General features: G+C 44.8%; 1 protein-coding gene across 1 annotated transcript; it reads right to left on the bottom strand.

Annotated features, from left to right (window-relative positions):
* Positions 1-36,849: 36,849 nt before the first annotated feature.
* Positions 36,850-46,459, bottom strand: LOC144820096 (secreted frizzled-related sequence protein 4-like). Its single transcript, XM_078677743.1, has 4 exons — positions 46,018-46,459; positions 42,937-43,012; positions 42,757-42,827; positions 36,850-36,863 (listed from the first exon to the last, which is right to left on the bottom strand). The coding sequence occupies exons 1-4, from the start codon at positions 46,457-46,459 to the stop codon at positions 36,850-36,852; spliced, it is 603 nt and encodes a 200-aa protein (XP_078533869.1).
* Positions 46,460-72,089: the final 25,630 nt, after the last annotated feature.

Genomic DNA, 72,089 nt, shown 5'->3' with positions numbered 1-72,089 from the left:
TCGCTGAAATATTATCACCATAGCGCTATGCATTGTAAATATAGCGTTATCATGGCGATAATTATCAGCGATACCCGGCGATAATATTTCTATTGCTATGTGGGGCTGGCCCTTGTTAATTTGCCCCCTACTTCTCAGAGATGGAGGGAAGAAGAGGGAGAAAAGGAGAGTGTTGGAGAAAGAAGGGGGAAGGAAGGGAGGGGCAGTCCTAAGATTCAGACAGGGTGGTCAGTTTGCGTGGTTTTGTTTGGGTGCGAACATCTAGCAGGAACCAAAGGAGTCTTGACTTAACATGGTCAATCAACATTTTGGTTAAGGTTTTTTACATTCAAGTATACAGATGTATTGGTTTACAAATATTCCAGCAGGTGGCAGTGTGTACTAATAATTGGTAATGTGTTTCACTGTACCACTATCTTCACTGAGCGGCACAAGACGACCTGCTCGCTCGTCTCCTGCTCTTCATTCCACCATAAGGCGAAAATCATTTCTACCACACATTCCCATAACAGATAACAGATGTTACACCTGCTGCTCGTTCCTCCCCAGCTATTTGAATCCGTTCTCTCTAGTTCGTCGGTCTGTTTTGTGCAGTTTTAGATAGCCATAGCTGCCAAGGTTTCAGATTGCCATGTGTGTAGGATGATCAGAATTTTAAAACAAAAAACCGGGACATTTCACCAAAATAGAAGAAGGACTATAATTGTACGTCAAGCGAGCGCACGGAATGACAGCGCTTCTCAGCAGAGAATTACAAAAGAGGCAGTAAGAACATAAATAAGATGCAATCTTTAAACCCAGTGGCTTGCCTGTAAATTAAATTGCTTTCTTAGAACAACTGCTAACCTTTCCTGCTTTGTAAAACATACAAAAAACACCTACCCCGTTTTTAGTCGACCCTCTCCAAAAACCAGGGACATGAGTTCAATTTCTCGAATTCTGCCCAGACAGCTGTTGAAAAACGGGCCCCGTCCTGGCAAATCCGGGAATCCTGGTCTCCCTACATGTGTGACATTTTCATAATTTCAATGTAATTATGAGTGACAATTCAACGATTATGAGTGACACTTTCTCGCGAGCTATATACATATTAGAAATTACACCGGAAAGTGAGGCTGAGGCACACATAGGTCACAGCCAGGCTGTATGTTATTATTTCAAGTCTAGTATATCAGCCTCAACCCTAATAAAAACCATTAACCCGAGCTGAGCAGTCCACCCCATTTGGCGAGAGGCTCCTACGTGCCCAGCCCTGCAGCAGGCACCAGAATACACAGGCCGCAGGCAGCATGTCACAGAGCTAAAGGCTCTGTTGACAGTGAAGTTGCTGATCAGTGCTGAAAGTAAAGTAGTTGCCTTTGGACCCAGGCGACCGGCATATTACTGAAGGGAGAAATGAGGGGGAGGGTTCCAGCCGCTTCTGACAGCTCTATGTATCCATGAGCACTGCTTCTGTGACTGCAGGTTGACAGATCCATGCCCTACTACCCATCATGTTTATAGAGAAGAGATCCCATAATCTAGTTAGAGATGAGAAAACAGGGATCCAATTGCAGACATTAGTACGGTGACTAGATAACCCCATGTTACCAAGGATGCCTTGCTCCTGTTGTAGGTTTTCATTCAACAACAAATCTACTACATTCTGGGAATTGCAGTCCTGACTCGCATCATTTGCACTAGCAGAAAATCCCAGGACTAGAGCATTGTGTCCCTATTTACAGGGAGTCATCTAATTCCCTTAGGCATCAAAATTAACAGAAAAGTTTTAGTTACCCAGTAAAGGCCTTAAAACATACCAAGACCCACAAGAGGCATCATAGAGAAAGTGGTATATCATCACACTGTGGTCTTTTAGGGAGAAAAGCTAATATTACGTCCCTAGCAAAAGGAGGATCGAGTGCAGGCAAAGGCCTTCCCACACAAGCACAGCTGCAGTGATGTATGTACTGCATGTCTCTTGTTATGTGCAATTTTAATTGAGTCTCTTGGCCATGTTTAGGAACGCAGTATTTACATGCCAGTCAAGAATCACTAAAAGCAACATTAGCATGAGTAAACTACAAAGACTGAAGCACCTCACTTAGTCCTTGATATAATTATCCTATTTCTGAGCGCAGCACAGCTTTTTACGCATGCTGTGTACATTTCAGATAAGAGCATTTTTTGTTTCAAAACTGGTTTTATTGAATCACAGAAATAAACATCCACAGTGCTCTGAACCCCGGAGGGGCTGTGACTACAATCACGGTTCATGTTGTGCGATACATTTACTGAAAATACCCTCTACTCTCCACCCCCCCCCCCCAACTACCCAACCTCCCCCCACCCCCTTCCTGCAACACTCCGTCTCTCCACCACTGCTATGGGTATGTATACAATCATCCATGGATATAATTGTGTCTCAATATGCCTACTACATCTGCTCTTCCTCGCCCCTTGGCGGTGGCAGGGGCTCCAGCCACAGTCCCCTGTAGTCTGCCCACCTCTTCCATATTTTATAGTGTTTTGTGGGACAGCCTCGGGCCTCAAACACCGGCCGCTCCAGTCCCATGCAAAAGTCCAGTCCTTTCTTCCACCCGGCTACTTTGGGAGCCCCAGGGTTCTTCCAGGCCTGAGCCACATCACGTTTGGCCAGTGTTAGTCCCAGCAGCAGCAAGTGTCGCTTGTAAACATTCCCGCCCACCCCAACAAGCACATGAAGTAGGCCCAATTTCGCCGTGCGAGGGAGCTCCCACCCCAGCACCTCCGACAGACAGTCCCACACACCCTTCCAGAATCTCGCCAGGCCACAACACTCCCATACTGTATGCAAAAGGGTGCCCAACTCATGACCACATCGCAAGCACGCCGGGGACTCAATCAGCCCTGCCTTCCACAATCTCTCTCTGGTATAATAAGCACGGTGCAGGTATTTAAATTGTATTAGGCGTAAACGGACTGCTATTGCTGCTCCCCTGGGGGACTCAAGAGCCTCCCGCCAGTCCTCCTCGTCCAGCTCTCCCACATCCCGCTCCCAGGGATCTCTCAAGGGCTGTAGATCCGAAGAACAGTGTGTCACTAATGTTTGGTATATTTTGGATATCTTTCGATCCTCTAAATCCCCATAAAGACTTTTGCCTCTATTGGGCTGAATTCGGGTAGCGTAGTCAAGCCCACCAGCGCGGGTGCCAGAGCGTGCCTAAACTGTAGATAGCGAAAGAACTGGGTGCGGGGCATATTGAACTCTGTACTGAGGTCCTGAAAGGTTTTAAGCGTGGTTCCTCTGAGGACCTGGCCCAAAGTTGAAATACCTATCAAATCCCAGCTCCTAAATCCCGGAAGGGACATCAGGGCCGGGAGTTGCCCGTTATGCCAGAGCGGGGTCTCCCCCGTCAGCTTTCCCCACCATCCCATGCGGTGCAGTGCCTGCCGCCATATCTGGAACACCACTTGCGTTGCTCTAGGCAGTTTCTTCCTCAGCTGCGGTGAGTATAATACCGTGTGTAGTGAGTCAGGTTCCATCAGGTATCGTTCTAGGGCATATGCCGGGTCCCCCCCTTCACAGTACCACCAGTCATTCAGGACCACCAGATGTGAGGCCTGGTAGTACGACAGAAGATCTGAGGTTGCCAGTCCCCCACAGTATCTGGACAGAAAGCAGGTCCGCAGCGCTACTCTCGCCGCGCCACCGGCCCACAAAAACCGACCGAGAGCCGAGTTGACCAGTCGGAACCAAGGCGATGGGATTGGGAATGGGTGGTTTTGTAGTTGATACAGTAATGTGGGAAGGGCAACCATCTTAAAAATGGCTGACCTACCGTAAATATTGAGAGGCATGCGGGACCAGCACTTCATTTCCTGCTGCACTTTGTCCCATACAGGAACCACGTTGCGCTCCCAGGCTATCGTCTGCATGGACGTCAGGAACACTCCCAAATATTTAAGGCCCCCGATCGCTCTCTGCAGTGTTGACGCCCACGGCCCGACTTTGAAGCGGTCTCCCAAAGTCCATAGGGTGGATTTCTGCGGTTTCAGGCAGAGTCCGGAAACGTCGCCGAAGGTCCTCATGATGTCTAGGACCCGCGGCCCGGACCGGTTCACATCTGTAAGAAAAAACAGGACATCATCCGCATATAGTGCGATTCTGTCCGACGGTCCCGCCTGCCACTCAAATCCCTTCAGCTGTGCATCCATCCGGACCCACGCCGCCAGCGGCTCCATAGCTAGAGCGAACAAGTAAGGCAAGAGGGGGCACCCCTGCCGAGTGCCACGTCCTATCGGGAAGGCTGCCGACACCTCCCCCGCCACCCTCACCGAGGCCGTCAGACCGGTATAGAGAAGTCGGATATAGGACATAAAGTGGGGCCCTAGGTTAAGGCGCGGAAGGAGGGCAAACAAGTAGGTCCAACTCAGGGAATCAAAGGCCCTGTCAATATCAGCTAGTAGTAGTGCTGCCTGATCCCCGGTTTTACTCATCGCCTCCACAGCCACGTGGGCTCGTCTAATATTATGCCGCGTCGCCCTGCGGGGCATAAATCCGTCTTGATCCGGATGGACCAAATCCGATATGTTGGGGAGAAGGCGATTCGCAAGCGCTTTAGCAAGTATTTTGGCCTCAATGTTCAGAAGAGAGATTGGCCGATAGGACTCGTGGCGGTCCGGAGGCCGACCGGGTTTGCAAAATACAACTATTTCCGCATGTCTCCAGTCCGCCGGCAGAAGGCCCTCTTCACGTGCCGCCTCCAGGGCGGCTTTGTAATGTGGCCCCAGTTATAGGTGATAGCGCTTAAAAAATTCACTCGGGAAACCGTTGGGTCAGGGGGCCTTACCAGGGTTGAGTTCCCTCAGTGCCGTGCCCAATTCATCGGCCGAAAGTGGGGCCTCAAGGCGCTCACGCACATCATCAGGAAGCGCGCGGGGCAGGAGATCAGTGATAAACTTATCAATGTCAAGTGCCGAGAGAGAGTCCCGCGGGGCGCACTGCAGTGCAAAGTAGCCAGCAAAACTGTTCGCCAGGTCCCTTGGAGCTGAAATGGAGGCCCCGGTATCGTCTCTAAGGCCCGGCAGGTCCTGTGCCTGGAACACTCTTTGGCAGAGTCTATGAAGCATGGTGCTGGACTTGTCGCCCCATTGATAAATCCTGCTTCTGGTCGCTAGCCAGATCTCGCGGGCCTCGTCCAACTGGAGAGAAGCGTACGTCTGCTGCGCCAGTAAAAGTTGCCCTACGTCCTCTAGGCGATTCGCCACCCCACATTGAGTTTCCAGCTGCATCACCTCTGCCGCGGCCCGCACCAGTTCATCCCGGCGTCTGCGCCGCGCCGCCGCGCACCATGCAATATCTACCCCACGCAGCGTAGGTTTCATAGCCTCCCAAACTGTCCGTGTGTCAGAGACCGTACCTAAGTTTTCTTCCCAGTACTGGGCGATAGCCACCTCTAGATGTTGCTGATATGCCTCCTGCTGCAAATGCCAGGTGGAGAGGCGCCACCTGAATGGGCGTCTCTCCCTGTCTAGGGCAACCTCCACAACTACGGGGGAGTGATCCGAAAGTCCCCGCGGCAGGATAGCCGCCGAGACCACTCTGGCAATGACCGCGGCAGGAACAAAAATGTAGTCTAGTCTCGAAAATGAGCGGTCGACCGCCGAGACATACGTGAACTCCCTCTCATGCGTATGCAAATATCGCCATGCGTCAACCCAGTTCAGGCCACTCACCATGCCATGTAATCTAGTGGGGGAATCTACAGCGGGGTCCCCCCTAAGTCTGAGGTGATCAATTCGACACTGCATGACATCATTCCAGTCCCCCCTATCACCGCAAGGCTCTCTGGGATCTCGGCCCACACCGTGAAGAGTTTTTCAATCAGGGCCCACTGCAGCGGGGGTGGAGCATATACACTCCCAAGAACCACTGATTCTGAGCCAACCGTCCCCTGTACAAAGACATAACGGCCCTGGGGGTCTATCCAGTGTTTAGTGTGAGTGAAGGCCAGTCTACGATGTATCAGTAAGGCCACCCCCCTTGAACCTCTCCCAAAGCCCGCGTGGTAGACCTGATCATAGCCATATCTCTGTAAGCTCAGTGCTTTGTTACCCATGAGGTGTGTTTCTTGCAGCATCAGGACATCTACATTCTCCTTCTTCCCTTGTCGCAAAACCACCCCCCGTTTGATCTTGTCCAGCATACCCCTCACATTCCAGCTCATCACTCTCATTAGGGCACCAAATTGCGCCCGCCCAGGGTTTTCAGCCCCCATCTAAGCGCAGATTAAGTCGTACAGCAGGTAGTAGGCTCAACAAGCGTGGACGCCACAACAGCATCATTCGAGACAATCGTGTGCAGGACAGCCCTCCCCTCCACCTCCCTCAGGCCCCAACCACCCCTCGCCAACTGCTATCAACTTCCCACAACTCCCCCCTCCCACCCCCACCCCATACCTCAATGAACAATGAAGTATCTGTCGCGGTGTGGCGTGGCTCCTGCCCCCAACATGAGACAGACCGCCCACCCCACCAATGGACCCCCATCGCTACCCAAAACCCACTAACAAACTAGACCTAACAGAGGGGTCGAGTCCGCCCTCCCTAAGCCGCCCCCCCACCCGAGTCCCAAAACCACAAAGTTACTTGTACAAATGAAGTTCCTTGCTACGGTCCAGATAAGAGCATTTTTTAACATATTTTTGTGAAATGTACAGATAATTTAGGAGAATTAATCCAGTGTGTACATATCACAGCAATATAGAATACTTCCGAGGGTTGCTTTCTTGTGATACGCAATGAAAATGTGTCTGCATATCAAAGAAAAAGAGAATAAAGTAACAAAGTTAATGTCCTATCATTGAAAACTGAACAGGACAGACAGTCATGTTTCTTGCAACACGGAGATGTTATTCCTACCACTAACACACTCTGTGGTGAGGTGCACCTCCTCGTAGGAATTAACCGTCAAGGCAAGCAGAGCAAAGACTTGGTGGCAGACCCTCTTCTCGATTTTTTAGTAGAATAAATGACGGTCCACACAGACTCCAGTCACTGCATTACCAGACAAACAAGTGGCCTTTTCGCCCCTGGGTATGATAGAGGACAGCACAGGTCAAGAAAAGCACAGTCACTGTCAGCACTTATAAACAATTTTTAAAAGTCCACATGAGCTCTGGAAATGTGTGCACTGTCAAAGCTCTCAATTGCGTGAACTGTCCTTTCAAATTAAACAAACTGTAGTGCTGATTGCAGTGATATCCTCATCCCTCCAGCTAAGCCCGTCGCGGCACCGTCCCAAGCGCAGCCTTGCCTGAGCAGTCAGCAGAGTTGGAGCAGGCTCAGAGTCAGTCAGCAGTGACATGATGACGCGCTAAAATAATTAACTATATTAGAATAAAATACCTGAAACTGAAGCAGAGAGAGCGATCCACTCTACGGGCCAGCCTCATGAGGCTCTGCAGGCACCAAACTCTCAACAGCAGCTGGGCCCTGTCCGGACTCGAGCAGCATTACTTGATGAGAGGCTGCAGACTAGACACCAAATGGCTGTGCAACAGATGTCGGTGCGAGCAGCAGCGGCGGGCTCAATGAGCCGCGGCACCGCATGGGGTCGGGGGCATACTGCTGCTGTTGTGCAGCACTGCGTGCAGTCTCCCAGCAGTGCCCGATGCTGTGATGATGCCACGCAGCCATGACCTGACCTGAGTGAGAGTCACTTTGGTGAGGTTGTCGATGCTGTGCCATCCCGCCAGCCCATAGCTGGTACTATTGCCTTCCTGCTGCGCAGCAGGCAGCAGCTCATTCAGTCTCAGACCATGTGAGAGGGATGCCACGCGGACTGACGACAAGTCCAGTCGAGTCCTCGGTCCGCGCCGCTTTCACCTCACTTCCTTCTTGTTCACTGGACGTGTGGTCATATCCGATCAGATCATCCCCGCAAGGCGCCACAGCCTGTAACACAACGGCTGCAGGGCAGATTGTAACATTTGTAGCACTGAGTCTGAAAGCAGATCTTTAACTGTTTACTAACTATGCTGCTGCTGAAGTCTGCTGCCTGCAGCCCTGGGCGCACACAGGTGTGTCTGAGCACCAGCGCGCGCTAGCACCTGGCATAGCGGGCAGCCAGTTTCAGCGCTGTCAGCAGAGTACGGTCAGTGGCAAAAATGCGTGACAATGCATTTCAGTGCGGTGATGCGGGAACACCGCACTGAAATGCGTTAGCATTACGCCTGATGCATGACACTTGGCAGGCCTGGATAGTGCGTACTTGGCCCGACTCCAACAGAACCTTTTGTTTGATAGCGGCAGCTCTGGGACTTCTTTCACTGCACCGAATTCCCCCATTGATTTAGAGCGTATGATGAAGAGGAGAGGATGTGGCCATACAGCGAGAGCTGCCGTCTTTGTAGCTGTGGAAGAAGGTTCGAGTCTCAGCGTCTGCTCAGCACCCTGTGATTCTGGGCAAATCACTTAATCTCCCCGTGCATACAAAAACAAAAACAAGCATTGGCATAGCCAGTAGGTCTTGCCTTTGGGACCTTATGTGTTTAGCCATGTAACACTTGATGTTGTTGCACCAAGGATATTGTGCTGGATAACTAAGCACTTATAAGGTCCCAAAGGCGAGACCTATTGGCGATGCCAATGCTTGTTTTTAAAGGCAAGGTTGCTCTCGAAAGATACTAGCACAAGACTATTTCGTCAAGACATTTTGGGTGAACCCATATGTATGTCGCAATCATTCTACGCTAAAAGGCAAAACCTCTCAAAACTGCCTAGTGTGGAATGTAATAAACATCGCAAATTTCGCCAGCGTAACTAATATTGCGCTAGCCTATCTTAACTGTTTGAACTACGCACTGTTGCTGTTAGAGCATGCTCTCCGTGTACAGCGTTGGTTCATCTAACGCGGATGAATATGTTTGCATTCTCATTAATGCACGTGTACGAAAGGGTAGACAGACAAGCCTTAAACCTGCTACAGGCTTTCTGCTACTACAGCGCTTTAATCGGAGTCTATGTTTCTTAGTCATATCAAGAAAACAAGCAAAAATCGTTTCTACAACTGTACCACCACGGGTCACGATGTGGAAAACAGTTGTGTGTTTGTGTTAGCAAACAATGAAAAAAAAACAGACCAGGGGCATATGGTTTGCTAGAGAATTAAAGGGCCTGAAACCCTTGTGTAACTGATAGTGAAAGTGCGGCGTCTTCAAAAGCTCGACTTTAACTGGCTTTATAAAAAGATCTTTTGAGTCACGTGCATTGTTCGCCGTCGGGATCATGGAAATCACTGGTAATAGTTACCCTGCAGGGATGACACTTCCTTCCTGCGACTCACAAACGGGACACTGACAGAAATGTAATAACACCACACTGGATTCTGGGCTGAAAAAAGCTTAGTGGAGTTATGTTTAAAAGCGTTGCCTTCGTGAGTGAGAGGCATGAAACCGGTAAGAGCGACCACACCACAAATGACTGTACATCAACTACTCAAATAATGTTCATGCTGTTTTCAAGCTTAGCCAAAATTGGAGCAGGCCATATGCCTGGCGAAAAAAATGCCAAAATATCAATTTGTAGTTGAATCGTCATTGGCCGTATTACGGAATCCACCTAATAATTCTTAACAAAGGCGGAAGAAAAACTGCAGCAGTCATTACCACATATGCGTCCTCAAAAAAATAGCTTTTACTAAGAGGCCTGCCTTTGGCACAATTTTAAATCTAGTTCATGCATGAGGGAGTGCAGAGACAGGTCTTGGACCTGAATTTAGTGAACGGTTGGCTTGTTTTGCACATCAACACCTCAGATCAAAACAAGTGGAAGGGGTGCGGGGAATGTGGCCAAGAGCACACACAGCGTTTCCCTTGCAGGAGAGAGCAGGGGCGCCATCTGTTTGAAAGTTAATTACAAACGGATGTCGCCAAAGCTCGCTCCCGCAAGGGAATCGCCAAACGTTCATGCGTTGCCATTGAAAGCAATGCAAAGCGTGCACGATTTTGGCAGAAAAAGCAAATCGATTCCTAAAGGTCTCCTCTTATTCAGCGCATGCGCGCTGCGTAGGCGAGACCTAATGAGTATGTCATTGCGTAACTGGTGCTCATGTAAAGCGCTCCAATACCTTCGGGTTGAGTTCGCGCTGGAGAAATCTGCAACAAAAAAAAGCCAGGGCTATCTTTGACCCACCGCTTTTTCTTGCCTTTGGCTTCCTTTTCCCTGTGAAGTTCCATTGCAGTCCAAAACTACTTGAATGCCTGTCTCTTTTTTGGTTAAAGCATGCTTTTCTGGTGTCATATCAATTAAGAACATACTTAAGAAACCGAGGGGCATATGTACAAGCTCCTATCGCCACAGGAACGTCTCCTTTTGTGACGTTTCCGTGGCGACATGGGTTTTGTCTTATTTAAAAGGCAGCGTTAAGCCACTTAATGTGGTTTAATGCTGCCTTGTAAATAAGGCCCTGTTAGATCTGGGGGTCTCTAGTTGGCAGAGGTAGGTACCACTGTCCAAATAGGGACCCTTGCTTCTAGTCAGGGTAAGGAGGAAACCCTCTGAGATAACCCCTGCTCACCCTCTAGGTAGCTTGGCACGAGCAGTCTAGGCTAACCAGAGGCAAAGTGTATAGCACAGTAACACAGTGAAAACACCACAAACTGACTCCACAACAGTTTAGAAAAATAAAGGTATTTAATCTAAACTACACAAGACCAAAACGACAAATATCCAACATACACAGTTCAAGAATATGGTTTCAAAAGAGGTTTGCGATAAAGTTCTTTACGTTGCGATAGAATAATCCACAGATGCGTGAAAAGTTCACAGTTGCGTCACGTTTACTCACAGTACCTTTTAGTTGCGACAAAGTTCCAAAAGCAGAAGCTGGTGTGGTGGAAAACAAGCGATGCGTTGCTCCTGAGACCCTGGGGAGGCGTATGTGACAGCCCCGCTGCAGCAGCGGGCGTGTTGCGACGAATCCGGTCTGTATGGGGAGGAAGGCCACTTGTGTGGATTCCGGTGCGGAGGTTCCGTAGGAAGTTTGTTCTCGCAAAAGGCACGATGCGATGATCTTGCAGGGGCTGCGACGATCTCCGGGGCGACGATGCGCGGTCCAGCGGTGATCCTCTCTCTTGCAGCACCTCGATGCGATGGTTCTGCGACGATGCTCGCAGCGACGTGATGCGGTCCGCAAGCAAGCGGTGCGGCGATCTCACCCCGTGACGACAGGCTCTGCGACGACACTCGCAGCGATGTTCGATTTTCCCGCACCGGTCTGGTTCGTCCCGCAAACGAAGGATGCGACGGCTCTGGCAGCGGCGTCAGGCGCTGCGACGATCTCGACCTTCGTAGCGGCGGGAAACTTCTCGCACTGTCGGGGATGCGCTCCGCAAGCGGGCGATGCAACACTTTTCAATTGCAAAAGTCTCTCAAGCTTAGTTTCAAGCTTCCCAGCACAGGTACAACTTCCAGAGGCCCCACAACTGGATCAAGCACTCTAGGAAGGACAGAACTCTCTCAGCAGAGTTCAGGGAAGCTGGGGGTAAAGTCCTTTTGTTCCTGGGACTTCAGAACAGGGAGCCAGCTCTACTCAGGCCCTTGGAGATTCCTTCAAGACAGGGGACACAGCTCAACAGCAAAGTCCCTCCCCTCTCCTTGGCAGCAAAGCAACAGGTCAGTCCAGCAGAGAAACAGCAGGACAGTCTTCCTTCTTCAGTTTCAGCTTTCTCCTTGGCAGAGGTTCCTTCTTGATTCCAGGATGATCTAATTTTCTGTTGTTAGGGGTCCTGTACTTATACCCCTAAAAGTCTTTGTTCTCTTTGCGCAAGTGGGCCCTGAGCCCGGTCTGAACCAGTTCTGGGTGTCTCCTGAGTACTTTGTTTTCCTGGCTTCTCCTTTCCTTTCAGAGTGAGGGGCAGGTTCGTCAGCCACCCAGCAGGAGGTGGAGCCAGCATTGTGGAAGGCAGGCAAAGCCCTATTCAGGCCCAGGTGCTAACTCCTCCCACCACTCCAGTTGCAGATGCATTCATTCAGCCTAGGGCTGACTCAGCCAGCCTCCTGGGGCATCCCCAGCCCCTGTCACTCTCAAACCAGACAGTCAATCCACAAACAGGCCAAGGCACACAGAAGGCTCAGACAAGAGGACAGCAACTTTCTAAAAGTGCGGTTCTCAAACACAGGATTTAAAAACAACCTTTCCTAAAATATGTGTTATTAAATTCTGAGTTCAGGAATACTAGATACTTATGTCCCATCTTGTTCCTATGAGAAGAAATGCTGGAAGCCACTGTAGCCAGCATTCCCCATGGTAATCTATGGAGCAAGATAGCCTTACAATAGTGAAAAACGAAAATGGCTGCCATTCACTATCAGAGCATGTCACCTGCACTAGTACATGCTCTACCTTTTACATATACTGCACCCTGCCCAGGGGGGTACCTTGAGCCTTCCATAGGGGTGACTAATGTGCACAAAAAGGGAAGGGTTAGGCCTGGTCAGTGGGGACACTGACCAGGAGGACATGGCAGTTTCTAAACTGCCCATAGGCACTGCAGTGTCAGGCCTGAGACATCATTTTAGGGCTACTCCTGTGGGTGGCACAATCAGTGCTGCAGGCCCACTTGTAGCATTTGTCATCACCAGCCCTGGCACACCCAGTGCACTTTAAAAAGGGACTTCATGGTGATACAAATATGCCAAACATGTATATCCAATCAGAATAACACTTTACATAGAGAGCACTTACACTCTGGCACTGATCAGCAGTGGCAGAGTGTCCAAAGCACTGATCAGCAGTGGCAGAGTGTCCAAAGCATCTAAACCAGCAAAAACGAAATCCAGCACAGGAGGTAGAGGCAAAAAGATAGGGGAAAACCACGCCAAAGATGCCAGGTCTAACAGGCCACACAATGCCTCGCATGAAAGGGGTGGACAGTGGGTGTTGCGGTGGGCGTTCCACCGCAACACCCATTGGTTTTTACACTGCCCCCTATTTACAAGGGCAGCGTAAATAGGAGGCAGCGCCAAAATTAAGACAAGGGAAAACCTGGTCTTAAATTGGCGAAACCAGAAGTAATGCTTTACTTCTCCTTGTTTTTGCAAAACACCGTGGGTTGTTTATGTGTAGGATGGTGACCTTTTCTGCACATAAACAATCCTTTAAAAAAAATGACATTTTAGAACTTCCATGTGTGTTGCATTAAGCAGCACACATAGAAGAGACAAAATGGCATTTCATGATTGTTTATGTGCACCTCCCTACACATAAACAATCCTCCCCTGCACGCAGACACACTTGCACTCTGGTGCAAGGGTGCCTGCGTTGGCACTACTCTGCTAAGTGTAGTGCCAGCATAGTGGGAAACGCAGGGCTGCACCATATTCTTGTAAATATGGTACAGCCTTTGTTTCTGAAGTGGCTGAGTGAGAGGATAAGGCATGACGGCTAACGCCTTACTCCCCACTTCCTCGTACATATGCCCCCCAGAGGCTATAAAATATGTTTTTGACATTTGCAATATCAAAGTGACCAATGATCAGTGTCTGAAAGATCACCAGCCTTTGTATAGCACCTTCCACTGCACGGCAACAGAGGTCGCCGCAATTCAACTAACCTTAGATCCTTTTGAGCTGAAAACTAAGGGGCATATTATCAAGGGGGTTTATCTCCGCTTTTTTGGCTTTAAAAGCCAAGAAAGCGGAGATAAAATTATCTCCCTATTACCAAGCTGTCGCTAACACCAGTTAGCGACAGCTAATAGGAGATAGCGAGCATCTTGGGCCCCGCTTTGCATGTCAGTGATATTTATCACTAATGACATGCAAAGTGGGCGTGCCAAGATGTTAGCGACTGGAAACAGTCGCTAACATCGCTATCTCCTATTACCAACTTTTGGAGATATTCGCGCTAAGCGCGAATATCTCCAAAAGCTAACACCTGCCCTGAGCAGTTCTTAGCCATGTTAACCAATGGGAGGTGGATAACATGGCTAAGAGCATTTGCTCGATAATGCATGAATATCGCGGACTTTTCAGCGATATTCATGCATTGCGGCCTTTTTTTATCGCATTTGCGATAAACCTTGCTAATAGCAAGGTTTATCTGCGATAAAAATCGCCGATTTGCGGCGATAACTTTTGTCTCTAAACAAGTTAGAGACAAAAATTATCTCTATTGGTTGGTAATATGCCCCCAAGTCTCCTTTTTGTTAAAAAATCTCCAAGCTATGCAGTGGATGATGAATGATGCCGCAAATCTATAATTATGCAGATAACACTGTGGCGACAGAATCATATAATTCCAGTGGCCCTGGTAATAATGCACTAAAGTTTACAGAAAAGTGATGGATGAAATGCTTGAATTTATTTCAGCGACTGGGAATTACTCAGGCCGCACCATTGTTATTCTGCACACCAGGCGCCTCAGTTTGTACCCAGCCATATGCAAATCAGTCTTGACCCTGCTCCAATAGGAATAGTCCACACCGTACTGCCAGGCCAGGTCTTTCCTGAAGCAGAACACACGCAACTCAGACAGGTTTCGCCTTGATTGGGGCTCGTCAGTAGGGTGTAGCTTTATTCCAGTGGCACAGTGAGCATGAGACCCACGTCTGGACATACCTGTGGGGCTGGCGTTAGTGCGTGTGGTACATGGTTCAATAATCTTTGTTGGTGCACCTCCCCTGAATACCTCCTCCTTGGAATCCCTCTCTACCACCTGGCAAAAGTGCCCCTCATCTCTCAATAGCCCCTCTCACATACACTTCATTTGTTTTAAAGCGCTGATAAAGGGTGGCTTTACTAATCCTCTCAACTATCCGCATAAAATACAGATCTGTTCTTTGCAGCACGCATATTTACTCTCTGCGTTACTTAACAGCCAGTCAATAACTGCCACGAGCCAAAACTCCGACTTCTCCTTCTAGCAGGAATGTTAATCACAAGAGTTGTCTTGACATTTTTATTGCTGCCTGAAAGCTGAATGTACAAGAAACTCTGAAGCAGGTGCTTTTAAATTGTAATTTATTGCTAAAAACAGCGCCCTCTTGAGGTCAGCGCCGAGTGCGGCCTCACCGGTCGCACAGCCCTAAAGCCGGTCCTGCTTGTGGCTCAGAAGGCGCTGCACTGAAGTATACAAGACATTGATGGATAGTTTCTGATGTGATCTATTTCTTGGGGGAAATGCCATAACTCTGCTATAATCAGTTAAGATGTTCTTTGCAATCTGGGCATTAGTGGTACTTTATTCGTGCTGAGGTCAGAGCTCTGAGGAGTTCCAGGTCTCTGAGTAAATACCTCATCTAGTCCAGATTTGATCTTTCTGGGACCAGATAACCTCGACTAGAAGCCAGAAAACACAAAGCGAAATCCTGAACGGGTTGAGTTACTCACCCATGGACCTGGGAAACATGATGATTCTATGTATGTGATCCTGGCGTTTTAGAGATTATAACTTCTGCTAAAGCTGTCATAACATTCCTGTACATTTTGTTATTACTGTTCTGATTGCTGTCCATCCATGTCTCCAAAGATGTCAGCCCGGCCAGACTCTGTTTATCGTTTCACGCCTTGCCCTACACTTGGAATGAGGATGCTAGTTCCAACGACCTCCCTAAATTCAGTGAAACAGATGTACGTCATTGAATGTTTGAGGTCACAGGCCCTGCTGAGGCGAGCTGTTGTGGAAGCAGGTGGTGACCGGTAAAGGGACCACCATTCTGAATTTAAATATGAAGTTCATGAAACCAACCACTTTTTGTTGGCAAAGAGTGGCCTTCCTACACAGCTCTAGTGTGGTGCGAGGAAAGACGCACAACTAAGGGGCATAGCTTCAGGGGAGGGTGTTTAGGGTGTTACACCGACTAATAAATGTATTATTTAACCTGTTGGCTGCTGCCATCGGCCAACGGTCGTCGCAAGCACTACCCCGGTAGTGCTGCGCACGTCCGTTGGCCGACGCGGCCCCACCCGTTTCTTCGAACGTTCAGCACTGGCGCAGAACGTTCGAAGCAGCCAACGGGTTAATAAAGAGTTTGGTACAGGAGCTTTCAGTCGGGTATGGTAAGGTGTCTGTTGGATTTCACCTGGAATTTTTAAATACCCGCTCAGACAAAAGCACACATGCATACACTCTTGTGCCTGTTTTCAGGGTTTTAAAACATGGTAGTTTGATAAAATACTAAGTACTCCTCACAATCCGCACTCCTTTCCCTTCCCACTGGCTCTTAAGCTCCCTTATACGTGCTTCTCATATAATAGTTAACATGATATGCCAGCATGGTTGGCGAGAAATCTGAAGCTTACCCCCCCCATTCCCCCGGCACCCCGCACAACTGCACGGTTGACTGACAACAGAAGTGAGGCATTGACTGAACAAAACTATACTTTGTTCTGGAAAAGTCAGTCCCAGATTACTCATGATTTTATAATAATCAATGTACAAAATCTAATAAAAATAAATATTCAGCCAGGATGAAAAACTTGGCACATAAAGAAAGATCAGAGGCCCTGCACGAGGAGCCTTATGCTCCACCATTGGTTGTAAACATCCTGTTGTTTACTGGCCATCGCCTTCACTGGTGCATGCTGTACCGTGCACACAGGGACAGTCAAGTGACCTGTCTCCTATGTGACTGAGCATGCACTGTCAGGGCGCCCTCTCACAACGAAAGAAATGTGAGTTCTCTTAAGAAAGAACAAATAGTGACGCACATGTGCGTGTATGGCCTAAACTGAAGCCCGCTCTGGCGTCTGTTGTGAAGAAGATGTTTCTGATTATTAAATAATGTGGGCCTGATTCACAGAACTAACTTAAGACCAAATCCTAAACTTACTACCAAGTCAAGGCAAGTCAAGTAATCTTTATTTCGGTTGAAGACCTTAAAAAGATGCAAAGTACAAAATACACTCAATAAAAACATCGTGACAATAATGTGTAACTCCCTTGATTATAAGAATACACGGGTTACATTTCATAAAAACTAGAATGAAAAAAAGAGGTTAAAAAGATAAAAAGGATATATACATGTTAAAAAACACTGTACAATCAGGGCACGAATATCACACAACAGGCAAGACCAGACAGAACATTGGCCACGGGAGTAGTTGTTAATAAATGACCAGCGCCTCCGCCACATGGCATATAAATAACAAGAAACAGAGTATACAACTGGCTGGGAAGTGTCACATTTTATGATCCTGAGTGCATGATGATACTGCTTGAGCCTCAAATTTCTGCATAACCGAATGAGCCATCGCTGTCTAAGATTCTTATAGCATGGGCAGAAAAAAAGGACGTGGGGCACAGACTCCTCTTTTGCACCACATGCTGGACATTCTGGTGGTTTATTGTCAGACCATTTATGCGTGAAAACCATAAGTGGTAATGTGCCATGTCTAAGTTGAACATAGAGTTTCCTTGCTTCGCTAGGGACAATCTCATCCAGAAATGGCTCAAGTTTGCACTCATCTTTATTTCTTAAGAAGTCTAGAGTTAGGGATCCCAGCGCAGAGCTGGTGACAACATCCTCCAGTTGTTGATTACGATGGAATTTCACCAAATCTGCACGGGACACCTTCATACAAGCTGTTTCAGGCTTGCTCCAAAGATCCGGGATACCCAATCTCTTGCTCTCTTTTCTTATGTAAGCAAACCATTGGATTTTATCTATCCCAGGAAGTCCCATACGTTCTTTGACTTCCTCTCTAAAGTACCTCCATTCTGGGGTTACCCATAGTCTATGCCAATATATTAAGGGGCGAAGACCAATTTCCTCGTCTATGGGTCTGATATCTAGGTCCAATCTTAGCTGGAAGAGACAACAGAGTTCTCAAAAAACAGTTTTCTGCCTTGAGGATATATTCAACTGAGCAGTGTCCCAACAATTCTGCCCCGCACAGAATGGCTCCCCGGGCTTGTGCTTTATAAATTTCCAAAATGGCGGCAACTGGTTTGAAGGTGGATTCCCGGTGCAGTTTTAAAACACCTCCTGTCATCTGCACTAGACTGAGTTTGGCCGTGGCTATTTGAGGGCCCCATTCCATAGTATCGTTGAGGGTAATGCCCAAAAAATCGAATACGGAAACCCTGTCCAGGATAATGCCATTTAGAGAAGGACTGGAGCGAGTGATCTTTGGTGGATTACAGATCATGCACTTTGTTTTTGAAATGTTAATCTCCAACCCTCTTTTCTCTCAGAAACTGGCAAAACTATCTAGGGCACGCTGTATTCCCATCGGGGATTTGGACAAAAGGAGGGTGTCATCGGCAAACATAAGTGCCACTACCTGCTCACCACGTATCTTGGGTGCATCAATATCTTTAACCCCTTTGAGATGGGCAATTAGGGCATTACCAAAGAACGCAACCCTGTCTCAATCCTCTATTTACCACAAACCTAGGAGTCAGAGCACCCCTTTTACCACTTCTGACCTGCGCAAAGTTGTTGGAATGGAGTCTCCTAAGAGTATTAAGAACATAAGTTGGGATCCCCATATCCGCCAAAACATCCCACAGAATGTCCCGGGGTACCAGATCAAATGCCGTCTTAAGGTCAACGAAAACTAAGTAGAGGCTGCCACCCTCTACTTTAACCGTTTTCCAATATAGGAGTTGCAATCTTAAAAGTTGGTCAACGGTAGATGTTTTTTCCCTAAATCCGGCTTGGTAAGGGCTCAGTTTCTCAGATTCCTCCATCCAGGTCTGGAGACGATCGAGAATAATCCGTACAAAGAGTTTTTGACTCACGTCGTTCAAACTGATCGGGCGGTAGTTTGCAGGGATTAGTGGGGAGCCCTTTTTAAATACTGGGACAATTTCCTCCCCCAGCCAAGTTTCAGGTATGGGGGAGCACTGTAGTATGGCATTAAACAACAGACAGAAGTACGCGGTCCAAATCTCAGGTTGGTCCCTATAAAAGTCCCCGGGGATTTTGTCAATACCAGGGGCTTTTCCTGTCGGGAGTCTCCTTATCGCAACCTCCACCTCCAACAGTGTGATTTTTATGTCTACAGCTGGTTTAAAAGTAGTCAGTGTGGGAGCATCTTCTGAGCTATATTGAGAATCATTGTGGATAATCTGGGGGGTTACCAGGCTCACAGAAGAGCCTGCTTTCGTCGAATACAGCGCCCCGAAATCCTCCATCCATTTCTCGGGTGCAATACTCGGGTCATCTGCTACATATCCGTAACTGCTGCCAGTTCTCACAATTGCCCAGAACTCCCACATATTCCTATTACCCAGGGCACTTTTTATACTGTCCCAACTATTGTTTCCCCATTGTTGCTTGGCCTCTGTAATAGCCTGCTTGTATTCCTGTCTCCTCAGTTTTACTAGGCTCCTGGCTGGGGCTTTAATTGACTCAATTAAAAGTGACTTTGCCATTTTACAGTTATCATAAAACCATGACTGAGTCCTCTGGTTTGGCCTATGTCTAGTCACTACCGGATTAAGTAAATCAGCCAATGCTGCCACCAACCCCAGATGTAGTTTGGTGATTTTATTTGCCACCTCTTCTTGTGCGAGCTCGATGCAACCACTAATCTCCATAAAAATCTTAGAAACTACTAAATAAAAGGCATTCATTTTATCTAAAGATTGTTTAACCGCAGGCCATTTCAGCCTTCTTCTATTGTTGGAAAGATTCAGTTCACTATTTTGGCTTGGTTTACTCCTGTCGGAAATACCAGTGTCAGGTAGTCTTAGATTTAGAACCAAAGCATTATGGTCACTATCATATCGGGATAAAATCTCAAAATCAGTGACCATAGACCATGACCTTGTCTCGACCAGGATATAATCTATCCGAGATGTTTGGCCAATGCGGTTGAACGTGGCCTTTCCTTCACGATCGGACTGGGTACGACCGTTGCAGGCTCTCATAGAATGGGCCAAGGTTATCGAGTTCAATTGAAGAGCCAGTGGTGACCAAGCCTTAATTGGAGTAATTTGTAGCTCGGGTATAGACCATTGCTCATCTTCTTCTATAGTAATAGAGTTTCCAATTGCAGGTAAGGGCTCATACTGACAATTAAAATCACCGGCGATGATCAGTAGGCTATTACCAGATACAGTAGGGATAAAAGTGTCAAGCAAGGCCAATGTTATAGATTCCTTCCCAATGCTGACAGGACGAGAATAGACATTGATAAGAGTCACCCTGAGATTAGATGGGAACTTAAGTGTGACATATTGAAGATCTATTGTTGGAGTGGCTAGTGGTGTCACCATACAGCCCAAATGTGATGCTATCAATATGGATAACCCCCCATAGGGTCTTCCCCTTTCCCCCATTAATGCCAGATGGTTAAATGAAGCAAAGCCCAATCTTACTGTCTCCTCCCTTGTCCACGTCTCCTGAAGTAAACATATATCATATTGATCTATAAAAGATCCCCAATCGGGGCAAGCAATTTTGTTGGTTAGGCCTGCCACATTCCAGGGCAGAATTTTAATTTTATTCTCCTACAGAATTCCACCCCCCCCCCCCCAGAGAATCCAAGTTGGCAGGGGCTAAGGCAGCATAGTGTGGTATCCTCATGTTGGATGTATGTATGTTCTTGTATCTAGCTGCTCAGTCCAGTGTGAGTGTTCTCATTGGAATCTTAAGTGTGGGTGGAATGTTGGATGGATGATAGTGGCAGTTAAGGATGGGCTGAGCGGCTAGTAGGCTGCTCCTGATGGGGCTGTTATCTTGACCATGATATCTACATCTGAAGAACAAATAAACATCTTCTAGTTGTACCTGATTTGGTCTACGGTGTCTTCATATCTACACCAGAACCTGTGGGACCAGCCCACTACACATAGGTAGACATGTGAGAACCACCAGATTCGTGTAGCCTCTCCCATAGGAAGGTATCCTGTTGTTGTAACTCCATACCCTCCCCCTTGTGTACTATAGCCTGTCTATGGACCTGGATTTGATCAGACAAAAGTTCAGATGCCCATATTCCAGATTTACAATTATTAAAAACTTGTGGGCCTCTCAGTCAGTCTACATCCTCCAGAGGGGCGAACTGATTTGACACCGGAATATTAAATATGGACGGAACGTTTGGGGGAATCATGTAAGAGTCCTTGCGTCAACTGCCACAGTCCCGGGGGAAATAAACTTCACCAGTGTTTTGGGAAAAGGGGTAAAAAGAGTCCAAAGGGAGTGCTCTAATAGCGGTTTGTAGGCCCAAAAGGCGGGAGGGATGGGTTATCAGTCTACAGACGGCTTCGGGGTACTTAAAATTAATATTCACACAGTCCCCAGAGATTGTTTTTTTTGTGGGACCCACCCAAGCCACCCTACGCACCATCAAGACCTCACCAGCTCTATTATAGGGGAATTGTTTATATGTAGCCAACCAGAACAGTATCTTATTTCTGAGATCTAGTTGAGACTCATTTTGGCCATTTATAAGTTCGGGAATTTCGAGCCAAGATAAGTACATATGGTGCTGCCGCTGGAGGTAGATTGATAGTTGGAAGGAACAATTTTTGTGTTTCCCTATGTGGGAGGGTCCCACCTCTATTCCCCTCGGTAGATGTCTTACTCATTTCCACATTACAAGTTGGTTTTGCCCCTGTACACTGATTTTGTTTTTGCACCTCCCTCCCTGCTTTGGAATGGTTCTCTATCGGGGCATGCACAGAGAATTGAGGAATAGACTTATCTACTGTTTCAGAAGTAGAGGCTGCCTTTTTAGAATTTGCCAAAGCCGGGGCCAAAGTAATTTCTGGATAGGATTGAATTTGTTGAGTCTCAGAAGGATTCTGGTGGATCTCAGCCCTTATTTGGTGTCTAGATAGTGAGTTGGTATGAACGCTCTGTTACCTGGTCGCCTGGATTTTACCCACACTAGCTACTAGCTTTTGGATATGATCATAAAGTGGGGCAATCTCTTCCTTCACAATATTTCTACATTGGGTGAGAAGGTCTGATAGTAACGTTTGGACCGAAGGTGGATATGGGTGGGATACCGAAGACACATGGTTGTTGCCTAAACAATTCTCTGATCTGGGACCATTTAAAGTACCCTTTGCATTTCCATCCCCTGCCTTTTTCGCCTTAGACCCCCATTTTTGCCCTGCTCTCTCTTCCTGTTTTGCTTGGGTGTTTTAACAGTGCCCTCTATAGCAGGTTCTGCTTTAGATGAGAGTGTTAGCACAGAGTGTCGCAAAGGGGGGTATTCATGTACAGATGATTCAGAGAGGTTTACAGCATTAGATGGAGTCAATGCTACCAGGGGGGAGAAGTCCGGGGTAATGGATAAATGCCTTTGGTAAGTTAAATTTCCGCGGTAACTACCCCGATCGCCATTTGTAATATTAAGTCAATTGATGTAGGCAGGGTAACTGTGGAAGTGTCTGGGTTAGTGCGAGGCCCTTTAACAGTACATGCACGCTTTCTTTGAGTACAAACAGGAGCATTAGTTGTAGGCATCGTAAGAAAATTACATCACTCCCAAGATAAGGAGCCAAGGGGGGTGACCCAGCCCAGTCACCTCCGGTCAGGGACGGGCAAGAACGGGCCCGCCCGCGCGCGTCCCACGATGCGGGAGTGCCGCGCTGCCTAAGAGGGCCTCCGGCGCCCTCTGATGACGTCCTCTCTGCGCGTCTCCGCAATGCCTGCTGGATGGTGTAGGCTGCACCCGCCTGGCCGTTTCCCTCACGGCGGTGTGGTGCAGCCCAGCAAAGCGGATAACCCCCAGGGAAAACAGGTGAGGTCTGGGCGAGATGACAGGGTATGTGTAGAAGCCGTTTCCCTCACGGCAGAAGAGCCAAGTTCCGGTGCGTCCCTGTTGGCCACAAGCCCCAAGCTGCAAACACAAACCGCAAGACAAGCCAGCCGCTAACCGGTGACCGCTGACCGCAAGCTCCTACCAAACACGGCCAGTGCGGTCCGACTCAGCTCCGCTCTTCAAAGCCTGTTCAAAGCCTCACTCTGCCACTCTCAGCCTCACTCAAGCCCCGCAGCCACTTTCGAATGGAAGACTTGGGGGGGGGGGGGGGCAAGAGACGTGACCGGAGCCAAACCAGTCCTGAACTTGGCAGCGGGAGCGCAGCGTTCTCAACAGTGTTTCGCAGCTCCTCACTCCTTGCACACAGACGGCTGATCGCAAGAGCTGGAATGGAATCCTCTCCCCTCTATATTAGCACTGTGCCTGTTCTGGAGTCGCCTCGTAGGCACTGGTAGAAAGTGGCCATGTTCCCCAGGAGCAGTGCTTTCCCGTCCTCATCCTCTCGCCCAGCGACGGTGAAGCGCACACTGCACCCATAGCGAGTTGATAAGTTTAAGCTTTCGATGCCCCACCCATTGCATATATTACACTCATGAGTTAGCAGAATGTGTCTAACTAATGATGTATTCACTTATGCATTTACGTTTATATTCCCTTTTTAGTTATTCATTTATGCGTATGACATTATTTGCAGTTTCCTTAGCTTAGCCTGTGTGCCACCATTTTGGAGCGTTTCTTTCTGTGCCCGAGTCGCACTTGCTCACCCCCTCCCGTAGGAATAGGAATATTCCACATGTCAGCAGTTTTGTTTCTTGGCTTACTGTGACCGAAACTAATAGCAAAACCCTTTATCAAACTGTTCTCATGTGCTGGAGATGCTGAGGCTCGGCTCCGTGGCCTTGGGGATAGATAACAAATGTTGCTACTGCAGGTGTGGATGCCTCTTGTATGAGACCACTGTTCGCCCTCTCTGGGGTCCAGTATTTTTCCAGTATGGGCGTGTTTTATTCTGCTGCACCATGTTATAATGTATTGCTGTGATGAGATGGGTCAGTCCTCTCGGCACACTCTTAGGGGTGAGGTCGGACGGGGCCCTCTCATATGGGAGTTTGTGGCCTAATAAAATTGCTTCTTTATTCTTCTCCATGGTCCGGCTGACTTATTATTTGGTAACCATAGGTGAGTGCGGTAAGTCACTCGGGTGGATTTAAGCCACGCTTATCAAATGGCGCCCGAATAGGGACTCTGCGATAAGGATCTTTCTCACCGGTCAGTGGGTAGCAGAAGACCGGGGACCCTCTGGTCGGCACGGTGGGTCTGGGTACCCACTTTGATGCCGAGCTTGGTTCTCGCAGCGCTGCCCCACCCTGCTGATCGGGAGAGGTCCCGGTTCATGATCCTGCGCCGGAGTCCGGAAGGCGGAACTTTGGCGCTGACCGTGTTGGTCCTGGCAGCCGGAGGTGGAGAACGGTAGAGGTCGGTACCACGTACGGAAGGTGAGTGGTCCGACTGTTGATTGAGGGAGCCGGAGTGCTCCAAGAGACCGGGGTGTCTCTAGTGATTGGAGGAGCCGGTGTGCTCCTGGGGCTAGTGTGCTCCGGAGAACTCATAGTGCGAGTGGTGCTCTGACAGACTTGGCGGAGGCTGGGTGGACGTTGGTTTGTAGTCATCCGACCGGGTGGTACTGCAGTCAAGGCGTGGCTCGCTGCGGAAGGATTCTGGGACTTACCCGAACCCCTAGGGTGGCGGTTCGCTGGGAATGAGTCTCGGATCTCACGCAGTGTAGTGCGCAACGGTCTGTAGTGTTACCCGGGAGGCGGATGTGTTCCCCAGTCTCGGAACAACAGGTGTGTTGTTTGGTCTGCGGTAGGGTCCAGGTTCCCCAGGACTTGGTCGACGGGCCTTGTCCCATTGTTGGTAACACGTGTTTTTGGCAGGGATTTGATATATATGGAGCGTGAACATAGGTGCATGTGTTTAGAAGTGATTGTGTGATTTGTTGAGAGTGAGTGGGCGAGTGTGAATTTTTTTTTATTTGTTTGTGTTTGGTGTGTGGTTGTGTGAGCGAAGATGCCGTGTTTCAGTAAATTACAGTGTCTCAGGTGTTGCTGTGGTGTCTCGGACACTAGATTGGCCGAAAGCCAACCCGCCCCGGTGGAGGGCTCTCCGAATTTCGAGATGTACGTTAAACATGGTTTGACTCCGATTTTGTTTAATACTTTGTGGCATAAATATACAGAGGGGAATGTGGATTTGCAGTGGCCCTTGACTGGTTCTTTCAATGGAGCAAAATTAGACTATTTACAAGACAGATTGTTTGCCAGGCGCAGTCGTCAGAGTATGTTCGATTCCTTGAGGATGTGGCAGAAGGAGGTGAAGGAACGGCAGCTCAGGGAGGAAAAGGTGGCTCAGAAGAGGGCGGCGCAGACCATGGCACAGAAGGTGAGAGAACACACTAAGAAAGAGAATGAGCAGCGGATTGAGCGCGCAGACAGACTCTTCCGGTTGCAGGACAATAAAAGTTATGTAGTGAGAGAGGAAGAACAAGATGAGATGGAGGACATTTTGAATACTCGGCCCCCTCCCCCGTATGCCCCACAGTCACTGTACCCCGTGCTGACGGATTTCGCCTCCCAAGTGGTGGTTTCAGTTCCCCAAACGGGTGCCCCTCCCTTGTCCGGCACTTCCGTTTCTTCCGTTGCTGAACAGGCTCCACTGTCTTCTGTCACCTCTTCACTGCCCACACCCTTGCTCTCTCTCTTAGCGACGAGCCCACCTGCCTCTTCGGTGCTTTCTTCTGCACTTCCCACTGTTTCTGCCAATACTACCCCCCAGGGCGCGCTACTGACCCCGACTCGAGGTGCGGGCAGTGGGCTGTTTACTCAGGTACGGAAATTGCTTACGCGTTCTGCTGTTGGGTTGGATGAAAAGTTGGTGGTGGCTAATCAAGCCTGCCAGTGGGCCAGGAATAATATTTACTCACTCGAAGACATTTGGTCCACAATGAAAGAGTATGAGCCTCTGATGCAGCAGCATGCTCTGTGGCATTTGTCGACGACGTTGATAGCGTTGTGGGAACAGGGATATGGCGGAGAGGCGCCGGCGTTCCTTCATGACATTAGGAACAGAGCCTATAGGGCTAACACTGGAATGAAGGATGTGTTGCGCAGTCTGAGGTCCTTGTTGGAATATAGAAATGAGTTGCCGTCAGCGGGAGAACCCCGTTTTCCTGGACTACACCCGATGCGAGAGGTACACCCTATTTTTCACCCTGAAGTCCCTGAGGTGTTAGACCCGGTAACACAGGCTATCACCCGAGCTCGTGTCGATGCTCACTCTCAAGAACAGTGGGTATATACGCCTTGGAAAAGGAGCGAGGTACTGGCACTGAAGGCTCAGTTGCCTGACTCGAGAAAGAATCCGACTGCTTATTACAAAGAGTTAGTGGAAGCGGCGTCTTCAACAGTCATGACTTTAGCAGATATAGATTTGTTTTTTGGGTTACTGGTTCCGGTGGATGTATGGAGACAGGGGAAGGGTTCGGATCATGCAGAAGAACTGGGTGGTACTTGGGAGGAACTTAAGGATTGGGACAAAGAGCAAAAGCCAGGAGAGAAGCCGTAGGCTGAGATTTTGGCGCTAACAGGGCGCATAATAAAATATATGCACTCCCTTATCCCTCCTAAGAAGGTGGATTGGGATAAGTTGACTGCATGTAGACAGAAAAAGGATGAGGCGGTTTCAGATTTTTTCACCCGTTTTGAAGAGACTTTTATGGACTTTAGCGGTCAGGATATCTCCCAAGACGGAGGCCTGCGACTTTTCGTTAATAGATTTGTGACGAATTTGTTACCGGAAATATCAGCTCGTTTGCAGGCGTCAGAGAGCACGTGGACGACATCCACTCCTTCTGGTATTCTGAGTATGGCTCAGTATTATGAACATAGGGAGAATGAGAATAAGGACAGACAAGAAAAGAAGGCCAAGGATGGGGACGCCCATCCTTGGCCGACAAGAGTGTTACTACAGCAAGTGGCAAGAGGTCGGGGACGTGGGGCCCCACCTCTGGTAGCAGGTCGAGGAGGAAGTAGTTATGGAAGGGGAGAGAAGATAGAGCGTTTGGGTCAGAATCAGTGCGCTAACTGTAAGAAGGAGGGACACTGGTGGAGGGACTGTCCGGCACTGCGGTCCGCTGCCAGACAAGGCAGGGGACGAGGTCGGGGTGAATATCGCAGGGATGATAGACAGTCTGACGAAGGTAGACGACCGGGAGGGAATTACTTTGATGGAAACAGGGATCGACAACACTTTCAGAGAGAGGGTGACAATGATAGAGACAGACAGTTCTACAACGATGCATATACTATGGACGATCTGACTGGATTTTCTCATAACTAGGACAGCGTAGGACAGAGCATGGGACCGGTTTCTGTGGATATTGATCAACGTGGGCCTTACGTGACTGCAGATTTGTCGGGGTCCCCTCAGAAATTTTTGGTGGATACGGGTGCTATGAAAAGTTCAGTGGCACGTTCTCAGGTCCCAGGGGCGGCTCTGTCCGGCAAGAATAATATCTCCGTAGGGTTCTCTGGTACTCCGGTGATTAGCCCCTTTTCTAAACCTCTTGCTCTTACGATTGGTCCTTTTACTGTTGATTCTCCTTTCCCCCTGACTTCGAATTGTGGCGAGAATTTGCTGGGTTTGGATTTGCTGAAAAGATTGCATGCTACCATTTACTGTTCTCCAGACGGTGTGTACCTCACGTTGGGTCCTACTGTCGTGCGTGCGCAACAGTGCTTTTCAAAAGATGAGCCCCTTCCGGCTGAGTTTGAGGGGATTCCCGAGGGTCTGTGGGCTAGCAGTGATACTGATGTGGGAAAAATGGATATTGCCCCAGTGTCAATAAAGGTTAAGGTGGGAGCCCGACTGCCTCGGATACCCCAGTACAAGATATCTAGGGATGGAGAGAAAGCTTTGTTGCAAATAATACAGGACTTGATACGGTCAGGGGTAGTGGAACAGACGGACTCTAACAGTTGTAATAGTCCTATTCTTCCGATCCTTAAGACGACCTCCTCCGATGCCAGTGATGGTACACCTGATGTCTACCGATTTGTGATTGATTTACGCCACATTAACAAGGTGGTTGAGCCCCAGTATCCGGTGGTCTCCGATATTACCACGATCTTGACCATGATCCCTCCCTCTGCCAAATATTTCTCTGTACTGGATTTGAAGAATGCGTTCTTTAGTATCCCTGTACACCCGGATAGCCGTTACCTATTCGGATTCTCATTGGCTGGCCGAAGCTTTAGATTTTGTAGAATGCCCCAAGGTTATACGGAAAGTCCCAGCATTTATAGTCAAGCTTTGAAGGCACAATTGGATGATTTGGAACTACCGAAGGGTAATGTTTTATTGCAATATGTGGATGATATCCTCATTGCATCAGACACTGAGGAAGGGTGTCGAGAGTCCACTGTTAAGTTGTTACACCATTTGGCTCACAAGGGACACAAGGTGTCCCTTCCTAAATTCCAATACTGCCGACAGGAGGTTACCTACTTAGGTCATCTCCTATCGAAGGAGGGGAGGAGGCTGACACCGGAGCGCATTAAGGCAATAACTAATATGGCTGTATCTAACACGCTGCGAGAGGTGCGCGCGTGTTTTTGGGCATAACCTCGTATTGTCGCCAGTGGATACCTAATTATGCCTTACTAACAAAACCCCCTTCTGTATCTACTAAAGAGGTGCGCAAACCCCTACCTTGGACTCCAGCATGTCAAGAAGCGTTTGAGTTACTAAAAACTGCTTTATGCTCTGCACCTGTTTTGGGAACACCTGATTACCAGAAGCCTTTTGTTCTTTATGTGCACGAGGCGGAAGGTTGCGCGCTGTCTGTCCTAACTCAATGTTTTGGGGGGAAACAGAGACCTTGCGCCTACTTCTCGGCTATGCTTGACAATGTGGCGAGAGCGTTACCGAGCTGTCTAAGGGCCACAGCGGCTGCTGCAGTCTCAATTAGACAATCGGTGGGGCTCGTGCTGGGTTCAGCCCTCACAGTAATGGTACCGCATGCTGTGGACATTTTATTGAACAGGACGCAGACGCAGCATTTAACTAGTGCTCGTCTTACTGGGTATGAGATGACATTATTTGCACCCCATGTTACGATTAAAAGATGTGCCACTTTGAACCCGGCTACGTTACTACCCATCCCTTCAGATGAAAAGGACGATGAACTCCATGACTGTTTGTTTCGGACAGAGGAAGAGACGAAGGGAAGGATAGATTTGACGGACACCCCCCTTGATAGGCCCGATGGGGAGCTGTATGTTGATGGTTCCTGTTTTAAACTTGCGGATGGTACCTCAACTGCAGCATACGCGGTCACGACATTGAAAACAGTAGTGGAGACTTCTAGGGTCCCGTACCACTCAGCCCAAGCTGCAGAAATAATAGCGTTGATGCGAGTGTGTGAATTGAGTGAAGGATTGGATGTGAATATTTATACTGACAGCCAATACGCCTTTGGCGTAGCTCATAGTTACGGGCGACTGTGGGCATAACGGGGATTTTTGACATCACACGGACAGAAGATTCAGAATGGCCCATTGATATTACGACTATTAACAGCTTTGACCCTTCCTAAACGATTGGCTGTGATCAAGTGTAGTGCACACAAAACGGTGGTAGATGATGTAGGACGGGGAAATGCATTTGCAGATCAAATAGCTAAAGAAACGGCTGGGACAATACTCCCACGAATGTTTGTGGCAGGACCAGCTAGGTGGGTACCGGACGTTAATATGTTCGCGAACACTGTACAGAGTGTGCGGAACATACAAGAAAAGGCGACTGAGGACGAGTTGAAAACATGGAAGGATGGTGGGGGGCGGTTGGACTCGGATGAGTGTTGGACGGATGTGTCAGATAAAAGACGATGGCTACTCCCAAATGCATATGGCCTTCCAGTGGTAACAATGGCCCACGGACCAGCTCATATTAGCGCGAAGGGGATCTGCAAATTGTTAGACCCAGTGTGAAGCAATAAGACCATTTCCAAGGTGGCAACACATTTAGTACAGCAGTGCATGGTTTGTCTAAGACATAACCATGGGAAGGGCACACCTGTTCCAGTTGGCAATTTTGCTCCTCCATCTTTCCCTTTTGAGGTTATACAAATGGACTATATTGAGATGGAAAGGGTTAACAACCTTAAATATGTCTTAGTGGTGGTATGCTCATTTAGTAGATGGGTGGAGGCTTTTCCAACTAAAGATTGTACAGCCATCTCGACAGCTAAGATGCTGATTAAAGAGTATTTTTCGAGGTACGGCTTGCCTCGGGTGATCTGGAGTGACATTGGCACATCTTTTAATGCTGAACTGATGAAGCAGATCTGTAAAGGATTGCAAATCTCTCAAAAATTCCACGCAGCCCAACACCCCCAGGCTGCGGGTTTGGTTGAAAGATTAAATGGCACCTTGAAACTCAAGATGGCCAAGATACAGGAGAGTACAGGGTTACGCTGGCCAGACACACTTCCCCTTGCTTTGCTTTCCACTAGAGTGACAGTTAACTCCAAGACAGGTGTTTCCCCCCACAAGGTTATATTCGGCAGGCCCGCCAATGTGTGGGGTGTCCCTAGACCTAAATGTTTCTCGGAAATTGAATATCCTTTGTTGATAGATTACCTGTATGCTTTGACTAAAGATCTCCGTTCTATTCATCAGCAGGTAGCAGACACCCTGAAGCCGTTGCCGGAGGGGCCCGGACACAGCATACAACCCGGCGATTGGGTGGTGGTAAAAAGGTACCAACGGAAGTCTTGCTTGGAACCCAGGTGGTCGGAGCCAAGGCAAGTGCTCCTAACCACCCGCACCGCACTTCGAGTTGAAGGCCGGAAGGCATGGACCCATGCCTCGCATGTTAAGAGAGTTCCTCTTCCACTGCCTTATGACGAATGGGTGAGAGGCGGCGTTGCTGATTACGAGACAGAAACAGTTCCTCGTTACGTTCCCTTCTCGGATGCTTCATTGAAGGGTGAGGAGCCAAATGAGAGTGAAGGAAGGCCAGCTCTGAGTGCAAGTGGTGAGGCCTCTCCTGATCACAGTGAGCAAACACCGGAGGCTTTATCTCCTACTATTGATCTCCCCATTCTGTTCACAGATCCTGAAGTGCGAGGGAGCACTCGTTATAATCTGCGGCCCAGAAAGGAGAGGAGGAAAAACTGAGCACTGGAAGAAGGGCTGAGTTAGGGAATAGGTGTGGACAATGCTGAACAGGTTAGCTTAGTGGTAGGGATGGACTGCTGGTAAGAGCCCTGGTGCATTATCGAGACATTGTTGAATGAATGGGACATTAGGATTGTGTCTGGGCCCAGGTTTAGTGCTCCTGAGTTGCTGCAGTTGTGCGACTCCGTCGAGGGATTAGGGACTAAAGGTTTGAAAGCCTGCCTGTGAGGCTTTAACGGACACAGGGAGAAGATCCCTTTTGAGGATGAAGAACCCCTCTGGCCGGTTTCGGAATGCCTGGAACTTTTTAGAACATTCCCTTAGTTACTTTTGGACTTTTAGTTAGGTGATATGTATCCTTTTGGCCGTCCTATCCCAGAGGAGGAGCAGCCTTTTGCTGCTCCTCACAGACCAGAACCAGATTCACCATGGCATGCCCTGCCCCGAAAAGGAACAATTGTGGTTATTGTGATATTCATCATTATCTTTTTGATAATTCATGGGATACTGTTCTTCCTGGATGAAGCTTACCCCGTTCATAAGTTTATACCTACTCCTTCTGCCCTACCCGAACATAATATGGTTACTGTTGATTATGGGGAACAATGTATGCGTAAGGGCTATCGAGACAATGTTTTTATTAAGACGCTTCACCATGCTCATGCTGTGTATAATGTGACAGATTGTTGGGTTTGTGGGTTGCTCCCTTCAGCCGCCTATAAGAAAGATAGGTTGCTGGCACTCCCTCTAACGCCTGTAAATAGCTGTGTGGGTTGGTACACCTTAATAGGTATGGTGAAATATTTCCAGCAGCCTGATTCTTTGGACGCTCGATTGCCTGGTACTGGGTCGACTCTGACAATGCGTGTACGCCCTATGCCCCCCTCTTCTCTTGGACGGTTGTTTACTGACGGGCGTTTCGATCAAACATTTATAGAGACATGTTCGAGAAAAGTAGGACGATTTATGACACCAAATGACACTGATAAAGTAAGGGAGAGTTTCCTTCAGTTAAATTCCTCTCTGACTTATAGACATCCTCCACCAACAAACGGTAGTGGTCATTCCTTGGTACCCTTGGCGGTTGTGGGGCCTTAACCATTTTTCTGTATTCAGGGGAAAGGTCCCATAAAGGTTGGAGATAGTTCCTGCAATATCACTGCTTCCATACACTTACCCCTTAGTCCTTCCTTAGTTACTCCCCCGAACATTTATTTTGTGTGTGGGGACACTGGATATCTGTGGTTGCCTGAGGGATGGAGTGGGACCTGTTATTTGGCCTATTTACTTCCTCCTGTTTATGTAGCACCCTCGAACTATCATAAGACTCATCGACGGTTCACTATAATGCCTGGGCAGCATAAAAGGAGGGCTCTCCAGGTTGAGGACGTAGATCAGACAGACACTTCCTTACAGCAATGGACAGATTTTGCAAAGGGTTTACTGCCATTCTGAGGACCTATCTTTAACAGTAGAGCCATTCGGAGATTGTCAAGGGTGATGGAGAAGGTAGTGAATACGGAGGCTGATATTGCAGCCAATATGACGATTGAGATGCAGGCTATGAGATTATTTACGATTCAGAACAGGATGGTGCTTGACGTCATCCTTGCAGATAGGGGTGGAGCCTGTCGCGTCATCGGGACGTCTTGTTGTGTATACATCCTTGACTCCGCCCCCACGGTTAATTTAGCTGTGCAGAAACTCCATAGGTTAACGGCCGAACTCCATCAGGACACTGGCACCTGGTCACTACAGACATGGTTGTGGGGCATTTTCTCTTCCTGGGGTTGGAAAATTTTGATGGGGATTGTAGGGATTGTTGGTGTACTACTGACTTGCTGCCTATGTGTTTATTGCCATCCCCCTTGTTGTTCCATGTGTGCCAGCAATATAAGAGTTTCTAAGAGACCAACACGACAATATCCTGTTTCCAATGACGTTGAGCTTCATGATATACACTGGTTGATGCTTATTGATGACGATATTTTTGATTAGTGTAGTGTCCCGTCCCTTAGCATTTTGTGTAAAGACTCTCCTTTTTAGTTAATAAAGGCTGCACTCATGTTAGCCACGTCCTGCTAAAAGGAGGGTCTGATAGGTTTCAGCTTTCGATGCCCCACCCATTGCATATATTACACTTATGAGTTAGCAGAATGTGTCTAACTAATGATGTATTCACTTATGCATTTACGTTTATATTCCCTTTTTAGTTATTCATTTATGCGTATGACATTATTTGCAGTTGAAGGTATGGAAATGAGGGGGAAGATGGCGGCCGAGTGAGACGCCCGGTCGGAGAGCTCCTCATGAGAGACCTGGAGGGCAAAATGCAAGGTACGGCGGTATCAGCGCAGACATAATGACATAAGGACGGCGCCTATCAGAAACATTAAATCGCTCTAAAAAGCAAATTTTATCGTGAGACATGAAGCGGACATGAAGCGGAAGTAACCGGACACAAGAAAAGGAATTTTCCTTTGGAACTCTTTTGGAACCCGGTTCTGACCCTCGAGCGAGCAAAGAAAATAGTTAAAAGGTAAAGGGATGGTCGGTTACCTGATCTTCGAAAAATTGAGGTTGAGAACGGAGCCCGACGAGACTGCTGACTTGTCGGTGAAAGTGACGAGAGACGCGTCGAACTGCAACGTGAACCTCCTCGGTGTCTGGGCAGAGGCTGGGAAAGCGAAAGCGGTTCACAGGAAGGTGTTTGGGAGGCTTGGCTTCCTGTTCCGAGGGATCAGCGGCAGCGGCAGAAACAGCAGTGAAGGTGAGCAGAACGTGGTTTCGTGTTGCTCTGTGATTCAGGGCAGAGTCTCTCGGGAGGTGTGGACTAACAGCAACATAGGAGCTCAGAGTAAAAATGTGAGCAAAGAAGGAGTGAGAAGAGAAGTGAATACAGTGAGCCCAGTGAAAACAGCGGTATTAAACATCAACACAAATATAGACTGCCTAATAAAAAAGGAGCCTCACATGAATAAGAAAGTACAGGAGGAGGAGGGTAATTTTAATATAACCGGGTTGAGAAGCGAAAAAGACACAGATAATGAGACAGACACTTATGAAAAGTGTGTAGGTTCAAAAAAAATAGACAGTTTGAAAGGTATAGAGGAAAAAAAAAGTGCAGTAGCTGTGGTCTCAAACTACAGCCTTAGGAACAGGAATTTCCTCAAACAAGAGCAATACCCTAAAAATATAACCCCCAGAGAAGTAAAGAGAAGGAAGGCAAAAAAACCATCTCTACAACTTTCAAAAAAACTCTTAAAACTACCTGAAGACAAAGTTGACATAAGTCAGAAAATAAAGATCACACCCTCTTTAAGAACTTTTTTTAAAGTCCAGGTACAGAAAACAAGAGATGATATAAAACGACCTGTACTATTACATGAAAAATTCGAATTAAGCCCACAAAAAAAAAAAGAAAATCACCTCTCACAAAAGGAGTCTCTCAATATCCCACAAATCAAAAATCCAAATCTCCTTTTAAAAACGGTAACTAAAGCTGGGTCAGAAAGCAAAATAATTGACAAAATTAGACCTCTTCTTGATCATCAAGAAATGGCCGAAGGAGGCGCAGCAATAGTCAAAGCTACCACACTTACAACACAAGAAACAGAAGAAATAGAAGAAACAGATACAGCAGGAAAAACTCAAACCAGTAATAATGAAGCTACAGAAAAAAACAAAGAGAAAGGAAATGTGGGAGAGCAACAAGTAAATGAGAAGGAAGGACCAACGGGTCCCAAAAGTCCCATAAGTCAAACCAACGATTTTCTTGAGAAAATATGGATCGAGATGAGAGACAAATTTGCCATATCTGAGGCGAAACAAGATAAGATTCAAGAGGTTTGTGAAAAGCTGGATTGTAAATTAAACGCTCTAGGGGAGAGAGTCACGGCAATAGAAGGAGAAGTGAGAAATTTGAACAGTAGGGTGGAAAGTAACAGAAAAGAAATATACACGCTGAGACAAGAGGGAAAATCTATAAGCGAAAAAATGGAATCTCTTGAAAATCAGGCAAGGAAAAATAATATAAGAATTTTGAATGTTCCTGAAAATAAAGAGGGGAGTGACATTAAAAAATTCATTGTGGAACTACTAGTGGAACATTTCCCGTGGTGTGAAGCTGAGACGCTAGGAGAAGACATACAAAGAGTCCATAGAGACCCCTACGGAAAGCCCAAAGACAGGAAAACACCCAGGAAAATTCTTATAAACTTCAAGACATATACATTAAAAGAAAGAATCTTGGGTGAAGCCCTGAAAAAGGGAAATTTCAATAAAGACTCATGGTTTTTCAGAATTAGATCTGATATGTCCAAAGCGTCTCAAGATAGACAATGGGAACTGGGGAAATTCATGCCGGAGTTACAAGCTCTAGGAGCTACAGTACAGATGAAATTCCCACCATCTTTAAGAATTATGTGGCGCAACAAAATGAGGAACATTAGAGATCCTGAAGAGGTGAAAAATCTGCTCTGCTTAATGAAGGACACTGTTCAAATGGAAAACTCCACGATCTGAAAAAGGGACTCCAAATGTATACAAAGGTAGAATAAGTGGGAAAAAAAAAATGATAAAGAGAGCGAAAGCGCTGGATCCCTTAATACAGACTCCAGGTCCAAAGAAGAGGAGCGAAAAGGGGGTAAGATGGAAACCCCAAGGAAGGAAGAAGAAGGAGGCTTCCCCAGGGAGGGTAAGAACAAAACATTAAAACAGAAAAGCGTAAAAAAAAATACAAGACAAAAAATGGGTGGGGAGCAAAATGGGGGAAAAAAACCAAAAAAATAAATCCTCGATATTGGAAAGAAAAATGGAAAATGGAAAAAAAAGCGGAACAACAAAAAAAGTACTACGTTACCGAAACCTGCCAGGAAAAAAAAAAAACTATAAAGGAGAATGGGAGACACCGGTAGAACCATAAAAATTCTATGTTGGAATGTTAATGGTATGAGAACTAAAAGTAGAAGGAATAAAATCTTGGAATATCTTAAAACATCTGAAAGCGAAATTATTATTCTTCAGGAAACACACCTATTGAAAGAGGAATGGGATCAGATAATGAAAAACATAGGATGGGCGGATGCTTATATCAGCACGAACCAAAGATGTAACATTAAAGGCGTAATAATTATTCTAAAGAAATCCTTAAAGGCAAGTATAGAATCCTCAGAAGTTGACAGGAAAGGGAGATGGGCACTAGCAAAAGTAAAACTAGGGAACATGACATACACAATAGCAGGATATTATGGCCCCAATCTTGATGACCCAGAACCCTTACAGAATCTGTATACACAATTACTAACAGCTAACACTCCAGTAATTCTAGGAGGAGACTTCAATCTTATCTTAGATCCTAAAATTGACAGGTCTCCCCCAGGAAGAAATTCCAATTCACCTAATCTACCTAAAATGAGGGAGTGGATTGGCATATACAAGAGAGATTTAGAATTAATCGACATATGGAGAGAAAAAGGGGATAAGGGCCAACCCTTCACATTACATAATAAGAGATTGGGACATAGGTCTAGAATAGACTTCTTCCTGGTTGATAGAAGTTTACTGACAAATGTAACAAGCTTAATTCACATTCCAGCCCATCTATCGGACCACTCAGCTGTACAGCTAACATTACAGACCAAGACAACTCATACACACAAAAGATTCACGGTGGAAAGAGCCATGTTTTCAGATCAAGTAATAGTGCAAGCATTAAGGGAAGAAACAGAAGCCTTTTTTGAAAATAACAAAATAGGAACATCTAAACAAATAGTATGGGATACGTATAAGGCAGTAATTAGGGGTAAGCTACTCAGTCTAGGAACATATAGATCAAAGAAATTAAAACAAGAATTACTAGATATCGAAAAAGGTATAGACGTCCTAGATACACAAATACTAACAGAAAGGGATCCGGTTATGAAAGAAAATCTGCAAAAAGATAGGCAAAAACATAAAGATTGTTTAAGTGATATTCTTGAAGAAAGAATAAAAACTAAATGGGAAGCAAGCAAGATGGCAAAGCATGAATTCGGAGAAGGATGTGGGAAATGGCTCGCGTGGAAGTTAAAGACCGACTTAGTAAGAAACAAAATAAAAATCATAGGAAAACAAGACCAATCAAGTCTGACTACAGAAGAAGATGAAATCAGAAAAGAATTCGAGTCCTTCTTCTCAGAGTTATATGCTGAAGATATAAACCCATCTGAGGAACAGATAGAAGAATACCTAAAAGACATGCCAATGTTAAAACTATCTGAGGAGGAGAAAAATGAGCTTAATAAGGAAATCACTCCTACTGAGGTCAAAAATATAATAAAAACATTGAAAAAAGGGAAAGCCGCAGGCCCTGATGCACTACCGAGCGAATTATACCAGGTTCTAACAGACACACTAGTCCCACAAATAACAGAATTAGTAAATTTGATACTTAAACAAAAAGGAATGTTGCCAGATACCTGGAATGACGCAACAATAACAATCATTTTAAAGTCAGGAAAGGATCCAAAAAAATGTGAATCATACCGGCCGATATCTCTGCTTAATGCAGATTATAAAATTTTTACTAAAAGTTTGTCAACAAGATTAGGAAAGCTTATACCCCAACTTATACACTCAGATCAAAAAGGTTTCACAAAAGGAAGACAATTGCATGAACTGACACATGAACTCATAAGTACAATAGATATAGCCACATCAAAAAATATTCCACTCACAATATTAACTGTCGATGCTGCTAAGGCATTCGATAGAGTGAACTGGGCTTTCTTAAACAAAATAATGATTAAAAATAATCTAGGGGAATCCTTCCTTTATGCAATAGGAGAAATTTATAAAAACCCTAGATCAAGAATCCTGGTTAATGGCAACCTTACGAATAATATAAAAATTGGTAGAGGCACGAGACAAGGGTGTCCTCTCTCTCCGCTGATTTTTAACTTATATATAGAACCCCTAGCAAACAATTTCAGAAACTGTAAAGATATAATTCCCTTTAAATATCAGAGATGGGAGAAAAAACTATCACTCTACGCAGACGATCTGATTCTATTCACAGAGGAATATGAGAGATCCAAACCAGCTATAGAAAAAATCATTTCTCAATTCGGTCAAGTTTCAGGATACTCAGTAAATCATACCAAAACAGAAATAATGACATGGAATACCCATTTTCATAGTCCAAACATAAAAAAAGAGATAAGATACTTGGGCATCTTGATAAATCAAAATATAGATAAAATACCACAAAACAATCTAAACAGAGTAGCCCGAGATGTAAGAAAACTACTTAAAGTATGGTCTAGCCTGCCTTTGAGTTTTATAGGGAAGTCTAACATCATAAAAATGAATATACTTCCAAAATTTACCTTTCTGTTTAATAATATTCCATTGCAATTCAAAAAAGATGAACTGAAAAAACTACAGGGAGAGATTGCAAGCTTTATATGGGCCTCCAAGGGAACCAGAATATCATGGAGGAAGCTAAGGAGAAAGAAAGAGAAAGGAGGTATCGCAAGTCCGGATTTGACAGAATACTGTAGGGCTTTCCAATTTAAAAATATAAGGAACCTTCTAGGAATACACCAATACTATCCGGAATACTTGCAAGCGACTACAGAAGCAGAGGACCACTATCTCTTCAAATTTGGACATCCAAAATACTTTAAAAAAGTTAAATTAAAGGTTCTTAAGGAAGCAGCAAAACTCTGGATACAATTGAGAACGATTTTAAAAATTCCCTACTATAGTGCAATGGCTCCGATATGGAACTCTCCCGGAACCCCGAACTGTCTGAAAGATGTCATGGCCATCCCTTTAAAACAAAACAATATTAACTATTGGGGTCAACTACTAAATGGGTCAACATTGATATCCTGGGAAGAAATGAATAAAATCACTAATGGAACAATGTCAAAATTTAAGTTTTATCAACTGAATAGTTGGGCAAAAACAATACCATCACAGGATAAAGATAGTAAAACCTTGGAAAAAGAAATGACAAAAATCTTACCCATAAACAAGGAGGTAGCAAAATGGTACTGGACTTTAATAATGGAAGAAGAGGAAAGTTACCAAATAGCAGAACAAACGTGGGGGAAAGATCTAGATACAGAAGAACTAGCAAACCTATGGGATGACTCAATAGAGAAATGTTGGTCAACACTAAAATCTGTGAGACTGAAAAGAAACCACCTGTATACATTGCACAGAGCCTACTGGACTCCGAAAAAACTTTCAAAATTTAAGAATGCAGGAATTAAAAAATGCCCTAAGTGCGGGGAAGAAAGGGCAGATGATATTCATATGTTCTGGAGCTGCCCATCCCTGAGAACATTCTGGGAAGAAGTTGGTAAGACGTTAAGTTTGATATTCCGAAAACATCTAAAAGTAAGTGAAACTCTTATTCTTTTTGGGATTGGTAACACAACGGAACAAGTAAAATTAACAGTAATGAAAACAAAGCTACTTTTTGTGTTAATGGTGATAGCAAGGAGGGAAATATGCATCAAGTGGATTGGGCCAACATCCCCATCACATGGGGAATGGATGAACTCCGCTATAAAGATAAATAAATTAGACAGACGGGGAAATTGCAGTAAGAGGTTTAATTATTGGGAAATTATGGAGAAACACCTAAATTCATAAAGAAGGTTAGAACACACTATCCTATGATTAAAGCGAAAGCACAGTCTGGAATATGAGTATTATACTCATAGAGTAGCCAAGGTGGCTAGCTCCCTCTCCCTTTGATTACAGACTTGTGAATATGTAATGGCAAGGGGTCTCCTCTGATTAAACACGGAAAGGGAAAACTCTCATGACAAGAGGGAAATGGGCAGTGACGGTACAAAAAAGTTTCAGAGGTAGAAACCAAAGTTTCCATACACATAGAATTTCGCAATATGAGGATAAAAAAAAAAAAAAAAAAAAAGACATTATTTGCAGTTTCCTTAGCTTAGCCTGTGTGCCACCATTTTGGAGCGTTCCTTTCTGTGTGCGAGTCGCACTTACTCACCCCCTCCCGTAGGAATAGGAATATTCCATATGTCAGCAGTTTTGTTTCTTGGCTTACTGTGACCGAAACTAATAGCAAAACCCCTTATCAAACTGTTCTCATGTGCTGGAGATGCTGAGGCTCGGCTCCGTGGCCTTGGGGATAGATAACAAATGTTGCTACTGCAGGTGTGGATGCCTCTTGTATGAGACCATTGTTCGCCCTCTCTGGGGTCCAGTATTTTTCCAGTATGGGCGTGTTTTATTCTGCTGCACCATGTTATAATGTATTGCTGTGATGAGATGGGTCAGTCCTCTCGGCGCACTCTTAGGGGTGAGGTCGGACGGGGCCCTCTCATATGGGAGTTTGTGGCCTAATAAAATTGCTTCTTTATTCTTCTCCGTGGTCCGGCTGACTTATTATTTGGTAACCATAGGTGAGTGCGGTAAGTCACTCGGGTGGATTTGAGCCACGCTTATCAGAGTCGTGTCTCCACCCGCTACTTCGGTTCTCCTCTCCTGTCTCAGCAGCTCCGGTTCCTCCTCTGACCCAGCAGCCAACGCTCGCCCCTACGCCTAAATGCATTAGGTTAATTGCCAGACTTACTACCATTTTGGTATTCACAGAAGGCACTTACTCATTTTGGTATTCACAGAAGGCACTTACTCATTTCGGTATTCAGAGAAGTTAGGAGTCCTAACTTTAGGACTCCTAAATGCCTTCTGTGAATACGTTAAAGTCTTAAAGTTAGGATTTTTCTCAGTTTAGGAGTCCTAAAGTTAGGAGTCCTAACTTTACTACTCCTAAACTGAGAAATATCCTAATTTTAAGACTTTCGGTATTCACAGAAGGCATTTAGGAGTCCTAAAGTTAGAAGTCCGAACTTTACTACTCCTAGACTGAGAAAAATCCTAACTTTAAGACTTTCAGTGTTCGCAGAAGGCATTTAGGAGTCCTAAAGTTAGGAGTTAATGCCTCGAAGACTGCCAGGTGGTGCTTAACTCAATGCAGGCAGCCGGCTTGAAGAGGGATTCCAAGGGACGCAAATACTATTAAAAACAAGCATTTGCAATGCAATAGGTCTTGCATTTACACGAGTTTATGCTATTGGCATTGTAAATAACAATGCCTTTAATTTATGTTTTAAAAACCAAAACAAAAATAAAAGGCATTGTTATTTGCAATGTCAATAGCTTAAACTTGCGTAAATGCAAGACCTATTGCAGTGCAAATGCTTGTTAAACCTGGAATACTCTCCAAAAAGGAGTTTGTACACTATACATCTTAACAGGATCACATCCTAAACGCTTAATATGATCTGCAATTGTAAGTGAAGCGGTTGAGTGACAGGTATGCATTTGCCTCTAATAAAACACCTTCACTTATGCCCTATGGACAATCATCTGTAGATAAGCACAATGACATACAATCTTGGAGACATGTTTACAAATCCGGTATGAGTTAATCCACCTCTTGGAGGGCCACCCCTATATTCTACATTATTCAACAATCAGCAGTGCATCCAAATGTTCAGTATAGTTCAGGAAATAAAAATCAGTGCCTTATTAACTTCTGTGTTACATAACATTTGGCTGTAGCACAGCATTACAAATATTTAACATGGGCATGTGCCCAAAAACCCACAGGTGGTAAGTCTATTGTCAACAGATGCTTTGTCCTCAAATGCTTTGTCCTCAAAAGTTCCATTTGAAATTTAAAATTGAAACCACAGCGACAAGATTTACCTCATATATGTTTTAATGAGAGCTCTGCTAGAAAAATGAATGTATTTAAGTTTGACGTGATATATTAATTTTCCCTTGATGGGCAATCATTAAGTACACACATTTGAACATAACCAAGCATTCATATCACAGCCTAATTGTTTTTTCAGCTCGTGTGGTCAACCAAGTGATACTACTGCCATCCTCTTTTCCAGAAGAGGAATTTGGGATATCTTGTTAGGAGTAGGCAGAAGGAGAGGCGCAAATCATTCTGGTGCTTACATATTTTATCTATATCCAGGAGTTCAAGCCTCAGGGAGATTTACTTCACGTAAAAGCTTTGATCATCTACTCACTCATGCAGTACAGAGAATGGTCATGTCTAGGTTATATTAAAAATTGAAACAAAGTAGGAAATGTAAGCAATAACAATATGGATTGGAAAGCTTCAGCAATACATGCACTATGTGGCACATGAACATATGGGGGCAGATTTACGAGCCCCTTGCGCCACTTTGGCTTCACTTTTCCCATGTTAAAAATTATGCAAAAGTGGCGCAAGGGGCTTGTAAATCTGCCCCATGGTATCTAGCACCTGGCATAGATTAGCGCTGTCACAGTTTCCTTAGTCATTGCAGCAGTTAAGTCTTACTTTGCACATATCTGATATTCACTGGCCCGTTCATTTTTGCTCTCGTTTTGAATTGCTATCGACATCACTAGGATAAAAGGCTGTAATATCTCTACGGGCATTTAAATCTGACACCATGAGGTTACCCAGATTTTGGAATCCCGTATGCAAATTACACAATAAATTACCTATGCTACTAACATCCAACAAAGTAGTAATGACTAATCGATCTCAGAACAGTGAGAGGCTCATTGGCTCTCACGGTTTATGAACCTGAGACATGTTAAGTACTCAGCTGTGTGCAGCCCATGAACTCGTGAACTGTATTCTCTCTCACCCCACAACAGAGTAGGTATAATGTTCCTGTCCCTACGATTCTTGAGGGAGAGTCCCAAAATCTCACCTTCAAAAACGGTAAAAAAGCATTCCTTTAAACGCTGAAACATGAGATTATCTGAAAAGGTGATCACTTACCATAATTGTAGTTTCTTGCCAGGTAGGTTGTTAGCGAAGGTTTTTTCTTTTTACATCTGCACCGATCAGGGAATGAAAAAGAAAAGAGACTGTCAGACTTTCTCCTGAGGTCAGCATGTGCAGGTGTGAGCACACGCATGGCGCTACCACGAGCGGGCATGTGGTTTGGATTTACCGGGATTTGCGCTCTTGCAGTCACTGTCATGGGGTCCCTCTAGGACCATCAGTTCGTCGGTGAAATTCGAAACCTTCGCATCTAAAACACAAACCTGCAACTCGTCAATATTTAAAGGGGTATAGCAAATTGACATCAAAAGGGAAAGTGCATGAAAATCAATCAAAACCGGCCCTGATACAATTTAGTTGTACTCATTTCATTGGAATAATTTAAGTGCATTACAGTAATGATATGTCCCACAGTGTATTGAAAATGCAATGGTATCTCATTAAAATTGGGCCCATCAGAGACTGGAGCCGTAAGCTGGCATGGTTGAATTCAGCAGTTTCTGCAATAAATCTTGCATTGACCGCTGTGGTTGTCACTTTATCTCTTTGTGCCCTTGTGTAACAAGCTAGTGTGTGTTAAGAAATAGGATGCAAGCAAAGCAGGTTACAAAATATAAACAACTGCCCTGTTACCATAAACGTTCATGTGGTAGTAAGTCAGCATGTCACTTTGATTCAGGTGTGCAGCTTACCTGCTGTGGCACAAAACGATTTTTGCAAGTATATAGTTTGACGCTGCACTTTAGAACTAATGCTTGGCTGGAAAATACACTTTTTTTTTTACTGCCGAAGTGATGGAGCAAGGTTGCACACGTAAAGTGACTTGTTTGTATTTAACCCCTTCTCGAAAATAATATTAATGTACTAACTAACATGTTTCGTCATATTAATATTGCATTACACGACATATTAGGTATCTAGGGGAAGCTTGTCAATGTGCTTTTACTAACTATAATCCACTTGCATTAAAATGGCTGCTGTTACGCAGGATTTTCTACTGCGCATGCGTCTGTTACACTCACGTGACATGACGTGTTATTTCGCTTGGTGGGAAACTTTTGCTTCTGCGCACTAGAACTGAGATGGCTGTTCTGCGTCCTAACGTGCCGGAAGCTTGCATCGCTGCTTTGCAAAGCTGTTCCTTCTGCCTAACCTATAATGCAATAGTTTAAATAACATAATGGGAATAGAGTAGAAAGAAGTGGTATACAGTGCATTCATTTTATTATGTGTCTCTAAAACTGTTTCTTTTCTATTCTTGCATGTATCATATTTGGGCCTAAATGTACCTCTGAACTCCATCTTGGAGAAACTGCGCCTGTGCGAAAGAAACCCCAAGCCGCTGAAGCTGTGGCATTGAAACAGTGCCAAATCTGACATGGATTGAAAAAAACTATGAGAAGAGTGAACTCCTCACCCTGCCAGAGAAAGATGAATTAAATAAATTGTTTAAATGTCTTATTGTTACATTCACTATGGGGCGGAATAAAAAGTACATGGGAAGATACATTTATTGGAGGGAACATTTAAATACATGATTGACAAGTTACCTCATATCAATATGGTGTGATGACTACTCCTCGTCCTTTGTCCAATAAAATTGTGGGATTCACACATTTGCAACATTTGGGGGTGGTACACTGACCTGGAAAATAGTATAACTAGGGTAGGCTTAGCTAGATAGATTGTCCGACTTGTCCGAATAGCTGACCTGTCACTGACCCAACGCACTCAATAGGTGATCGAGAGCAGAGGTGCAGGCGGAGCACTCTGTCAGAAGGTTCAATAACCCAATCGGGGTTCTGGAGAGGAGTTCAATGACCCAATCAGGGTTCGGCTGTTAGCTGCAGAGAAGGGTGTAATGCTGGCGTTGCACTTTAGCTGTGGGTGCCGGTCTTATCCTGTGGCAGTTCTGTCCTGATCCAATTTGGTCCATAACCTGTCCTGATTCTGGTCTGCACCTGTTCTTTCCTGCTGGCACCTGCATTTTGGCTGAGCTCATCACGAGCACAGGGGCGCTGTGCGTGCCTCCCACCCCCAGCACAGCGCCCCTGTGCTCGTGACGAGCTCAGCTCGTAATGAGCCACGGACCACACCCGTTTCTGTAGAACGCTCGCACAGCAGGGGAATTAGCCCCGCGTGTGAGCGTTCTAACAGTCATGACAAGCTCAGCTCGTCATGAGCACACGGGAACTGTGGCTTACTACGAGCTGAGCTTGTCATGAGCATGGGAGGGGTTAATGATATTTTCTTTCCATATTATTGCATATGTTGTTTTAATCGTCTTCATTCTAAATAGAACAAGAAATTATTGATTTCATGGTTTCAAACAATTTAAAGATTTTCCTTAGATAAAAGAACTTAAACTTTTCCTAAGTTTGTGGTTATTTATGAAATGCTAAATGTTATTTTACTACTTGTTTTCTTGCTAACTCCCTTGATCTTTTAGGACTTTAGCTATCGATGACTTGGATTGGTAAGACAAATGATATAGATCCTGAATGGTAAATTCAAAATTTATTGAGTGTAGGTGTACCTGTTTAAAGTGTATATAGTTTATGGGCCCAGGTGAGTATGGTAAACTGAGCAGGGGAGCCTGCGCTCTATCAGAAGAACAGGTGGCAGAAATATGCATGTTGGAGATCAGGGCTGGACTGGCTACCGGGCGTTTTGGAATGCTGCTGAGCTGGGGGCTGATTTGATTGATGGGGACCTGCGTGTGTTGAACAAAATTCGTTTTGCTTTATTTATTTCAAAGCACCCGCAGGTCTCCATCAACAAATTCAGCCCTCACAGCAGTGAATCAGCCCCCAGCTCGGCAGCATTCCAAAACGCCCGGTAGTCAGTCCGGCCCTGTTGGAGATTCTCAAATAGCTATTGCTTAATTTATCATCGGAAAAAGTCAATTTTTGGGCTACCTCTTTATATTAACCTCCCTCACTTGAATGTACTTGTGTGAGATTTCCGAAACAACTAAAAAATAAATCGGCACATCCTTGGGTTCTTTAGACATTTTGATCTGTTTGTATTTAGACTTTGAGGAGTAACTGTGCTTTTTTATGGAACTCGTTTTGCATTGAAATAGTGCAGCTCCTTGAAGTACACTCCTTATACATATGAATGACTTATGCAGAAACAATTCTTATTCTACTGACTGTAATTAAGTATAAAAACTATTACACCTGTACAGAGCGCCATCACATGCCCCTTATAATACATAATACCTACTGATGAACACTCTTTGCGTTCACTTACCTTCCGGGAGGTCAGTCACTATGGCTTTCAGTGATATGCATACACTCCGGTCATACACCGGTAGATCATCACAAGCCAAGCTCTCAGGCCACACATGGTTGTTTCTTTTCATGAGGGGCTCACACCCATCCCTTGCCCTCTGGCACAAGGATTTACAGGGCTTGATGGGGTTGTGTAGGAACTCCAGGGTCCAGATGGGTGAATACATTGCACAGAGGAAGAAACCGAGCACTGGGCTGCAGTTGATGTTCACCAGCTCTTCGTACTGCTCAATAGCCAGGATGGCGTTCTCCTGCGTGCTGTGATGCAGGTGGCTGGGCATCCGGGTGATGTTCCATGGCATGTTCCTGCACATCGGGATCCGAATGGCTTCACAAGCAGCAGCATGCACTCCCAGATCAAACCTGATACCCAGGACTACTGTGGCGAATGCTGCCAGCATCTTTGAAACGCTCACCCGGCTAAAACCTTACATATCTGCTCAGTTCCAAAAACAGTAAGCAGGGGCATGCGGAAAGCAAGCGCGGCTGTGAAAGAGCGATGTGCTTAATGAGCCATGATGGAGGAAAGCCAGATGGCGCCTTTGCGCGTAACCGCACGCTGTAGGCCACACAAAAAGTGTGTGGTCAGGTTTTTGAAGCCCACTAACTAAAAGTCTCACCAGATCAACGCATGTGCTGGCTCAGGCGAGGCCTAAAAATATATCTGAATTGGTTTGTGTGCGAGTGTCTTTTGTGTGTTTGTGTTTTGTTTTTGTGTCAATCACACAATCAAGGCTTATATAGTGCGGCTACTCACCCGCCAGGGTCTCAAGGGGCTGTGTGTGTTGTTTATGCATGTGTGAGTGCGTCTGCCCCAACCCCCTCGGTAAAATAATAACAATGAAACTTTGAGAAAACCCTCCTGCAACGACTACTACGACCCCCCTCCCCCAGACCCTGCAAGTAAATACACACTTTTTATGTCAGTGTCTGAAAACTAGCTGACACGGATCAACCAAGGACAATAAGGGAATAATTTTCTTATGAATAACATTCGCACAGAGTAAGAACATGTTTGCAGCCTTAACCCCTCTCGTGCTCGGCACGGTTGCGCTGTGCTGATGACGAGCTGAGCTCTTCATGACCCGTGCGGCGCTTACACGCGGGGAGAATTCCCCTGCTGTGCTGAGCGTTCCACGGAAATGGTTGCGGTCATGACGAGCTCAGCTCGTCATGAGCACAGCGCCACCGTGCAGCGTGACGAGCTGAACTCGTCACAAGCACTATGGCGCTGCACGCTCCCCCTCCCCCCAGCGCCGCGGGGGAATTAGCCCAGGGGTGAAGGGGTTAAACTGGAAAAAAAAAGCAATGTTGCACACTCACTACAACCTAAGTGCATACTATTGAAAGGTTATCATTCGTGCCCAGTAGATACTTGTTTTTTAGGGCTCGGGCCTATGTCACCACGAAGTGGGGGCGGAGCTTCCGAGCTCTTATGTATTCGAAAAAAAAAGAATTCTGAAAGGGGTCCTGGCTGGCACATTCCTTAGTGCGCGCCGCGTTTTTTATGGCATCTGCCTAGTGATTCGTCTTCGCTGTGCTGTCTATTTAGTAGTCTTGACGTGATAGGCTATATTTACTTTTCGTCCGTCATTTATTTCAGTTGCATGGCATATTGTCTGTGGTTACGCGCACGGCAGACTTATTAATCTTAATTAGGAGCTGTCAGAGTGCCCGTGTAATGCAATACAGATGGTGGGTGCGCGTTCACTATTGCATTGGATGTATCATGCGCGCGTGTAAGATGTACCTTTCGCGCACTGCAGTCCATTCATTTTAATTAGGAGCTGTCAGAGTGCCGCGTTCACGGCGGAGATAATTGAAAGAAGTTTCCTGTAGCTTCAAGGGCAGTCACAGTACTTTTTAAGATACCTCGCATAAATGGAGCAGGCAAGCAGGAAAATCATTCAGAATGGTATTAGCACTGTCCAGCCTGGAAAGGATGAGGAATTGAACAGTGCCACAAAAACAGAGGGGCAAGTGAAGGCTCTTTCCGAATATCCAGGTAGCATGCGCTTTATAACTGGGAGCTGTTTTGTCTTTTTGGAGAGGTTCGTGCTCGAGTGGTTGATGCTGAAAAAATAGCGTAGAAAAGTTACAATGCGTATAACGAGTGCCTTTGGAAATCGTTACCTTATTGTTCTCCCACATTAATTTATCACTAGCACACACTTAGGCTTAAGAAACGTCTGTGTTATGCCATACTTATTACTAGTAACATTTAAAATGGACAGGACTCCTCACTTGTTATCGTTACTTGACAGCAGTTTCTATTATAAATTCAATGTTTAAACATTGTTTTGCTCCATTGTAGCGAATGTCACAAGACTGGAGGTTAAGAAAAAGCCCAGGTGTGCAACATTACACAAATATATGATGTATGAACGTGCATTAATTACTTAAGTAAGTGTACAATATAGAGGACAGCCTCGGCCTGCCTTTTACCCCTTTTCATTAAGAAGAATAAATAAACATTTCAACTGAGTGCATGTAGCCCAAGGCTGCTCGCGCAGTAGCCGCTGTCTCATTCAAGGCCGGACTTCTCCCCTCCTGAGCGGGACCATATGCTCGTCAGTGTTTACATCGGTGCCTGGCTACCATGGCACCCGGGATATTTGACATGTTTAGGTTCATTCGTCAGGTGATTCATACATCTCGCTTACACCTTCAGCCGAACGTAAAACTAACTCAGTTCCTGCAAGGCATTTTTTATAACTTCCATTAGCAAAACGTGTTAGAGCTACCAGAGCTCCCAGGCAGATGTTTTTCGGAGGGTTCGGGTGAGCAAGAGCATGTCTGAGAACAGCAACTTTAACAAACAGAGGCCGTCACTGATTTTTATATTATATTGATTTTATTTCTTTATATTTTGTTTGTCATGCAATACTTCTACTCAATTGGGGCTTTAGTTAAAGTCTGCACCGCCAGCTCATTGGAGGAATGGACTTCACTGCCATGGCAGAGAACAGTCTATCATGCTTAGAGAGCTACGCCAGGCAGGCAGATGCTTCTTTTCCTTCAACAGAAGGCACTGAAGCTTTGCTGGGACCCAGAAGATGCATGAGTTTAGCAGACATAGGGGCACATGAATCATTTGAAATTGCGCTCACAAAGGGACTCAAGTATGCAAGGCTAGACTTCAAGTGACAAACCTGAAAATGGAATTGATACGATTTAAGAAGTGAACCTAGACTTTGGGGATCTCCTAATTAAACAAGCACCCTTGCCTCGCCAATCCGCGTGTCTTCTAAAATAAAAGTGCGCATTTGCCTCTTCTCTGCGAGGAGTGATTTCCGTTGCTGTTTTCTCCTCCCTTCAATATGTTAGAGTTTAACAGAGATGTCCAGGGGTGCAGCAGGTGCAGTGACACCGGGGCCCAGAGGGTCTCACTTAATCCAGACAGTGCTGTATTTTACTACCAGTGGCTGTGAGGGTGCAGCAGGTGCAGTGACACCAGGGCCTCGAGGGTCTCCCTTAACCCAGACAGAGTAGTGAGTGCAGAGTAGTGAGTAGTGAGTAGAGTAGTGAGTAGTGAGTGTGGAGTAGTGAGTAGAGTAGTGAGTAGAGTAGTGAGTGCAGAGTAGTGAGTAGTGAGTTGAGTAGTGAGTAGAGTGGTGAGTAGTGAGTGCAGAGTAGTGAGTAGAGTAGTGAGTAGTGAGTAGAGTAGTGAGTAGTGAGTAGAGTAGTGAGTAGTGAGTAGAGTAGTGAGTAGAGTAGTGAGTAGTGAGTGTAATAGTGAGTAGTGAGTAGAGTAGTGAGTAGAGTAGTGAGTAGAGAGTGCAGAGTAGTGAGTATAGTGAGTAGAGTAGTGAGTAGAGTAGTGAGTAGAGTAGTGAGTAGAGTAGTGAGTGCAGAGTAGTGAGTAGAGTAGTGAGTAGAGTAGTGAGTAGAGAGTAGAGTAGTGAGTAGAGTAGTGAGTAGTGAGTGCAGAGTAGTGAGTAGAGTAGTGAGTAGTGAGTAGAGTAGTGAGTAGAGAGTGCAGAGTAGAGAGTGCAGAGTAGTGAGTAGTGAGTAGAATAGTGAGTAGAGTAGTGAGTAGAGTAGTGAGTAGTGAGTAGAGTAGTGAGTAGTGAGTGCAGAGTAGTGAGTAGAGTAGTGAGTAGTGAGTAGAGTAGTGAGTAGAAAGTGCAGAGTAGAGAGTGCAGAGTAGTGAGTAGTGAGTCGTGAGTAGAGTAGTGAGTAGAGTAGTGAGTAGTGAGTGCAGAGTAGTGAGTAGAGTAGTGAGTGGAGTAGTGAGTAGAGTAGTGAGTAGAATAGTGAGTAGAGTAGTGAGTAGTGAGTAGAGTAGTGAGTAGAGTAGTGAGTAGAGTAGTGAGTAGTGAGTGCAGAGTAGTGAGTATAGTGAGTAGAGTAGTGAGTACTGAGTGCAGAGTAGTGAGTAGTGAGTAGAGTAGAGTAGTGAGTAGGACATCACAGGCAGCAGCAGGTGCAGTGACACCGGGGCCCAGAGGGTCTCACTTAATCCAGACAGTGCTGTATTTTACTACCAGTGGCTGTGAGGGTGCAGCAGGTGCAGTGACACCAGGGCCTCGAGGGTCTCCCTTAACCCAGACAGAGTAGTGAGTGCAGAGTAGTGAGTAGTGAGTAGAGTAGTGAGTAGTGAGTGTGGAGTAGTGAGTAGAGTAGTGAGTAGAGTAGTGAGTGCAGAGTAGTGAGTAGAGAGTAGAGTAGTGAGTAGAGTAGTGAGTAGTGAGTGCAGAGTAGTGAGTAGAGTAGTGAGTAGTGAGTAGAGTAGTGAGTAGAGAGTGCAGAGTAGAGAGTGCAGAGTAGTGAGTAGTGAGTAGAATAGTGAGTAGAGTAGTGAGTAGAGTAGTGAGTAGTGAGTAGAGTAGTGAGTAGTGAGTGCAGAGTAGTGAGTAGAGTAGTGAGTAGTGAGTAGAGTAGTGAGTAGAAAGTGCAGAGTAGAGAGTGCAGAGTAGTGAGTAGTGAGTCGTGAGTAGAGTAGTGAGTAGAGTAGTGAGTAGTGAGTAGAGTAGTGAGTAGAGTAGTGAGTAGAGTAGTGAGTAGTGAGAGTAGTGAGTAGAGTAGTGAGTAGTGAGTAGAGTAGTGAGTAGAGTAGTGAGTAGTGAGTAGAGTAGTGAGTAGAGTAGTGAGTAGTGAGTAGAGTAGTGAGTAGAGTAGTGAGTGCAGAGTAGTGAGTAGAGTAGTGAGTAGAGTAGTGAGTAAAGTAGTGAGTAGAGTAGTGAGTAGTGAGTAGAGTGGTGAGTAGAGTAGTGAGTAAAGTAGTGAGTAGAGTAGTGAGTAGAGTGGTGAGTAGTGAGTAGTGAGTAGAGTAGTGAGTAGAGTGGTGAGTAGTGAGTAGAGTAGTGAGTAGAGTAGTGAGTAGAGTAGTGAGTAGTGAGTAGAGTAGTGAGTAGATTAGTGAGTAGATTAGTGAGTAGATTAGTGAGTAGTGAGTAGAGTAGTGAGTAGTGAGTGCAGAGTAGTGAGTAGTGAGTAGTGAGTAGTGAGTAGTGAGTATTGAGTATTGAGTAGTGTAGTGAGTAGTGAGTAGTGAGAAGTGTAGTGAGTAGTGTAGTGAGTAGTGAGTAGAGTAGTGAGTAGAGTAGTGAGTAGTGAGTGCAGAGTAGTGAGTATAGTGAGTAGAGTAGTGAGTACTGAGTGCAGAGCAGTGAGTAGTGAGTAGAGTAGAGTAGTGAGTAGGACATCACAGGCAGCAGCTGTGCAAGCTTCTTACACTCACAAGGAGACCACAGGCAGCTGAGTTGCAAGCTTCTCACACTCACAAAAAGGACATCACAAACAGCAGCGGTGCAAGCTTCTCACATTCACAAGAACGACATCACAGGCAGCAGCAGTGCAAGCTTCTTACATTCACAAGGAGACCACAGGCAGCAGCGGTGCAAGCTTCTCACACTCACAAGAAGGACATCACAGGCAGCAGCTGTGCAAGCTTCTTACACTCACAAGGAGACCACAGGCAGCAGCGGTGCAAGCTTCTCACACTCACAAGAAGGACATCACAGGCAGCAGATTAGTGAGTAGTGAGTAGAGTAGTGAGTAGTGAGTGCAGAGTAGTGAGTAGTGAGTAGTGAGTAGTGAGTAGTGAGTAGTGAGTGCAGAGTAGTGAGTATAGTGAGTAGAGTAGTGAGTACTGAGTGCAGAGTAGTGAGTAGTGAGTAGAGTAGAGTAGTGAGTAGGACATCACAGGCAGCAGCGGTGCAAGCTTCTCACACTCACAAGAAGGACATCACAGGCAGCAGCTGTGCAAGCTTCTTACACTCACAAGGAGACCACAGGCAGCAGCGGTGCAAGCTTCTCACACTCACAAGAAGGACATCACAGGCAGCAGATTAGTGAGTAGTGAGTAGAGTAGTGAGTAGTGAGTGCAGAGTAGTGAGTAGTGAGTAGTGAGTAGTGAGTAGTGAGTATTGAGTATTGAGTAGTGTAGTGAGTAGTGAGTAGTGAGAAGTGTAGTGAGTAGTGTAGTGAGTAGTGAGTAGAGTAGTGAGTAGTGAGTAGTGAGTGCAGAGTAGTGAGTATAGTGAGTAGAGTAGTGAGTACTGAGTGCAGAGTAGTGAGTAGTGAGTAGAGTAGTGTAGTGAGTAGGACATCACAGGCAGCAGCTGTGCAAGCTTCTTACACTCACAAGGAGACCACAGGCAGCTGAGTTGCAAGCTTCTCACACTCACAAAAAGGACATCACAAACAGCAGCGGTGCAAGCTTCTCACATTCACAAGAACGACATCACAGGCAGCAGCTGTGCAAGCTTCTTACACTCACAAGGAGACCACAGGCAGCTGAGGTGCAAGCTTCTCCCACTCACAAGAAGGATGTCACAAGCAGCAGCGGTGCAAGCTTCTCACACTCACAAGAACAACATCACAGGCAGCAGCAGTGCAAGCTTCTTACACTCACAAGGAGACCACAGGCAGCCGCGGTGCAAGCTTCTCACACTCACAAGAAGGACATCACAGGCAGCAGCTGTGCAAGCTTCTTACACTCACAAGGAGACCACAGGCAGCTGAGGTGCAAGCTTCTCCCACTCACAAGAAGGACATCACAGGCAGTAACGGTGCAATATTCTCACACTCACAAGGAGATCACTGGCAGCACACACCACATGAACACACTCCATAACACATAGCAACAATACATTGGCATTTACAATGCCATTAGCTCAAACTCAAATAAATCTGAGCCCGATTGCATTTCTAATGCTTGTTTGTTTTTGTGGGGTGAAGTCTAGCCTGAAATCTTAATCCAGATGTGATCCATTGAAGCACAACCACAGCAATGCACATGTGGCCTGAACATCTTTCCCTGAAAAGGATCCCGCTACTTACACGAAATAATAACTCTTCTTTCAGCCAGTGGCCAATCCAGCGCTTCATTTATGTTAAAAGTGCAAAATTTACAGTTACAATCTTCCTTTACTTACTCACTGCCAAAAAGTGGAATCACATTGCTGAGAATCATGTAGCCTGACTGACTATTTTTATGTGCAATCTCCTTTCGTTATAATAATGGAAGGGCCCTGAACAGTTTCTGCTCATTTCACCTGGGATCCTAAAGAGAGATATTATTCGGATTATTATGAGGGCGAATGGGTTTCAAAATGCTTCTTTGTAAAGTATGCTTCAGGAGCACAATGGAAAAGCCTTATAATTAATGTATCAGCCCAAAATGGCAAAACATTTTTTAGTAATCATGTGATAATTGTAAGTTGACTATTCTACAAAAGTAATCATTGTCATTGCTTCTTCGAGAAGAACATTATGTAGGACAATGCAAAGTACCAAGAACCATTTTCTATGCACAGAACTATCAGAATATGCTGTGATACACATTGGACATGTTAGCAGGATTTAAAGTGCATCTTACACAAAAACATCCGGTGTAGAGAAGGAAATGTGGTCAGTTGTGGCTACAAAGACCCGAGTTTCAATATCACTCCCCTCTCTTAAACTGCGTGATGCAGGACAACAGCACCCCAACACCCCACCGAGACTACATTTATAGTTACTGTCAAAGATGAGAGTGCCTAGAAGCACTTTAATCATCACACAAGCACATCACACATTTTAGAAAACAAGTGGTTCGACTTGCGAAATCAAAGCAAAAAAAAGACAGATGTAAAAACTTAAAATATTGTGACCTGTAATCACCTGCTTCTTGGTATAGAATGAAAAAAGAACATTAACTAAAAATAAGAGTTCTCATTATTGGAACAGCAAAGTGTGTGCTCTAGGTTAAACAGGTTGATTTAGCAATTACTGACCAACCAGCGACCACTAGTTAACAGTAGTCAATATAGGACTTTCTAAGAGTATGACTTTGCACCATGTAGTGTTTGTTGCTTTCTTTAGTGAAAGGGACCTCAAAACTAGCTCAGAAACCCCATTAAATCATTCTTCCCGATAAAGTGCTAGCAGATTGTAGCCCAATCTTCAAATTGTGGAGAATGTTTGGAGTGTGCTTGGTCTCAACTTGAGACTCCCTGCAGATCAGACTCGTTTTTACTCAATTTGGTGTGTAATTGTGCTAAATATGCACCATTCTGCCACCATTTATAAACAATTATCTTGGGCCAGGTGAAGTTGGAGCACTCCTCTGGAGGGACATATTGAAAATACTGGAATATTCAACAAATTCCCTTTCAGAACCAGCGCCTTTTCTTCAAATCTATAAAAAGAAATGTGCTGCTATGTGGGCTGTTTGCCCAATTGTTTAATAGGATTTATAGGGGAGGAAGCACTAAACATAGGTTAAATACTGTGCCGCACCACATTCCAAGATCACCAGCCCGCTGATGCATACTAAGAAAATATGTATTTCATTAAATGCTCACCTCTTAGCCATGCTCTACTCCCCACCTCTCAAATACCCGCACTTCTTTTTTCCCATTTAAACCACTGCGCATAACAAAATGTGCACCAATAGAATGCTTTATGTTGACAGGCTGTTCCAGAAGAACTAGTTGGGTCTTGCTTATCCATGTTATGCAGGATGTTTGTGAATAGAATTTTCTCTCCATGACGTTAGGTTATGGAATTTAGAGTGCTGTGTGCAGGTGGTCGGTATTGACATTTAAGTGGAGTGGAGAGGTGGCAATGGCTGCTCTTTAGCTGGTCTGGTTGTTTCTGGAAATAAGGAAGAAGAACCTTAAGATATATTGGTCTCTCTATACATATATGTATACATATATATACATGTATATATGTATGTGATCAAGCCTCGTTTGGGAGGTGAAACGCGTTATGACAGATGGCTGGTGTAATTGCACAATAAATCACTGAAGAATCGGCACAAAACTTGGGCTTACTCGCGTTATTCTTTTGAAAAAGATGATGTGGTGAATAACGGTTTCGTTATAGGCCTGCCCAGGTGGTCCCACAAGGACAAAAAAGGCCCAAATTAATTTTTTTTAAAACCCGGTCTGTTTTTTTGAAAATTAGTCCCCGGGGGGACCAAATCACGGGTGCATAGTGATAAAGAAGTGTGGGGGTCCCCAATTCGCCCCCACACTGCCCCGGGGACTGCCGCCCCCGGGACAAAGCAACGCAGCCCCTTGGCGCATACTGGAGGCTCATGGTGGACAAGTTGGCCCGCAGGTACCCCCAGTATGCAAGGGGAATTAGTTCCCCCTCTGCAAACACGCCCGGGGGCTGCTTTGCAGAGAGGTGTAAAAAAGGGTGTGGCCTCATTACACCTCTCTGCAAATCAGACCCCTGGCGCATACTGGAGGTTTCAGGTGGACTAGTTGGCCCCCAGGGACCCCTAGTATGCAAGGGAACTTAATCCCCCAATTTAGAACACTCTACAGGGTGTGTTTGCACAGTTTAAGTTGGGGAATTAATTCCTGTTCAATCCAGAGGTCCCCTAAAGGGAACTATTCCAACAGGTATCTCCAGTAAGCGCCATGGAGCTGCGCTGCAGAGTGTTGTGAACACCTGCCTGCAAAAATGTAGTAAACCAGTATAAAAAAAATAACAATGAATACATACATACAAGCCCTACAAAAAACAATGGAACAAAAAGAAACAACAATAGGGGTTCAGGCTGAAGAAAATTTCTCTGTGATTAATCTCACTTCTATGACATTAACGCCTACGGAATTAAAGACTCTTTCGTTGGGACTGTCTTTTTGCCCTCCCAGGAATTTCAACTATGCTGATACACAAATTGACTTGTACAAATTCATGCGGAAGCTCAAATTGAAAAAACATTTTATCAGCAATAAATCCCGTAAGGCAGAAGTGAGATCTGATATAAATAATCCTAGCAGGGTAGCACTAACAGCTAATGACATGCCATTATTACAAGACTTGGAGGGATTACGTTTAGAGCAATCTTTGTCACAGAGCCCGAGTACCAACCCCAGTGATCCCGTTGCTGGTCTGACGAACTTTAGACCAAGATCAACATACACACCACAAATGGTGCATGATAAAATTGACATTTTTCAAGAGGCGGTGGTCAAGGATATCAAGGGCCTCTTCGAACGAACATTGAAGGGCAACAAGCACAAACACAGACGCAACCATAAATACACTGATTTGGTGACGAAAATACAGGGTTGTGGCAATATCATCGTACGTCAATCTGACAAGGGGGGCAATATTGTGTTATGGGCAAGAGATCTTTACATGGAGGAAGCATTATTACAGCTGAATGACGCCTCCTGCTACAGACATTGTGATGTGGCGGTAGTAAAGAAGTCCCAAACAACTTTTTATTCTATGTTGATGGGGTGGAGGTCATCGGGCCTCACCAGCATGGATGAATTGAAATATTTCAAGAATGATCATCCCATCATGCCCGTCTTATACCTGATCCCGAAAGTCCATAAAAACCCAGAAAACCCCCCCGGCAGGCCCATCATCTCTGCGTGTGGGGGTTTGTTGGAGAAAACTACTATTTATGTAGATGCATTTCTACAGGACTTTGTGTATAAGTTACCCTCGTACATCCAGGATTCCAGTGATTTTTTAAGGAAAATCAACGAATTACAATGGGATCCAGAATACTTGTTAATTACACTTGACGTTACGGCGTTATATACAAGTATTCTACATGTAGATGGTTTGAGGGCTGTTTCTTATTACCTGGGTCAACGTGCGATGGAATTGGTAGAACATAATAAGATGTTACTGACTATGATTAGTTTTTGCCTGAACAATAACTTTTTTATGTTTAACCAACAACATTTTCAACAGATCAGGGGAGTCGCCATGGGGGCCTGTTTCTCTCCCAGTTATGCCTGTATTCATATGGGATACTGGGAGAAACAGGTCCTCCATGGTGAGCACTCAGCTACTTGCAAAGATCACATCGTGCGCTGGTATAGATATATCGACGATGTTTTTATGATCTGGAAAGGCACACGTACAGAGGCAGAACATTTTATTACTCAGCTGAATATTAACAACTACAACCTCGCTTTCACCTCCAATATCAGTGAACAACATGCAACTTTCTTAGATGTATCTATTGAAGTCAACAATGGTCACTTGGAAACAGCGTTGTTTAGAAAACCCACGGAGGGGAACACGGTACTGCATGCCCACAGTCATCACCCTCCACATTTAATCAGGAGCATCCCGTATGGGGAGATGCTCAGGATTAGAAGGGTTTGCAGTACTGAGGTACAATGCACTGCAGCACAACAGGCCAGTAAACTTAGGTTTCTGGCACGAGGATATAATGAAAGAATTGTTGAAGCTGCTGTCCGTAAGGCCAATGCTTTCCCCCGTGAGGTTGCCTTACTTCACAAAAAATCACAAGCTCCAACTGTTTTGCCCATGCAGCAACCGGTCAGACTAATTTGGTCTTTCAATAATCAGCACGGGGCATTAAGAAAGATTGTCAATAAATACTGGGACCTAGTGAAGTGTGACCCAGTTATTGGTGAAGTCATGCCGAGAAAACCAGCTATCACTTACAGAAGGGCCTACTCCTTACAAGATGCCCTGGTTAAATCTAGTCCAGAACTACTAACTAATAAAGACTGGCTGGGGGCAGTAGAGGTTTTAGGAAATGCTCTGCCTTTAAGGCATGTACTCATGGGGTAAATAGAACAGAATACCTTACCCCGTTTTCTGAAGTCCGTACAAGATCAACAAAAAGCTTACCTGCAAAAGTGAGTTTGCGGTGTACGTGTTGGAGTGCCCGTGTGGTTTGAGATACGTAGGCAGCTCGAAGCTGCAAGTCCACAAACGGGTTCTCCAACACTTAAGGGCTATTAACACCAATGACCCTGCTTACCCGGTGGCTAGACACTTCAAGGAGTACCATAACAGCAACAGTACCCTGTTGAGGTACTATGCCATTGACTCAATAGCTCCTATGAGAAGGGGAGGCGACAGGAATGCTGCATTAAGGAAGTTGGAAACCAGATACATTCTGATGTTAGACAGTAAGGCTCCACAGGGGCTTAATGTCTCAGAAGATTTTTTCACCCGTCTCTGAGGCAGCTATTTGGTTTAAAAGCTGTGCCAAACTACGTCAATACCATCAGTTATAATAGTACATATTTGCACATACAATGATAATAACCTACTGTGATACCAACTGGTTGTTGTAGATATGATATGTACTTTTTGCTGGTATTTGAAACTTTTGTTTTAGTTTATGCAGAACCTGCTACCATATGTGTCCGGTTGTCAGACTGGGACCAGTCTGTCTAATATTACATCTACTTGACATATAGAAATGGCAATCACACACACAAAAATATCGAGCACTTTTTTCATTTGTATGGTTGAGTTGTCCAGTAGAGTTTTTATCACATAGGATAAATATTTGCGAATTTTCATGTGATTGTATTATACATGTATTAGCGAATTAATTGAGTGGGTGATATTTGGCGCTGATTTATGTTTTCTTGTGCATATAATCTTGTATTATAGGCTATATGTACATACATGCTTAAGTATCTTTACAGGTTGTTTGTATATAATGTAGATTTTGCAGTTTTGTATATATGTATATTATTGTTGATAGACAAATAATTATTTCAGGGCATATGGTGGTCAGGGACTTATCCAAATAATATGCAGATCCATGACACGTATGCCATACAAAATTTATCAGCATTTATACAAACCATCATAGCATGCCATCTTAGGATCATCCTGTGCAATGTCAAGTTTTAAAGGGATTAATCCCAATATTGTGATTCTATGCTTTAAGGGTACACAGTAATGCAAACTTTAAATTTGTAGTATTTTTACTACGCTTATTGTACCGCTAGCATATCTCTACTGTGATTGGACAATTTTAATGCACTAGCACTTTAAATTTCTGCCACCGCCCTCAGTGGCGCCATGTGACCAAGGCCTTTGGAAGGCCGAAACGTTATGCTGTCCGTTGCAGAGATTAAATAATTACTCACGGAATCTTTGGGTCTCTTGTTTCTTGGCGGTGCCGCGGCGGAATCGAGTCTGCTGCATCCGGCGCTTGAAACTGTTGTGGATTTGTAAGCCGGTTGTGTGCTTCTCCGGCGTTGAGAGACCCCTCCTTCAGCAAGAGGCTACGTGGCAGGAAGTTGTAACCTTCGGTGCACCGGAGGTGTTTGTTTCTCCTGTTTGGGAGAGACCGCGAAGAGCCCCGGGATACCCGTGTACACTGCTGGTTTGAAGGCGGATCCGGCGTGGTGGGATGGCTGTCTCAGAACCGCGCTGTTTGAACCCCTGGAAAACGTGGCAAGTCTGGGGACACGTCCCGTGAAGGAGTTTATTCCTTGTTTGTCGGCGAGTGGCATTTGACTACCTAACGACGAAAAGTGAGTAACGCATCATTGCGTATTGAAAATATTTCTTAAGCAACATGGCGGCTGGCGCAAGAAGAGGGAGGGAGGTGACTGCCCTCGACGTGTTTGATGATTCCCCGGCTGGGGGGTCACAAGTGGCAGGTTCAGCCCAGAAAATATTAGAAAGTGGCCCGAACCTCCGTGACCATTTTAAAAAACTTGAAAAACTAACGAAACGGGAACAGGCTAAGTGGTGGGAGCATCGCTCCCTAAGTAGATATTTGGAAGTCGACCGTATTCCTAGGGGACTTCGACTAATGCTGGCCCCAACCTACGATGATCCTGACCCAGAAATGCTTAGAGAATGGGCTGAGTGCAATTTGGAGTCTTCCAAACGACTGGTTCAAATTTTGGTACGCTATGCGGAATCAGATCGGATCAAGTTGCAAAAACAAATTGAGGAGTTGACTATAGAAATAGACGGATTGGGAGCAGACATCTCAGAGTGTCAAAAACTGAGAGATGAAATGATTGTTCGCGTACAAAAGGAAGAAGATATCATTATTAAACGGAAACAGTACAAATTCCAGCGTGACAAAAATGACTATCTTGAGGGGCGGATTTATACATTTGCGCGCAAGTACGACGCCAGAAAATTGTCACAGCCACCGTTTGTGCGCAATGTCCCAGTCAGCAATGAAGGACAAACATCAGTCTTATCAGCCAGCTCCTCTAATGCAGATCTCAGCTCCAGCATTGATAGTGGGTCAGATTATGAGGCAAGTAGAACACGGTCTGGGTTGGGGTTTACCCGGTTCACCCTGGCACAGGAATTGCAATGTGTGAGCCAGGACAGACGAGACACACTACGACCCAGGGCGGATCGCCAAACTGCCAAAAAAGCCCAAATACAAAACGTAGAGAGCGCAGCAAATCCAATGCCAGGCGCCGTACCAAAACGCAAGGCCTACAAAAAACAATGGAACAAAAAGAAACAACAATAGGGGTTCAGGCTGAAGAAAATTTCTCTGAGATGAATCTCACTTCTATGACATTAACGCCTACGGAATTAAAGACTCTTTCGTTGGGACTGTCTTTTTGCCCTCCCAGGAATTTCAACTATGCTGATACACGAATTGACTTGTACAAATTCACGCGGAAGCTCAAATTGAAAAAACATTTTATCAGCAATAAATCCCGTAAGGCAGAAGTGAGATCTGATATAAATAATCCTAGCAGGGTAGCACTAACAGCTAATGACATGCCATTATTACAAGACTTGGAGGGATTACGTTTAGAGCAATCTTTGTCACAGAGCCCGAGTACCAACCCCAGTGATCCCGTTGCTGGTCTGACGAACTTTAGACCAAGACACCATATACACACCACAAATGGTGCATGATAACATTGACATTTTTCAAGAGGCGGTGGTCAAGGATATCAAGGGCCTCTTCGAACGAACATTGAAGGGCAACAAGCACAAACACAGACGCAACCATAAATACACTGATTTGGTGACGAAAATACAGGGTTGTGGCCATATCATCGTACGTCAATCTGACAAGGGTGGCAATATTGTGTTATGGGCAAGAGATCTTTACATGGAGGAAGCATTATTACAGCTGAATGACGCCTCCTGCTACAGACATTGTGATGTGGCGGTAGTAAAGAAGTCCCAAACAAGTTTTTATTCTATGTTGATGGGGTGGAGGTCATCGGGCCTCATCAGCATGGATGAATTGAAATATCTCAAGAATGAACATCCCATCATGCCCGTCTTATACCTGATCCCGAAAGTCCATAAAAACCCAGAAAAACCCCCCGGCAGGCCCATCATCTCTGCGTGTGGGGGTATGTTGGAGAAAACTACTATTTATGTAGATGCATTTCTACAGTACTTTGTGTATAAGTTACCCTCGTACATCCAGGATTCCAGTGATTTTTTAAGGAAAATCAACGAATTACAATGGGATCCAGAATACTTGTTAATTACACTTGACGTTACGGCGTTATATACAAGTATTCTACATGTAGATGGTTTGAGGGCTGTTTCTTATTACCTGGGTCAACGTGCGATTGAATTGGTAGAACATAATAAGATGTTACTGTCTATGATTAGTTTTTGCCTGAACAATAACTTTTTTATGTTTAACCAACAACATTTTCAACAGATCAGGGGAGTCGCCATGGGGGCCTGTTTCTCTCCCAGTTATGCCTGTATTCATATGGGATACTGGGAGAAACAGGTCCTCCATGGTGAGCACTCAGCTACTTGCAAAGATCACATCGTGCGCTGGTATAGATATATCGACGATGTTTTTATGATCTGGAAAGGCACACGTACAGAGGCAGAACATTTTATTACTCAGCTGAATATTAACAACTACAACCTCGCTTTCACCTCCAATATCAGTGAACAACATGCAACTTTCTTAGATGTATCTATTGAAGTCAACAATGGTCACTTGGAAACAGCGTTGTTTAGAAAGCCCACGGAGGGGAACACGGTACTGCATGCCCAGAGTCATCACCCTCCACATTTAATCAAGAGCATCCCGTATGGGGAGATGCTCAGGATTAGAAGGGTTTGCAGTACTGAGGTACAATGCACTGCAGCACAACAGGCCAGTAAACTTAGGTTTCTGGCACGAGGATATAATGAAAGAATTGTTGAAGCTGCTGTCCGTAAGGCCAATGCTTTCCCCCGTGAGGTTGCCTTACTTCACAAAAAATCACAAGCTCCAACTGTTTTGCCCATGCAGCAACCGGTCAGACTAATTTGGTCTTTCAATAATCAGCACGGGGCATTAAGAAAGATTGTCAATAAATACTGGGACCTAGTGAAGTGTGACCCAGTTATTGGCGAAGTCATGCCGAGAAAACCAGCTATCACTTACAGAAGGGCCTACTCCTTACAAGATGCCCTGGTTAAATCTAGTCCAGAACTACTAACTAATAAAGACTGGCTGGGGGGCAGTAGAGGTTTTAGGAAATGCTCTGCCTGTAAGGCATGTACTCATGGGGTAAATAGAACAGAATACCTTACCCCGTTTTCTGAAGTCCCGTACAAGATCAACAAAAAGCTTACCTGCAAAAGTGAGTTTGCGGTGTACGTGTTGGAGTGCCCGTGTGGTTTGAGATACGTGGGCAGCTCGAAGCTGCAAGTCCACAAACGGGTTCTCCAACACTTAAGGGCTATTAACACCAATGACCCTGCTTACCCGGTGGCTAGACACTTCAAGGAGTACCATAACAGCAACAGTACCCTGTTGAGGTACTATGCCATTGACTCAATAGCTCCTATGAGAAGGGGAGGCGACAGGAATGCTGCATTAAGGAAGTTGGAAACCAGATACATTCTGATGTTAGACAGTAAGGCTCCACAGGGGCTTAATGCCTCAGAAGATTTTTTCACCTGTCTCTGAGGCAGCTATTTGGTTTAAAAGCTGTGCCAAACTGCGTCAATACCATCAGTTATAATAGTACATATTTGCACATACAATGATAATAACCTACTGTGATACCAACTGGTTGTTGTAGATATGATATGTACTTTTTGCTGGTATTTGAAACTTTTGTTTTAGTTTATGCAGAACCTGCTACCATATGTGTCCGTTTGTCAGACTGGGACCAGTCTGTCTAATATTACATCTACTTGACATATAGAAATGGCAATCACACACACAAAAATATCGAGCACTTTTTTCATTTGTATGGTTGAGTTGTCCAGTAGAGTTTTTATCACATAGGATAAATATTTGCGAATTTTCATGTGATTGTATTATACATGTATTAGCGAATTAATTGAGTGGGTGACATTTGGCGCTGATTTATGTTTTCTTGTGCATGTAATCTTGTATTATAGACTATATGTACATACATGCTTAAGTATCTTTACAGGTTGTTTGTATATAATGTAGATTTTGCAGTTTTGTATATATGTATATTATTGTTGATAGACAAATAATTATTTCAGGGCATATGGTGGTCAGGGACTTATCCAAATAATATGCAGATCCATGACACGTATGCCATACAAAATTTATCAGCATTTGTACAAACCATCATAGCATGCCATCTTAGGATCATCCTGTGCAATGTCAAGTTTTAAAGGGATTAATCCCAATATTGTGATTCTATGCTTTAAGGGTACACAGTAATGCAAACTTTAAATTTGTAGTATTTTTACTACGCTTATTGTACCGCTAGCATATCTCTACTGTGATTGGACAATTTTAACGAACTAGCACTTTAAATTTCTGCCACCGCCCTCAGTGGCGCCATGTGACCAAGGCCTTTGGAAGGCCGAAACGTTATGCTGTCCGTTGCAGAGATTAAATAATTACTCACGGAATCTTTGGGTCTCTTGTTTCTTGGCGGTGCCGCGGCGGAATCGAGTCTGCTGCATCCGGCGCTTGAAACTGTTGTGGATATATACATATATATATATATATACATAAGTATCAGCTCCCAACTCGTATCCCGAAACAAGACGACAGCACACAATTCCAGGGGTAAATTAGATTTTTTTATTTTACCAAAAAATAAAGCGGGACAGGACGTGTTTCGGCGTTGCGTCTTTTTCCACTGCGTGTCTCATCAGTTGAAACTCCTCGTGAAAACGGGAGCAGCTAGGGAGTTGAGCCCGGGAATCTACATTGTCATCACTGGCTTGTTCTTTATCTATAGTGATGTCCGACTCAGAGGTTTCTTTCGGTTCCACTGTTCTGCGATTGGCATTGCTTCACAAGGCTCTATGCGTTGTGTCGAATTTTCGGGCGGAAGTTAGTATTTTGCCCTGCTCATAGTCTTGGGTGTCTCTATTAAATTTAGTATGTTTACGTTGTATTATGTTTTCTTCATACGCCAGAAGGTGTGCTTTCATTGCCTCTCTGAGTTCTTCTATGGCACTGGCATCTTGATCTTGCATAATAAGTGTTTCCAGTTCTGCTATCTCTTTCAAGCATTTCTCGCGATCACTCCATGCAAATTTGATTAACATTTTTAGCATTCCTACTGATATTTCTGATACGTCCGTCGTGTATGCTGACCACTCGTCTAAGAGTCTGGGGTCCGGGTTCTCGTAAGATGGGATAGTGTATATACATAGGCCACGTGGTATGCGCTGCACCTGTATGTAATTTTGCAAGGAGGTGGCCTCCCACCACTTACGTATCCCACGTTCAAACAGACGCTCCAATTTAATGAAATTTGATTTCAAAGTTCATTGCGCTTCTGATACATTTGCTTTATTAGCCCCTTGTTGTATTGGGCCGCGTTTGAAAATGCCGGCTGCCGCTTCATGGCGTGCTTAATCTGATTGCATTTTAGTAATACTTTCAAAAGAAACACCAGTTTCTACCAACACTCGCTTTGTTTGTCAATTACCCCTTGGAAAACGTTCCTGCGTTTGCTGGAAATGCAGGCAATTTGCTTTAGGATATGAAATTCAACACAAAGAAGTTAAACGGCCAGAACTTGTGCGTCCTCCGACTCAACCGACTGGATCGCCTTCTCCCATCCTCTTCACTCCTGCGACATTGCTCTTTGTTAGCAAAGTGGTGCAGCACGTGGCTTGTAAGGTTCGGCTCCCGTCCACCGTTGGCCGCTCAGCACTCCGGAACGGGTGCAGATCTTCAAGTGTGGCAGTGGAACCACAGCGTAGTATCAGCTCTATATGTATATATATATATTCACTGAAAAAACCATAGGTTTGACACCAGTTATAGTTAGCTGGAAATTTTACTCGCATAAAACCAATGAAATTCCCACGTTATAGTTAGTTGGACTCACTATAACTTGCGCGTGCAATGCACTGCTGATGACGTCACATTTTACATCACTCATGACATGGTCAGTGACATCACTCATGACATCACTGATGACACTATCCAGTGAATGTGTGTCTTTTTAAAAAATAAATATGTGTTATATATGTATATGTAAAAATTGATGGAAGAATACATGTTTAAATAAGTGATTACTTGGATGTTTTAAAAAAAAAAAATTGATTGGTTAACTGGTTTATTAAGTGTATCTTAGTGAATACATATATTAGAGAGTAATGTTTAAATATTTAAATATATGTATTAGTGTTTCACTTTGTGTATAAGTGGTTGCATGGGCTGGTGAGTAGCTACATGTGTATGTATATGGGTTATTAGATGTTTTTGTTAGTATCAGTATGAGTGTTTGTATGGTTTGGTGGGGGTATTACTTAACACATAGATGCATGAATGACTGACTCTCTCTTTGTATGTGTTTTGAAGACAGCATATGTGCAGGACTGTATGGGTGGAAGAGTGTGTATATGTGTGTGTTAGTGAGTGAATGACTGTCTCACTAGTGTCTTTATCAGTATCATATGTTTTAATCTAATATATGTGAATATTGATGTATATAAGTGAGTATATGTGAGAGAAAGAGATTGTAAGAGTTCCTGTTTAGATAAGTATGTGTTTCTATAAGTGATTGTTTAAGAGAGTAAGTATGTGTAAGTTTCCATAGAAGTAAGGTGGTTGTGTGTGTATAGCTGTATATGCAAATAAATGGATGTTCAATAGTTTATTTGCATGTGTGAATATGTGTGAGAGTATCTTTTGGATGACTGTCGGTGTGTAACAGGATGTATAGGTGTATCACTACATATCACGAGTGAGTATATGTACGAGTGACTATATAGAACTGTTGATCAATGAGTGGATGTGTATATAGATGGTGGAATTATTGAATTGGTTGTTGTAACTGGTATGGGTATCTCCATTTTTTTGAAAATTTTAGTTTCAAAGAGGTCAGTGGAACTGTTTTTTGTAAAAGAATGGCTTTCATTCTGCTTAAAGTATCAATTCGTATAGAAGAGATGTTCAGTGAAGGCCATAGCTGCGACTCCCCATCTGTCTTAGTTTTAGGAAACAATACATGCATACAACAAGTGGCCCTGGCTGACACACTAACGAGATAGGCTATTCCTGGCATCATTCCACAACAGCTGTGATCATTCAACATTATGTAGCTCCCACTGGAAAGCTGCCCAAAAATTGGATCTATCACCGCTGCCAGAGAACCCTGCAGGTGGCATGATAAGTTGTTCGAAGAACCATCACAGGCTCCATGCAAATTAATGCCTTGACATAAAAGTGTACCACTTAGTGTGTTTTTGCAATTTTTACCACTAAGAAATACTTCCTTTCACCCACTCCAACATTTGTGTGTATATGGTAAATCCCAGGTCGAGTTTATGTACTCTTTACCCAACCTTTCATACAGGCCTGCTGGTATGTGTTTTAAGCAATACTGAAACTGGAAAATCGTCACTGGTATCGTGATGGTGCCATGTATTATCCATTCAACTGCTGTCTTCTCAGAAATGGTTAATGATAATCTTTCCAGTTTTTCTATGCCCAGCACCGTATAGTCTACTCCCCTCTTTGCCAAAGAGATTTGTTTATATGTAAGGTTAAATCCAGTAAACAATGACGTGGTGTTGATTAGACGCCAAGGCACATAGCCTGAACGAAGATTTTGTATCGCCCAGCAGCATTATAGAACACAATTGAGACTGGCCATGTTGTAACATGAGCAAGTCCTGTTCCATTATGTCTAAGGCAGTCGATACAATGCTGTCCAAAGAATAAATTCTGGATGACAGAGTTGTTAATCCATTGTCAACTTCAGAGAGAGCTTTCTCTAAATTAATACGATCAATTTCTCGTATTCGTCCTGCAGTTTCCATTTGCGTCACCTTCCATGCTTCATTATAAGCAGCGTATATACCGGCGTCTATGAAACGTTTATGACGTAGTTTACAAGGTCCTTGTAAGAAGTCTCTTAAATCAACCCCATCTTTAAGTAAAGTTAAGTGTTGTTTTATATCTGGGAGTGTGGATTTTTGTAGCCACTCAAGGCACTGTTTTCCTACACTGTAAGTTGTTTTTATCCCTGTATGTTGTCTCTGGACATATCTTGGATCTGGCCTAGTTACTGTAAACCCTTGTGTTTTGTTCAGGAATCTATTTTGACAGTTATTTGTGTCTGTGGGCCAGATTAACCATTTTTCCAATCAGGATTAGTTCTGTTCTTTTGTAAAATATAGTTTACGTCTACCTCCTCATATGTAGTTCCATTACTATCAGGTGTGGGCTTAGGTATGGACAGTTTGTTTAAATCTTTTATCTTAGCCAGGCCAAGACAAGATGTCTGTTGAAGAGTTTCATTTAAAAACATTATTTGTTCTGGGATGATGCAGGCTCTAAATAAGGCCTCTAAACTCTGCACCTGCCAGTCTTTTGTGCCCCAGACAGTTTTTGTCTCAATGTTGTCTTTCCAAAAGTCAAAACCTAATGTGACAATTGAGCATAAAAGGCTGCAGAATAAATGTGCTTAGTATTAGTCAACATACTTTTCATGCCTGTCTTATTAACATTTTTAAAGTAAAAAGTTTCTGGATTTGTGACATTAAAACCTGAGAAGTATGGACATTTTTGATAAAATGTTTTAGAGATACCCTTTGGTGGCGTTGGACAATGTTCCTAGTGATTATAAGTTAAAACATTTCTAGGGTTTGCAGATTTGTGCAAATAATGATGACCAAAATGATTAAAACAATACATTTCTTCATAATTTGATGAACCTTCTAAATATTCATGTTTTGCAAATTTTGCTGACCTTTCTAAGTCTGCCATCATGTTATTAACAGTCTCAAAGTCCCAATCATCAGAAAATGTGCTGGGTGAAACACAGTCACTCAAGGAAACCTTAAATTGGTGTGGAATCTTCAACAGCTCGACCGGCCCATAAATGTCATAATCAGTTCTGTCCCATGCTATACCACCTGGTAGAGGAACGGCTGTGATGTTTACTGATGACAGGTCTCTTTGTTCACGGTGAGGTGATTTGTGAGGCTTCAGGAGCAAGTTGATGTTCTTACTTGCTGTGTCCATTTTACTATATTTTCCATCTATCAGCTTTCCCAAACTTAAAACAAGAATGAGCCAAAGTAGGAGAAAAAGTACACCTAATACAATCCAAAATTCAATCCACGGTGAAACTAGATATGGATTTGCAAGTTGATGAAAGAGTTCTGTTATTTTTTCTTTGAAAGATTTATTTGATGGCGTCGTTTCTGGCTCACTGGGATCCTCAGAAAACATATCAAAGTTAATGAAATAGCCAGAGGCAGTTCTGTCAATTGTTGGTATTGCATCCGGATTATTTAAAATCGGTGGAGCTGCTTGATCTCTTGTCATATTAGTATAGTCAGAGAGGCTATATCTTTGTAGACAGGAGTATCTTTATGAACTGTTATTTGGGTTTCAAGAGGCACAAGTTCCATGGCTTTGTTGCATAGTCCTTCTTTTCTTACTGCAGATTCTTCAAAGGTGATAAGTCTTTCAGTTGGAACCTCTTGGATATTAGCAAGATTTGGTCGTATGCTACATCTTTGGAGTCCACTGGGCCTGCTACTTATTATCGGCCACATGGTGTGGTTTGACCAGGTCAATTGATACGGACCGGTTCTCCTTTCTTCCAGCAAGGGGCGGCAGTAACACTGTTCTTGATCCGTGGATTGCTAGTACAGGTCCTGGGGCCTCATTTATGAGGCCTTGCGTGAGTTTTGCGCCTCCGATGTGTCACTTTTTGTGATGCATCGGCGGCGTAAAACATGCCTCCTGATGCGCACTATTTACAAAGTGACGCATCTAAGCAGATGCGTCACTTTGTAAACCCCTGCGCTACATTATACCTGCGTCAGGTATAATGTATGCAGAGGGGGCGTTCACCCGCAAAAAGCCTCGTAATAGTGATGCAGTGAAATCTATGAGATTTCACTGCGTCACTTTTAGGATGCTGTTGCGTCAAAATCTTGCGCCTGCCTGACAGCAGGCGTAAGACTGATGCAAGCCCTTTCACATGGGGCTTTCCCCATGTGAAAGGAAGCATTGCTAGAGTTGCGTCACTTTTGTGACACACTCCAGCAATGCGTCTCTTTTGCGCCTACAGATACATCAGAAATACTGACGTATCTGTAACTCCTTACGACATGATGCGTCATACATTAAATATGACGCATCAATCATGTCGCAGGGAGAGCGCAGTGAAAAGTGACGCATCGCTGTTTTCACGCAGCGATGCGTCACTTTTCATAAATGAGGCCCCTGGTTTTCTGTAAGAAGGCCCAAATTCCTTCATGTCCGCTATTTTTTCTCTGACCAGAGCCTCAATCTTTGGAATCCAGACAGGTCTTGCTGGGACAGGTGTTTTTTCTTCAGTGGTTGTTGGCTTTTGTATGGTGTTGCTTGGACTTCTTCTTGTTTCATTTAAGTCCTGCAAACCAGCCAAACGGTCTTTGATATCAAAGGTTTTTTTTCTACCACTGAAGTATGACGATCGAGGTCTTCGACTATCATTCTAGTACCAAAAAGGATTTCATACGGAGTGATTCCACCCAGGGAATTTCTTGGCAGATAGTTAAGACTATGTTGGACACTTATTAGATGTTTGACCCACCCCGTCACCCGAGCCTAACACCCTAGCTGTTACAGATGGCTTTATGTCACGTTTTTTTCTTTTCACTACAGAATTTCCTTCAGGATGGAATGAACTCGAAAACCGCAATGCAACGCCCAAGCCGGGTATGGCCTCCTTGTAAGCTCGAGAGCTAAACGCAGGACCCTGGTCAGAATGTAGAGTGCCGATTGCGTATGTGCTGATAAAGACTCGTAAATCTTTATAACAGTTCGAGCTTCAGCCGAGCGCTGAGGCCATATCCAAATTAATCTTGTCCTAATAGTTGTGGGACCGCTTTTGTCCATAGGGACGTCTGAGCGTGGATAGTCTAATGCTATCTAACAGTGGTGTCTGTACTGGGCTGGCTACACTGTATTCAGGAATCTGGTGGCATTCTAAGCTGTGATCTCTGTAGCAGACATGGCAATTAATTCCAAATTCGTAAATGTGGGCACTCATCCCTGGCCACCAGTACATCTCCTTTAATTCTAGTAGAGATTTTGAGATCCCTTGATGTATCAGACCCTCTCCCATATGTGCTTCTTGAATCGAAGCACCTCTCCGATTCCTGTTTGGAATTACCCTATCCCCCACTCCAGGGATTTGAGCAAAAGGAACGGAGTTGGCATCAATTATGTATGCATATTCGAGTGGATAGTTTAGAGGTAACGCTGCACCGCTGCCTTTGCTTGTGGCATTGACGGCTAGCATTGTTTCACCGTCTATTTCTGTTTTTGAATGAGTGATTGCAGCTAAGGAAGCCATTTGCACAGCTGCCTTTGCGGCTTCATCAGCCAATGAATTTCCTGCAACGTGAATGCCATCACGCTGATGACTCAGTGTATGGATCACGCGAGTCTTGTGTAGTTCTTTTTGTAATAGAACTACTTGTTCCCAAAGCAACTTATGCTTGATTGTGCCACCTTTTGCATCTTTGAAACCGTTTTGAACCCAGTTCTGCAAGTAATCATTGTAAGACTGGATGCAGTAATACGAATCGCACACTATGAGTGTGGGGAATTCGCGATCGGTATTTTCAAGCACCATCTTGAATGCCTGTAGTTCAGCTCGCTGAGATGTACAGTCTCCGAGAGATTGAGTTTTTGTTACCATAGGTCTGAATTTACCATCACGCCAGCGACCTTTAACAATTGCGCTCGCAGCACTATAAGCTTGTTTATCCCCAATTGCGGGCTGTGCTGAACCGTCTATATAAATTATACATCCGTAATGTTCTAGAGGCAGAATCTCAGTGCGCAGAGGACATTCTTGTTCGTATTGTAGAAATTCTTGAATTTTCAAGTAAGGATTAAATACGTATTCAACGTCTGTTGCAGCAAGAGAGTTAACCCATTGTATCCATCTCGGATGTAAAGCTTTTGCATTTGGAATGCTTGCCTTTGTCACTGCCTCTAAGGCAGGTACAGGAGTAACGACCTTTATGCGTTTTCCCTGCGCGAGGGCTCTCTGTTTTGTTACTGCAGTTTGAACCGCTGTCAGAATTTTTTCTGTTGAAGTGAATTTCATTTCAGCTTGTGTGTACAAGTGTGATTTGTAAGCTATTGGTACCTTTTCACCTTCATTAAAGGTTAGGTATGTGAATCCGCATCTTCCTGGAATGATTTGGATTACAAGGTTGCATACGTTTTCGCGTGTCTGTAAATGTGTTGTTGCTAACATGTCTGTTTGCACTGAACGCAAAATTTCTGTGTTTTTTTTAGTCCAATTAGTTGATTTGAAATCAGGTTTGATTAGTTTGTAGAGAGGTTTAACCCTTTCTGCATAATTTAGAATGTAAGTTCTTCCGAAATTCAGGAATCCTAGAATTGAC

Source organism: Lissotriton helveticus, chromosome 2_1 (genome assembly GCF_964261635.1).
Source record: "Lissotriton helveticus chromosome 2_1, aLisHel1.1, whole genome shotgun sequence".
Taxonomy (NCBI): Eukaryota; Metazoa; Chordata; class Amphibia; order Caudata; family Salamandridae; genus Lissotriton; species Lissotriton helveticus.
Note: the sequence above shows the minus strand (reverse complement) of the source record. Positions and strands in the feature narration are given on the sequence as shown.

Coding starts and splice junctions, on each gene's coding strand:
- LOC144820096 (XM_078677743.1), bottom strand. CDS start 46,459: ATGCTGGCAGCATTCGCCACAGTAGTCCTGGGTATCAGGTTTGATCTG. Junction 43,013..46,017: donor AGTGACTGACCTCCCGGAAG/GTAAGTGAACGC, acceptor TTTGTGTTTTAG/ATGCGAAGGTTTCGAATTTC. Junction 42,828..42,936: donor AGTGACTGCAAGAGCGCAAA/TCCCGGTAAATC, acceptor TTCTTTTTCATT/CCCTGATCGGTGCAGATGTA.